We start from the raw sequence: 72,089 nt of genomic DNA, 5'->3' as shown, positions 1-72,089 counted from the left end.
AGTAATTTCTGGCTGAAATTGAGGGACCTGAGCAAAACTCTGATAAGGAGGCTAACAAAGGACTGGTGATGCTGTTGGAATCTGACCTCCCTTCACTCGAAATGGATTTTTTGGAGCTACAAAACACCAAATGGCGCGTTCTTAACGGCGTTGAAAAGTAGACATCTAGATCTTTCCAGCAATACATAATAGTCCATACTTTATTCGTAATTAGATGACATAAACTGGCGTTCAACGCCAGTTCCATGCTGCATTCTGGAGTCAAACGCCAGAAACACGTCACGAACCAGAGTTGAACACCCAAAACACGTTACAACTTGGTGTTCAACTCCAAGAGAAGTCTCAGTTCGTGGATAGATCAAGCTCAGCCCAAGCACAAACCAAGTGGGCCCTGGAAGTGGATTTCTGCATCAATTACTTACTTTTGTAAACCCTAGTAGCTAGTCTAGTATAAATAGGACTTTTTACTATCATATTAGACATCCTGGATTGTAATTTTGATCCTGTGATCACGTTTTGGGGGCTGGCCATTCGGCCATGCCTGAACCTTCATCACTTATGTATTTTTCAACGATGGAGTTTCTACACACCATAGATTAAGGGTGTGGAGCTCTGCTGTACCTCAAGTTTCAATGTAAGTACTACTATTTTCTATTCAATTCGACTTATTCCTATTCTAAGATATTCGTTGCACTTCAACATGATGAATGTGATGATCTGTGACACTCATCATCATTCTCACCTATGAACGCGTGACTGACAACCACTTCCGTTCTACCTTAGACCGGGCGCATATCTCTTTGATTCCTTAATCAGAATCTTCGTAGTATAAGCTAGAATTGATGGCGGCATTCATGGGAATCCGGAAAGTCTAACCTTGTCTGTGGTATTCCGAGTAGGATTCCGGAATTGAATGACTCTGACGAGCTTCAAACTCGCGATTGCTGGGCGTGATGACAAACGCAAAAGAATCAAGGGATTCTATTCCAACATGATCGAGAACCGACAGATGATTAGCCGTGCTGTGACAGAGCACTTGGACCATTTTCATTGAGAGGATGGGATGTAGCCATTGACAACGATGATGCCCTACATACAGCTTGCCATGGAAAGGAATAAGAAGGATTGGATGAAAGCAATAGGAAAGCAGAGATTCAAAAGGAACACAGCATCTCCATACACCTATCTGAAATTCCCACCATTGAATTACATGAGTAACTTTATCTTTATTTATTTATTATTTATTATTATTATTCAAAAATCCAATAATCCTTTATTATCTGCCTGACTGAGATTTACAAGATGACCATAGCTTGCTTCATGCCAACAATCTCTGTGGGATCGACTCTTACTCACGTAAGGTATTACTTGGACGACCCAGTACACTTGCTGGTTAGTTGTGCGGAGTTATGACAAAGTGAGATTCACGTTTGAGAGCACCAAATCTTTGGAGCCATTGTTGATGATCACAATTTCGTCCACCAAAAAGCAAGCATTTAGAGTAGTAGATTAAAAGAAACTAAAAATAGTGCACAATGCCATATGGGCGTTTTCACAAACACATAACATGCATGTTAAATAAGGTATGGAAAGTATTAAGTTAAACATGCAAGCAACCCTATAAAAATAATATATAACTGTTAAAGAAGTCCTAAACAATCCACAAGCAACATATAAAGATAATGACCCAAATAAATCTCCAACACCAATTAAAAGAAAAAGAAAAAGAAGGGAAAGAAAAGATTTAGATTTGGGGAAGAAAAGATAAGATAGTTGGCGGTGATTTGGATAGGCTGTGCGGCGCAGGTGACGCGGACGCGTGGAGCACGCGTTCGCGTGGTTGGCGCAATTTGTAAGTGACGCGGACGCGTGGGCGATGCGTAAGCGTGATGGGGTTTGTGCCTCCAGCATCATTCCAGCCCCATTCCATCACAACTTGCTACCATACACCCGTTTACGTCGATTTTACAGGGCCTCGCATTCGCGTGGGAGGCATTTTTTCCACATGACGCGGACACATCAGCGACGTGGTCGCGTGGGTCAAATTGTGCCAAAGGCACGCCTCCAGCCATACTTTCACATGACTCTCTGTTCATTTTATTTTCTTCCCAACGCACATACGATGCGGACACATCGGCGACGCTGTCGCGTCGTGTGCGAAATATTTTTTTTAATAATGCAGTATGCAGAATGCAATGCTAATATGAATGCTATGCATGATTCCAGGTTCAATCAAAACTCAAAAACAAACTGAAATTAAAACTGAAAAAGGAACAATCATACCATAGTGGGTTGTCTCCCACCTAGCACTTTTAGTTAAAGTCCTTAAGTTGGACATTTGATGAGCTCCCTGTTATGGTGGCTTATGCTTGTACTGATCTAGGAATCCCCACCAATGTTTGTACGTCCAATATCCTTCGGGATCCCAAACTTTTCTTGTGCTCCCGTCTTCTTGTTGATCATCATGATTCCATCCGGGTGGCAAGCAGTCTGAATTCTCACTGAAGCAGCCAAACAACATCTTAGACCCATTCAATTGAGCTCTACACCAACCTTTGCGTTTAAACTTAACGCTTCCAACCATAATGAACTTTACAGGACAATTCTTACCACTGACCATCTTCCTCTTACTCTTAATGCCATAAAGAGCTCTAAGTTGACCATCCGTCTCCAGTAGCCCGTATTCAAGTAGGGAAGTAAAGGATAAGGATAGGAATTTTACCCACTTGAACATTGTGTTGGACAGTAATGGTCTTGGGAGAGATATTTCTAATGAATTTGCAAGCTCCACTCCCTTGTGCTCTTCTTTGACAACTTCCACCTCTTTGTAAGCTTCTTCAATTTCAACCTCTTCCTTTTGGTAGCTTTCTTCCAATTCAATCTCTTCTTTATTGTTTACCAAGGGCATAGGAGGTTGTGCTTCTTCTTTTTTAAAGTCCATATCAAGTCCAATGGAAGAGGATTCAAATGTAGATAAGAATTCATCAATGATTGAATCCATCCCTTGATCATCCCCTTCAAAGTCTTCAACCATGAGATGCCTTGGAGGTTGTACACCCTCCTCAACATCAATTTCAAACGTCTTTGAAGGAGGCTCTATGACTTGAATTTCCCATGGAGGTTCTGCATCTCCTAAGTCTTCAACCACTTCTTCTTCTTCAATGGCGGGCGTAGCTTCTTCCAATTATTCTAGTACAAAATCGTGCTGCTCACTGTCCACCAGAGTTTCTAACTTCTCTTTCATGCCACGTTCTTCAGTATATTCTCCACACGAAGCCATGGGGGCTCCTTGAATGTCCGAATGTCGGGAAGTTAATTGATTTATCGCTTGCTCCAATTGATGAAGGGTTGCATGAAATTGATCCACTGTTTCCTTGAGACGATTCTTTGATTCTTGTTCTGCTTGGGTATCATAAGTAGGACCATAAGGCTCTTGGATTGATGGATATGGATATGGTGCATATGGAGGTGGTGGTTCTTGGGAGTGATTGGGTTGGAATTGGGGTGGTTCTATATATGGTTCATATGGTTCATAAGGTGGTTGGTATGTTGGATGACGGTTAGGGTCATATGGAGGTGAATGGTAAAAAGGGGCTTGTGAGTATGGTGGTCCAAAGCTATGTTGAGGAGGGGATTCATAGGCGTATGGTGGTAGTTGTTGATAATCAAAAGAGTGCTCACCATAGCCATTGCCTTGATATGCATCACAGAATGGTTGTTGATAGTCCATTGGAGGTGGTTGTTGCCATGAGGGTTGATCAAATCCTTGTGGCTCTTCCCATCTTTGATTGTTCCAACCTTGATGCCTGTTCTCATTGTAATTTCATCTTTCTGCAACATAATTGTAACCAGACTCATAGCCAAAGGGGTGAGAGTTCATAGTAGTAGGAGAAAATAGAAGCAAAAACTAACATAAAAATATTTTGAAAAAGATATGATTTTTGAAAAAAGATAAGATAAGAATTTAAAAAGATATGATTTTTGAAAAAAAATTGATTTTTGAAATTTAAAACTAAGATAAGATAAGATAAAAAAATTTTAAATATATTTACAATAACCAATAATAAGGCACACGTTTGCAATTTCCCGGCAATGGCGCCATTTTGAAGAACGAAACTCTCGCGCGATCTAGAATTTTCACAAATAAATTCCCGTTGTAAGTATAGCTTCTAAACCAAGCAATCAACCTTTTTTTACAAATGTTTTGGTTGTCACAAGTAACAAACCAAATAAAATTTATAAACCAAAGTATTCAAACATCGGGTCGTCTTCTCAAGAAATTGCATGGAAGTGTGTTTTATTATTGGTTATGGAAAACGGTATTTTTGGGTTTTTGACAAGGTTTGAATAAGAGAAATAGATTGCAGGAAATTAATAAATTCATAACTAATAAAACTCTTGGTAAGGTATGAAAACTGGAAGTCATATCCTAGTTATCCTTATCAATGGTGATGAGAATTATACTTTTACTACCACTAAGTCAACCTCTAACTATGAAGGTCAGTTAAATGGACAGATTAATTTAACACCTAAAGTCCTAGTCAACTCCTTAAGGAAAGACTAGAGTTATATGAATCTAAGTTAATCAGCAAGAATAACAATTACCAATTACGACGAGTTTGACAACTCAAGAGTCACCAATTAATCAACCAGAACCAAGAACATAGAAAGCTAAATTAAAATCATAAATATCTGGAATACCTCAAATTATATTGAATGAAGATGTCAATTCTAACATGGAAAAGTTCATAAGCCAATTGGGCAACATAAATCAAATACAAATAAAAGCTTCAGAGTAAACAAAAATAGAAGAGAGACATAAATTATTGAACCTGGCATGAAGAAACAATCCTAATGACTAAAAGAAATCCTAATCCTAAAACTTAAGAGAGAGGAGAGAACCTCTCTCTCTCTAAAAACTACATCTAAATTGTGAAAAGTGTGAATTATGAATCTCCTCCTTTCATTCCTCTACTTTTCAGCCTTTAATATGTGTTTTCTGGGTCGAGAACTGGGTCAAAAACAGCCCAAAAATAGCTGGATGCGTATTCCAACACGCTGATTTTCGTCACTGCGACGCGTCCGCGTGGAGTGCGTGTTTGCGTCACCTAGTTGTGCGATCACTATAACAAATTATATATCAAATCGAAGCCCCGAACGTTAGCTTTCCAACGCAACTGAAACCGCATCATTTGGACCTATGTAGCTCAAGTTATGACCGTTTGAGTGCAAAGAGGTCAGGTTGACAGCTTTGCAACTTCTTCAACTTCTTATATTCCTTCCACTTTTGCATGCTTCCTTTCCATCCTCTAAGTCATTTCTTCCCTGTAATCTCTAAAATCACTTAACACACATATAAGGTATCGAATGGTAATAAGAGAGGATTGAACATAGCAATTTTAAGGTCCAAAGAAGCATGTTTTCAATTATAGCACAAAATTCGGAAGGAAAAAGTAAACTCATGCAATTAATATGAATAAATGTGCAAAGACTTGATAAAAACCACTCAATTTAGCACAATATAAACTATAAAATAGTGGTTTATCAGGGAGCAATAGACAATTCTCATCACAATTGATAAGGATAACTAGGATAGAACTTCCAATTCTCATACCTTCCCAAGAGTTTTTATTGTTATTTTTCTATTCTCTCTACAATTTACTCTTCTCATTTCTTATCTCCACAACCCCAATTTATACAACTCATAACCAATAATAAGAACACCTCCCTACAATTCCTTGAGAGACGACCCGAGGTTTAAATACTTTGGTTATCAATTTTATCAGGGATTTGTTACTTATGACAACCAATCTTTTGCACAAAAGGATTCCTTGTTGGTTTAGAAGCTATACTTTTAACGAGAACTTATTTGTAAAATTCTAGACCATGCAAGAATCCGCTCGTCAAAATGGCGCCGTTGCCGGGGAATTGTAAACGTGTGCCTTATTATTGGTTATTGTAAATATTTTATTTTTGCATGTTCTTAGTTTTTATTAGTTTTAGGACTTAGTTGCCTATTTTTATTAGTTTTTGTTTTTTCTTTTCTACTATGACTTCTCACCCCTCTGGCTACGAGCGTAGTTATAATTATGTTACAGGAAGAGGAGATTATAATGCCAACATGCACCATGGTGGGAACAATCAAAGATGGGAGGAGCCACAAGGATTTGATCAACCCTCTTGGCAACAACCCCCTCCAATGTACTACAAGCAACAACCATTCCATGATGCATACCAAGACAATGGTTAGGGTGGACCTTTTCGTGACACTCAATACCCACCACAACACGTCTATGAACCCCCTCCTCCTCAACGTAGCTTTGAACCACCCTAATCACAAGCTCCTTTTCACCATTCACCTTCATATGACCCTTACAATCATCCACCATACCTACCACCTTATGAGCCATATGAACCATATTTAGAACCACCCCAATTTCAACCCAATTACTCCCAAGAACCACCACCTCCATATACACCATGTTCATATCAATCAATCCAAGAGCCTTATAATCCCAATTATGTTATCCAAGAGGAACAAGAGTCAAGGAATCGTCTCAAGGAGACACTGGATCAATTTCAAGCAGTCGTTCATCAATTGGAGCGAGCAATAGGTGATTTAGCCTCTCGGCATTTTGACACTCAAAGTGTTCCCATGGCTACATGTGGAGAATCAATAAAAGAGCATAGCATGAAGAAGACACTAGAAACTCCAATGGACAATGAGGAACATGCCTTTGTATTGGAACAAGTGGAGGAAATCGTAATAGCTGAAGAAGAGGAAGTAGTTGAAGACTTAGGAGATGCGGAACCTCCATGGGAAAGACCAGTCATAAAGCCTCTTTCCAAGATGTCTGATGTTGATGTTGAGGAGGGTGTACAACCTCCAAGGCATATCATGGTTGAAGACTTTGAAGAGGTTGATCAAGAAATGGAGATTAAAGAAGAAGAGGCACAGCCTCCCATGCCCTTGGTAAGTAATGAAGCAGAGATTGAATTAGAAAAAACTACCAAGAGGAAGAGGTTGAAGTTGAAGAAGCTTGCAAGGAGGTGGAAGAATTCAAAGAAGAGCAAAAGGGAGTGGAGCTTGCAAGATCATTAGAAACACCTCTCCCAAAGCCATTACCATCCAACACAACATTCAAGTGGGTAAAATTCTTATCCTTGACCTTTACTTTCCCACTTGAATATGGTTTACTTGAGACGGATGGTCAACTTAGAGCTCTTTGTGGCATTAAGAGTAAAAAGGAGATGGTTAATGGTTGGCAACACCATCCTAGGTTCGTTATGGTTGGAAGCTCAAGGCCTGATTGCAAGGGTTAGTATAATTCTCAATTGATTGGGTCTAGGAGGATGTATGGGTGCCTAAATGAGAATTCCAAGGCTGAACCACCCGGATGGAATCATCATGATCCACTTGAAGACAGGTGTAGAAATAGGATTTGGGATCTGGGAATATATGAGGATCAATTTTGGGAGCTCAAAGCTTGTGAAGAACTTCATCAAAGCTTGAAGAATTTACCTGGTATTGATAAAGATTATTGGAAGTCCAAGCATCGGTGGAAGTTTCAAGACAAGTTCAAGCACAAGCCACCATGACAAGGAGCTCGCCAAATGTCCAACTTAAGGACAATAACTAAAAGTGCTAGGTGGGAGACAACCCACCATGGTATGATCGTTCTTTTCTCTCTTCTTAGTTTTCTTTTTAAGTGGCTCTTCTCATTATTAGTACATATAGTTTGCATCTTCATCTGTATATTGCATAAAAAAATTTGAGAAAAATTGGGCAGAAAGTTGCGTGGGACCTGTGCAAGAAGTGTGTCTTACATAAAAACAAAATCACGCGTACGCGTCCTCCACGCGTACGCGTCACTTGGGATTTTGGCACTTCACGCATACGCGTCCATGACGCGCACACGTGACCCAGCAAAATCGACGTAAAAAATGTATTAGCCGAAAGTTATGCTGGCTTGGTGCTGGCACTGTGCCCGAGGCACAAAATGTATCACGCATACACGTCCCTGATGTGTGCGCATCATTTTCAAAATCTGTACTTCTACGTGTGCGCGTGCTTGACGCGCATGCGTCACATGCAAGGTTGGGCCACAACATTGAGGAAATAGAGAGTTGTGCGTGCGCGGAGCTGGCCTCGTGCATCTAGCACGACGAGTGGTCACGCGTACGCATGACCGACGCTTACGTGCCATTTTTGATTCTGCTCACCCACGCGTCGCGTCCCGTTCTCCATCTTACTCCTTTCTTCTCTCTTTTCTTATTCTTTCCTCCTTCCTTTCTTCTTCCTTTTCTTCTCTCTTTCGTTTCTATACTTGTTGTTTTCACATTGGTGTTAAAATTCTCTTACTCAACTGTTGCATATTTTTGCATTATTTTGGGTGCTCTTTGACTTGTTTGCTATTTAGTTGACATGCCCTGTGCTTCTACTATTTTCTCACTTACATGTTATAGCTACCATGTATTTGAGAACCTTATTATTTGGCACTAGCCCATATATGTTTTATTTCTTTTCATATCTTTGCTTGTGGGTTCTTTCCCTTCCTTTTTCTCTTCTTTTAGGATGGCCACCAAGAGGGAAAAGGAAACGTTTCTAACTAGAGCAATAAACAAGTCTGCCGCACGATCTTTTGGAGAAAAAGCATCAGTTGGAGCCACCCGTCCACTTGTACATCTCTACATGCACCGAGGACGGTACAATCTTTAAGTATGGGGAGATCGATACCGACTTCCACGGGTTAGTTAGTTCCTTCTCAACACCAATGAGGGATTTCCTTTGTTAGTTCATTGTTGCATTGCATAATAGATTGCATGTGTAGTTGATTGTTTGCATTTAAGTACTACTTGGTGAAAGTAATGATTTCCTTTTCAAGAAACTATTTTATAGCATTTTACTAATTTGAATTAAAATTTTTGTTGAACTTGTTTGAAGAAATTTTATTTTGGAACATGGTTTAGAGCTCGAACACACAAAACTAGTGAGATTTTGAGCCTATTTGATTGGTTGCATTTTATCAACTAATATATTTTATTTTTGTGTCTGTTGTTCTCTCTATAATTGTGATATTTATCTTGCTTAATTCTATATTTCCATTGTTTAATGTATGCATGCACTTACATGATTGAGGCCTTGTTTTACTTAGCTTACATACCCACATGGCCTTAACCTTTTCGTTATCCTTTGCAAACCAAAGTTGAGCCTATTTTACCCATTTGTTCTTTAATTTAGCTCATCACTAACTCTGAGCGGAAAATAATAATGTCCCTAATTTGAATCTTTGGTTAGCTTAGACTAGTGAGAGTGCTCATGATTTAAGTGTGGGGAAATTGGGTTTGCCAATATTTGGTTTGAGAATTAGGCATTGTATATTTTTTGTGAAATTGTGGAAAAGATGGTTAAGCACATATTCTTGCATTCAATACCTTAATCATATGCATTGAGAAAAACAAAAGAGAAAAAGAAAAAGAAAATAAAAATATACAAAAAAAAAGAAAAAAAGAAAAAAAAGAGCAAATAATAACAAGGGGACAAAATGCCCCAAAGTAATAATATCAATGCATATGAGTTGTACTTGAATTTGGGATGCATGAATATGTGGTAAACATAGTTAATGGGTAGTTAGGCTTTATATTATAATTAAATGGATTGTCTTAGGTTAGGTGGGAAGTTTATGCTAATTAAGGATTCAGATTTTAGTCCACTTGACCAAATACAATCCTACCTTGACCCTAACCCCATTACAACCCTTAAAAGACCTCTTGACATGTGTATCTGTGCATTAATTCTTTGTTGATTGGTAGAAGAAAAGAAAGGCTTAAAAAGAAAGATTAGTAGAGAATTGAGAGAATCGAACCTTAAACACTTGAGTGATTAGAGTGTATACACTTCCGGTGAGGGTTCGATGCTCGATTCTTTGTTCCTGACTTTCATGAGCTATTTTCTTCTGCAAGTTTATTTGTACTTCATTTTATGATTTGAATTAGTAAAATCCAGTTCATATTTCTTCTTGAAAGATTTATTTACTTTTAACCAAGTAGGTAGAAACATTTTGCATGTAGTTGCATTCATATAGATAGGTTGCATCTCATACTTTCTACCATTCCTCTTCACTCTTATAGCTTCTCTTGAGCTTAGCATGAGGACATGCTAGTGTTTAAGTGTGGGCAGATTTGATGCACCACTATTTCATGGTACATCTTGTGCCTAATTGAGTGGATTTTATCCATTATTCTCACACTTATTCATAGAATTCGCATGTTTTTCATTTTCCTTCCTGATTTTGTGCTATGATTGAAAACATGTTTCTTTGGCCTTAAATTTGCTATGTTTAATTCTCTCTCATTACCATTCGATGCCCTGATATGTGTGTTAAGTGTTTTTAGAGATTATAGGGTAGGAATGGCTTAGAGGATGGAAAGGAAGCATGCAAAAGTGGAAGGAATACAAGAAAATGAAGGAACTGCAAAGCTGTCAACCCTAACCTCTTCGCACTCAAATGCTCATAACTTGAGATACAAAAGTCCAAATGAGGCGGTTTTAGTTGCGTTGGAAAGCTAACATCTGGGGCTTCACAACGATATATAATTTGTCATAGTTGCCATGCTGTTAGATGATGCGCACGCGTGGATCACACATACGCTTGACCTGGCAAAGGTTCAATCCATGCATACGCGTGGGCGACGCGTACACTTGACAGAGCCGCGACCTGTACGTATCAGAAATTACCCCCAGTAATTTCTGGACTGTTTTTGACCCAATTTTTGGCCTAGAAAATACAGATTAGAGGATACATAGTGGGGGAATTATTTCATTCATTCAGAGTCATTCATTTCAACACATTCACTGAACTTTAGGTTTTAGATTTAGTTTTAGAGAGAGAGGTTCTCTAATCTCTCTTAGGTTTTAGGATTTAGGATTTCTTTAGGATTTAGGTTTATCTCATCTCAATCTCAGGTTTAATGTTCCTTGACTTAATTCTCTCCTACTCTTATTAACTTTAATACTTTGATCTATATATCCCTTTTGTGATTGGATTCTCTATTTAATATAATTTGAGGTATTTCATATTCAAGATTGCTCTCTTTTGATCTATGTTGCTGATATTTGAGATTGGTTATTTGGATGTTATTATCTCCTATTGCTTCTCTACTATTTGGTGTTACACCCTCCTAGTGTTTGATAAAATGCTTGGGAGGATTTTAATTTAGATTTTCACCCTTTTGGCCTTGGTTGAGTAATTGGTGACACTTGAGTTATCAAACTCCTTTCATTGATTGCAAATTGAAAGTTGCTAATTAACTTGAGTTCCACTAACTCTAGTCTTTCCTTGGGAGTTGACTAGGACTTAAGGATTCATGTTGATTTATCCACTTGACTTATTGATGAGCGGATATTTTATACGCTTTTTGGGGGTAATTTCATGTAGATTTTAGCATGTTTTAATTAGTTTTTAGTAGAATATTATTAGTTTTTAGGCAAAAATCATATTTCTGGACTTTACTATGAGTTTGTGTGTTCGTCTGTGATTTCAGGTATTTTCTGGCTGAAATTGAGGGAGCTGAGTAAAAATCTGAGTTAGGCTGAAAAAGGACTGCTGATGCTGTTGGATCCTGACCTCCCTGCACTCGGAATGGAATTTTTGGAGCTACAAGAGCCCAATTTATGCGCTCTCAATTGGGTTGGAAAGTAGACATCCAGGGCTTTCCAACAATATATAATAGTCTATACTTTGCGCAACGATAGATGACGTAAACTGGCGTTCAACACCAGTTCCATGTTGCAGTCTGGCGTCCAGCGCCAGAAACAAGTTACAAATTGGAGTTCAACGCCAGAAACAGGTTACAACCTGGCGTTGAACGCCCAAAATAGCCCAGGCATGTGAGAAGCTTAAGTCTCAGCCCCAGCACACACCAAGTGGGCCCCAGAAATGGATTTCTGCACTATCTATCATAGTTTACTCATTTTCTGTAAACCTAGGTTATTAGTTTACTATTTAAACAACTTTTAGAGACTTAATTTGTATCTCATGACATTTTCAGATCTGAATTTTATACACTTTGATGGCATGAGTCTCTAAACTCCATTGTTGGGGGTGAGGAGCTCTGCAGCGTTTCAATGAATTAATGCAATTGTTTCTATTTCTCCATTCAAAGGTGAGTGTGTTCCTATCTAAGATGTTCATTCGCGCTTAATTGTGAAGGAGGTGATGATCCGTGACACTCATCGCCTTCCTCAATCCATGAATGTGTGCCTGACAAACACCTCCGTTCTACATCAGATTAAATGAGCATCTCTTAGCTTCCTTAATCAGAATCTTCGTGGTATAAGCTAGAACTGATGGCGGCCACTCTTGAGGATCCAGAAAGTCTAAACCTTGTCTGTGGTATTCCGAGTAGGATTCAAGGATTGAATGGCTGTGACGCGCTTCAAACTCGCGATTGCTGGGCGTGATGACAAACGCAAAAGGATCAATGGATCCTATTCCAACATGATCGAGAACCAACAGCTGATTAGTCGTGCTGTGACAGAGCATCTGGACCGTTTTCACTGAGAGGATGGGAAGTAGCCACTGACAATGGTGACACCCTACATACAGCATGCCATGGATGGAACTTTACAAACAATTGAGTTGAATATTACATTGCAAAAATTCAGAGGACAAAGCATCTCCAAAACTCCAACATATCCTCCAGTAATAAAGTAACAATTACTTATTCCAAACACTTTTACTTCTTACAATTAAATCCAAATAATCTTATTGGCATCCTGACTAAGATTAATAAAATAAACATAGCTTGCTTCAAACCAATAATCTCCGTGGGATCGACCCTTACTCACGTAAGGTATTACTTGGACGACCCAGTGCACTTGCTGGTTAGTTGTACGGATTGCAAATTCGTGCACCACTTACCTTCATAGTTAGAGGTTGACCAAGTGGGAGCAACGGATAATTCTCATCACAATTGATAAGGATAACTAGGATAGAACTTCCAATTCTCATACCTTGCCAAGAGTTATTATTGTTATTTTTCTATTCTCTCTACAATTTACTCTTCTCATTTCTCATTCCCACAACCCCAATTTATACAACTCATAACCAATAATAAGAACACCTCCCTGCAATTCTTTGAGAGATGACCCGAGGTTTAAATACTTCGGTTATCAATTTTATTAGGGGTTTGTTACTTGTGACAACCAATCTTTTGCACGAAAGGATTCCTTGTTGGTTTAGAAGCTATACTTTTAACAAAAATTTATTTGGAAAATTCTAGACCACGCAAGAATCCGCTCGTCAACAACGTTGCGGGAGGCCGTTGATTTGGAGGTTAGATGCACGTCTCCTAAAAAAACTCCCTTCGTCTGCCTCTTTGCAGTAGACATTCGGAACTGGTTACGTTTTGTAGTAGCTTATGTACTTATTTGAAACTGAATGTGGTTCAATCGCGGTTTTGAAATGCTTTGTAACTTGTTAGGGATCATGGCTTTTGGATGTAATTTAATACACCCGCATAAAACACCGGATGTGATGAATTAAATACACTAAATGAAGCACGGTAACAACTGTGAATCAATAAACAACTACTACTAATTAACATTATTAGGAGATTAACAAATCATTGTGAAGTTTCAGAATTCAAAATTACAAAAATTACTAATTGTGAAGATTCATCCGTCGTAATAGTAGAGGATGATGTGGTTCTGTAAAGCTTTAATGAAAAATTCGTCAGTGGTGCACGAAATTGTGATCATCAATGGCGCCATCAACATGGTATGCTCAATTACAATCTCAACTCTTTATCACAACTTCGCACAACTAACCAGCAAGTGCACTGGGTCGTCCAAGTAATAAACCTTACGCGAGTAAGGGTCGATCCCACGGAGATTGTTGGTATGAAGCAAGCTATGGTCATCTTGTAAATCTCAGTCAGGCGGATTCAAATGGTTATGGAGGATTAATGATTAAAAAATGAATAAAACATAAAATAAAGATAGAGATACTTATGCAATTCATTGGTGAGAATTTCAGATAAGCGTATGGAGATGCTTTGTCCCTTCCGTCTCTCTGCTTTCCTACTGTCTTCATCCAATCCTTCTTACTCCTTTTCATGGCAAGCTATATGTTGGGCATCACCGTTGTCAATGGCTACAGTCCCGTCCTCTCAGTGAAAATGTTCAACGCGCTTTATCACAGCACGGCTAATCATCTGTCGGTTCTCAATCAGGTTGGAATATAATCTAGTGATTCTTTTGCGTCTGTCACTAATGCCCAGCCTTCAGGAGTTTGAAGCTCGTCACAGTCATTCAATCCTTGAATCCTACTCAGAATACCACAGACAAGGTTTAGACCTTCCGGATTCTCAAGAATGCCGCCATCAATTCTAGCTTATACCACGAAGATTTTGATTAAGGAATCCAAGAGATAAACATTCAAGCCTTGTTTGCTTGTAGAACGGAAGTGGTTGTCAGGCACGCGTTCATAAGTGAGAATGATGATGAGCGTCACATAATCATCACATTCATCATGTTCTTGGGTGCGAATGAATATCTTAGAACAAGAATGAGCTGAATTGAATAGAAGAACAATAGTAATTGCATTAACACTCGAGGTACAGCAGAGCTCCACACCTTAATCTATGGTGTGTAGAAACGCCACCGTTGAAAATACATAAGAACAAGGTCTAGGCATGGCCGAATGGCCAGCCTCCCATAATCTAAGAACTAGACGTCCAAAGATGATCCTAAGATCTAAAGTGATCAAAAGATTCCAGGATGTAAAATACAATAGTAAAAGGTCCTATTTGTAGATAACTAGTAGCTTAGGGTTTACAAAAATGAGTAAATGCCCTAAAAATCCACTTCCAGGCCCACTTGGTATGTGCTTGGGCTGAGCATTGAAGCTTTTATGTGTAGAGACTTTTCTTGGAGTTAAATGCCAGCTTTTGTGCCAGTTTGGGCGTTTAACTCCCATTCTTGTGCCAGTTCCAGCGTTTAACGCCGGGCAGTCTTGAGCTGATTTGGATCGCCGGTTTGGGCCATCAAATCTCGAGCAAAGTATAAACTATTATATATTTCTGGAAAGCACAGGATGTCTACTTTTTAACGCAATTGAGAGCGCCCCAATTGGGCTTCTATAGCTCCAGAAAATCCACGTCGAGTGCAGGGAGGTTAGAATCCAACAGCATCTGCAGTCCTTTTCAGCCTCTGAATTGGATTTTTGCTCAGGTCCCTCAATTTCAGCCAGAAAATACCTGAAATCACATAAAAACACACAAACTCATAGTAAAGTCCAGAAAAGTGAATTTTAACTAAAAACTAATAAAAATATAATAAAAACTAACTGAAACATACTAAAAACATACTAAAAACAATGCCAAAAAGCGTATAAATTATCCGCTCATCAGTCAGCAACAATCCATCCATCATTATTAACTCTCTTCCACTACGTACAAAGCCACTACACGTAAACAACTGACTAACACAGATTTTTCCAACGAAAATAATTTGACCATGTCCCATGTTAACACCGGCCGATGACTACTTCAGTCATTCAAACTTCAAAGCCATTGGCACTAATTGACATACATTTCTAATCCTGGGAGATCACTCTATTTGCAATGCTATGTGCACATTAACAAAAGGAAAGATTATCGTGATTAGTATCTAAAGCATAGGTTAATGAGGGCAATGTAGAATTCTATGCTTGAAAATAAAATATAGATTAAAGATATTAATATATTGACATGCCGCATTGTACTTCACAAATGGAGGCAAGAAAACAACATGGATTGAGTGTACTTGGGTGGGGGTGGGGGTGGTGGTTGGGGAGTTTAGGATACATGATTTCTCAATATATATACAAGCGGTAGTCTTGTGGCCCCAGCCGCTCGAAGTCACACACATGGTCGTGTCTTAGTTAGCATGCAGTTGCTAGGACAGACCAGCCTACTCCAAAACATCTGTTTGTCTTCCTGGCATAGTGCCTATATTGAACGGTCCACGCGCGCCTCTCGTTGGTAATCAAAATTGGGCTATCCTCGTAGACTCCCGGTAGAGGTGGGACATTTGACTGGAAGTGAAAACATATTTTTTAGGGTGAGTGCAATGAAATAATTGACTAGAACAATAGCACCAGAAAAGTTGCCTTGAAAAATAAACATTTATAGTATAGATCATAGAATTACCAATTATATTCCAACGTAATGTAATTCGGTGAGGACATATATGTTAATTGTCAGCACACTTACGAGAAAACAGGATGTCACGGGGTGAACGATTGGCATGACAAAGAATGGATTGGTCGATCTGAACCCATCAGCTATGTGCATTGTCCTGGGGGCCGTCGGATAGATTATACAAGTGCAGTCCCTTCCTGGTTCGTCATGGTCCATGTAGTTGATTTCCATTGTATGCCCGTTGAAGAAAATGACATACATGGTGTTTTGAATGTTGTGATAGCGGAACAGCACTAGCCACTCATCCCTTAGGCCGTAGTGTTCCCTGACAGTGGCACATCCTCCTGAAGCACGATCCTTCCATTAGGTTCCATATTCCAGCCCACGTGATGATATTGTCCTGTAGGCATGGTTAGCGTCAGGGGCCGCGGTAGGAGCCGACCATAATCCCGCGAGAACCGTGGCGGCAGCATCTGTAGCAGAAGGTGAAAAAAAATGCAGTGCCACATGGATTGATGATTGCAGGTAGTATAGGAATTGAAATTGGCGTCTATACCAGTGTATTAGGGTCGTTCACCGGGATTATCGCGAATAACTGGACTGTGTTGTTGCCATGTGCGGGTATTGCCTGAAGACTTCCGTGTCGCAAGTTACTGCTGGCACAATGTAAAACAGCAGAAAATACACGCTTTACCCGAGTGCAGATAGCATACAGAAAAGCCGTTAAATAATCTTGTTACCTTCCATAGTTGATCTCGCAGAAACTTGTGCCATGGATGGCCACATAGAAAAATTTTAGTTGGTGATACGATAATAACAGCATGGAACTGCTTCGAAGATGGTAGTATTCGTAAAAGTCCCGCCACCCTCCGGTGAAGACGATTCGATGCGGATGCTCCTCCTCGATGCCCCACGAGATGCTCTATAACTAACCATTTGTGGTGCTTATCTCAATGGGGTTGCTCATGGTCTCCCAGACAAGGTTGGAGAAGGCCGGTGGCATTCTCTGCACGATTAAGAATGCGATAATGATGTGGCCTTGCATGCGGGTATTGGGGTTATGGGATTAGACCAAAAAATGAAAACTTATCGCGTGATATCCGTGATCGTTTTGTTGGTTTTTTTCCGCTCAAAGTCGCCAGTTGAGCCTTTTTTTATGATTTAAATACATTGTTAATTCAATGGATTTGTTTAGCCTTAATTGTAGCATGGATTTGTTTGCATTGGCACTGTGTTTTCACTCTAATTACATAATTTTGATTTCCCGTATACATTCTACTAATTTTCATAAACCATGATACACATCAATCCATTCGAAAAGCATAATTTAAACATACCCGGAATACAAACAACGATTACATTTGGTCCATAAGTACTCGCGATGGATTTACGCTGTGACAGCCTACTTGTCGCATATGCGATCATCTCACACAAGTGGCCGCTCCATCAGGGAACTAGAGAACCCACCCCTACAATTATAACACACTGAAGGGACATCTCACTCGGCCACTCACCTTTGAATGCGGTTACTCTGTGTCGGGTAACTAAATTAATATGATCCAACGAAATCTCCATTACAAAAATACTGTTAGCACCTCTTGCCTGTTTATGATTAAGTTCGCACGCTGTGATCATATAATCACCCATGATCGTCACAGGATTCCATGGAACACCCAACTGACCAGCAACTCCTAGCTTGATGAATGGGATGATGCACATCGAGTCCAAGTCAATCTTGCACCATATGGTCGATAGTCTGAGCGGGGATCGTTCATATCCGACCAAGTGTGGGATCCCATCAAGCACATGCATCGCCTGCACGTGCTGAATTGAGCTACAGTTTATCCTAATCTTGCTCAGAAGAAAGGTGCCTGCATCCAGAACGACCACATGCGTTGCAATCGTGGCAGCATGTCCACCCCAGTTGACCCACACGACCTTACCAAGGTGGAATACTGAGCTCGCACCCAGGTGAGTGAGACGTTGATCATTTATTACTCGTGTTTCCAGCATCCATCTGCGGAATTGAAAACATTTCAGTGCAAAAACCTGTCCACGAAGTGCCTCTTTAACATATGGACGACGCAGTAATTGTCAGTTCCCATCCGGTATCCAAATGCGTATCCGATAATGGCTTGTCTATATAGGGTATCGGCCGGATCATCCAGTTACCGAGCGACTCGCAACAGTGGGTTCCATACCAGGAGTCTCAAATCAAAACCAGTCGGGCTATACCGAACACAGAGCATACCGCAATCGGAGCCGATAACACTCCACCATCCGTGTGGACCCAGTTATTCTAGCATTAGCGCGGCTACTCTTCCTCTGTCTATACAGTCCACAAGACAGAAAGATTCTGTTGAACAGTACGTCTCCTGGTCACCAATCTGGAGCAACACCTTATGGTGTTTTCCGATGTTTGAGAGTGTGTTGTCCCTCCTAAATTCATCGAAAGACAATCGGACATGCCAAGTTGTGCATGCGGTTCTACATCTTGCCGCCGTCTTTGGGTCTGTCCGGGTGAATATCTCCATCAAGATATCGTTCAAAAATACTTGATCACCCATATCAGCCAACGACTCTGCACCATGATTTGCCATATACCAACTGCTTTTCTTCTTTTTTTTTCAAATTGTATGCCATGAACTAAACTATCTAGAACAAAATAGAGTAAACACTTAAGGGAAGCATGTACCACACACTTTCTCACTTTTGCTAGATTGTAGAGTTGGGGCGCGCGTAGAGTTGTACATCATGATGGGTCTGATGCGTATGTTTCGCGGATAGCTACATTAAGTAACACTAAATTTGATTTATACCAGAAACAAAGAAAATAGGAGATTGCATTGGGAAGAGTCCTGCAACAATGACCATGGAAAGCCTTTTTTTTGGACGTGGCTTTGGGCCAGCAGTCCGACCTAGACCAACACAACAGAAACAATTTGCCCTACACCCCAACCCAGTCCCCGCACCCAATCCAGATGAAACCCGACCCTACCAGAACCTTAGCTTCGCTCTTCGTCTTCCTTCACGCTGTGTTCTCCCACTACTATCATTGTTTCCTTCAGCTCACTTGAGGTTTGATGCATTATAAATAAGGATGAGGATCTGGAAATTGATGGGTGGGGCTGTAGGGTCCGGATAGGATTAATGGGCTTAGCCCATGAACAAAAGAAAAGATAAAATAAATAAATATTAATATAGAAATCACGAAAAAAAATTAGACTTTAGACAACATAATAATAATAATAATAATAATAATAATAATAATAATAATAATAATAATAATAATACCTAGGACGAAGGTGGGCAGGTGGCCTCAAGAAATGTAGCATAATTTCCTCTCTCTCCTATAATAATGCTAGGGATTAATGGTAATAATAATAATAATAATAATAATAATAATAATAATAATAATAATAATAATAATAATAATAATAATAATAATGTTAACATCGTTACTGGTTTATTGGGCGTGAAACAATAAATAAACATCGTATTTCAAAAAAGTCCAATTATAAAGAAATATATTTTATAATGCTTTATATTATACTATATTAGGATTTAGGGCTTAGGGTTTAGGATTTGGGGTTGAGAGTTTAGGATTTTGGGTTTAGAGTTTAGGGTTGAGGGTTTATAGTTTATGATTTATAGTTTAAAGTTTAGGGGTTAGGATTGAGTGTTTAGGGTTAAGGGTTTAGGGTTTGTGGGTTAGGGTTTAAGGTTTAGGGTTTAAGGTTTATGGGTTAGGGTTGAGGGTTTAGGGTTGAGGGTTTAGGGTTTAGGGTTTAGGGGGTTATGGTTGAGGGTTTAGGATTTAAGGTTTATGGTTTAAGGTTTATGGGTTAGGGGGTTTATGATTTAGGGTTTAATGTTTAGGGTTTAGGGGTGAGTGTTTAGGATTTAGTGTTTAAGGTTTATGGGTTATGGTTTAGGGTTTAGGGTTTATGATTTAGAGTTTAAGGTTTAGGGGTTAGGTTGAGTGTTTAGGGTTTAGGGTTTAAGGTTTAGGGTTTAGAGTTTAGGGTTTAGGGTTTAGGATTTAAGGTTTATGGGTTATTATTTAGGATTTAGGGTTTAGGGTTTATGGGTTTAGGGGTATGGTTAAGGGGTTAGGGTTTAGGCTTTATGATTTATAGTTTAAGGTTTAGTGGTTAGGGTTTACGGTTTAGGGTTTATGGTTTATGTTTTAGGGTTTATGGTTTAGGATTTATTGTTTAGGGTTTAAGGTTTAGGGTTTATGGTTTAGGGTTTATGGGTTTAGGGTTTAGGATTTAGGGTTTAGGATTTAGGGTTTAGGGTTTAGGATTTAGGGTTTATGGGTTAGGGTTGATGGTTGAGGGTTTTGGGTTTAGGGTTTAGGGTTTAGGGTTTAGGGGCTATAGTTGATGGTTTAGGGTTTAGGGTTTAGGGTTTAGGGTTTAAGGTTTATGGGTTAGGATTTAGGGTTTAGGGTTTAGGGTTTATGATTTTGTGTTTAATGTTTAGGGTTTAGGGTTGAGTGTTTAGGATTTAGAGTTTAAGGTTTATGGGTTAGAGTTTAGGGTTTAGGGTTTAAGGTTTAAGGTTTAAGGTTTATGGGTTATGGTTTAGGGTTTAGGGTTTAGGGGTTTAGGGGTATGGTTGAGGGGTTAGGGTTTAGGATTTATGATTTATAGTTTAAGGTTTAGTGGTTAGGGATTAGGGTTTAGGGTTTATGGTTTATGGTTTAGGGTTTACGGGTTAAGGTTTAGGGTTTAAGGTTTAGGTTTTAGGGTTTAAGGTTTATCGGTTAGGCTTTAGGATTTAGGGTTTAGGGTTTTTATTTCCTATTAATGTTGGTTAATAAAACAATAAAATTTAAAATAATGCAATGAGATTTTGGGGCAATGGAGCCCGTAACTGGGAGAAAAATAGAGACTACTATACTGCGCACGATAGTGGAAAGCAACATCTGCGACTAATTTACTTGTATTGCACACGATGCCAAACTTTATAACGCACTGATCAATAGCTTGGGTAGCGGCAGACGAGCAGGTGTATATGTCAAATGGGGTTGTGGGACAATACGTTGTGTATATACATATATATGCTTAAAGGTGTATGGCACAATCTTTGGACAAATCGGTTAATACGTACGAAGCGAAGGGAACTGGATAGCTAAAGGCATCTAATTTATTAGCCATTTTGGCTTTGTCCCATCTCCCAACAAATGCCTTTTGACAGTATAGGCAAAAAAAGCAATACGCCCATTGTAACAGCCCAAACCACCTGCTAGCACGATATTGTCCGCTTTGGCACACAAGGCCTCACGGTTTTGCCTTTGACGATAAGGATGATAGCTGAAACTCCCCACACTCACTCGTCAAAACACGTCATACTAGGGAGAGGTATCCACACCCTTATAAGGCATGCTTCGTTTTCCTCCCCAACCTATGGGACCTTACACCCATTGCGTATGTAGCTCGCATTCCCATGCCTATACAATATAATCAATAAATAATGGCCCTGTTGTATTGATGGGGGGAGAAGGCATGGTCAGACTTTGCACCGTAATGGAAGCCTGTTGGAGTATTGGATAGATTTGACCTTAATCATCCCAGAATAAGTGATTGCAAAAGGAAATTCTCTAGTATCGTAGCACTCAGAACTTTCATTTTTGGATACGGAACAGACCCTAAAATGATCCCGCATACGAAGGTACTATACGGGTGAAAGATTTGTCGCGCGTTTGACGACTACAGCGAATACCCGTGACTCCAGCCACAATACCCCAAAGATAAACGCATCACACTCCGAAAATGGAGCACACAACTGTCGACATTTATAAAAATATTTGGAATTAAATAAACCCACCTACCCTTCTAAACCACCATTATTCAAAACACAAACAACAATGGGCGACAAAGAAGCACGCTCAAGCTCGGACGGTGACACACACAATAGATTAGACAAGTTTCATTTATGACTTCTAGAATACAACAAAATGTATTACGTTGTATATGCATGGTAGAGGAATATTAGCATTAACAGCCACGTACGGGGTACATGCAGGGACGTATGCGAAGTGGTCCACGACGCAAATGCCGTTGAACAGTCGCAGCCCCTGCAAGCATCTGAGGTAAATCTTCTGCTAAGGTGTACTGCACACATTCTTTCAATAAATAACTAATTCGTTGGCACCCTTTTGTCTTGATATGTAGCTTCCCGGTGGACCCAAAACTACCTTCGAAACCTCGGACATAGCTCCACATCCGGAGGATGTTACCGAGGTAAAAGGTGTTCAGATCCAGCCGGAGGAGGGCTGGTCATTTTTGAAGATCGGTCTCATCGTCAAGGACTTGATGAGGGGCCTCGTGGAAAAGGTCCAGGTTAGGATTTACTCCTTGGCCTTGTATTTAACGTGTCTTGTTAGTGTCTCTCATCCTAAACGGGTTTACCTTACACTTTGACAAAGGGACCTCGAGAAGGAAACTGACAACCCAGCCACTGCAAGCCGCGAAAAAACCATCGTGTTGGACTCCGATGGGAGCAGATGAACAGTCAACCACACAGTCCATGAAAGTTGCATCTGGCATCGCAGGTGGAACACCGATTGCCCCGGATTCAGCTGAGAGGAGTACTCCACCCTTGAAAGGAACCGACAGCATCATGCAAAAGTTGTTCCACACACCACCATCGGCCACAAGGAACGCCAAACGACCACGTTCCGGTGAGGAAACGGATAGATCTGCGCGAACTGGCTCTAACAGCAAAAAGTCTACCCTTTCAACGAGCAAGAAGGTAAATAATTGGTTAGTTTGTTTAACCCCAAATGCGACTACCGACTGACGTTAGACAAACTTATGTCATAGATGAGGTTCAAAATTAGCCCTGCCATGGACTTCAACAATCGACAGTCAGCCTTTTTCGCCTATGTGTTCGACGGGAATCTTGATCCATGGTAAAACTTGATGCCTCGGTGTTTAAACCCGCCTATCGTGATTATTTTACCGTCTTAACACTTTCTTCATACTGTAGCGAGGAACTTGTTTGTATTGGAGTCAATTCGGCAGACAGATCTAATATACACAGCTTACTACCAGGAAATGACGTTGATGACAAGGTATGGCACCTATTTAGGCTTGTTTTGACGAGAAAAACACATATGATGTATCGCGATACACCATCAAATTTTTGTTTGCTGTTCTTGGTTACTAAATCATCTATATGGTTGCCCTGACAATGACTGGTGCTGAGATCCTTGCCACATCCCCCTCGTACTGGTGCCTTCCTCTGTCAGTCTCGAAAACTTAACTCTGTCTGATGTTGGTACTCAAAATGAATCATTGCGCCATTAACGCTCGTTCACATTCGTCAGCGATCAGATATAGAACACAACTTATTTTATTCGTCAACATTGTCTTTGTAGGATGATATTTTGAACGGGAAGACAACAGAACTAATGCTCAATCGTTACATGGAGAAATGGATGAGGCCATCCAGATTCCTCGAACTTGTCTATTAACAGAGAAATATTTTTTAATCTAAACCTAAACCACGAACAAGTGTCTTTCATAGATTAACAACACGTGTTTATTTTATGCAGATTTATGTCCCCATGCTGGACGCGCTGGGCCACTGGTTTTTTATGCTCGTGTCTTTCAAAGACCGGGCAATTTAGAATCTTGATTCATTGCCAAACCAGTTCGAGACGCCGGGAAGGCCGGATTCGCAAAACGGTAACCAGAGAAATTTTATCGTAGTCTTTACTTTGGCATACCATACAACATGACGTGCATAAAAGTGTTCTGAGTTATGTTTCGCGGTTCGTGTAGACAAGGGTCTTATACAACATGACACAGGCAGTATACGAGAAGCACTTAATGAATTCACCAAACAACTTCGAAGATTTCTCGATAAAGAGCCCCGTAAGGATACCAAATTGTGGGCAAAGGTATGTTATTACCCAGTAAAACATGCATGCATGCATCCCATCTAAGGGTTTCACGGGTTATCCATAATACATACTGACGGTTACTGTTTATTCGTTCGATCAACATTCATCATGAACTCTGGAATCTGGGTCATTGGGTGGCTCAACATGGGGGACAACTTCAACCTGATAATGGATGGAATTGTAAGTATGCTCAAATATAAAAAAGTACATTACGACTATTATATTATATGGACATATTAACCCCGAGTGTCGACCGTTTTACAGTTATGGGAGAATGAGATCAGGGCAACAACTGCGGTGAACCTGACCAGCACACCGTTCAACAAACTCAAAGTGCGTGTGTTGAGCAAGGCAGAGTTATGGAGGATGAAATCAAAGAACACCTAAGTCAATCGGCTGGTACTGCATAGGGTGCATGGTTTAACCAGCTATGACGCTACTGGCCCCCCAAGTTATTCTTAGGTTGCTTCTTTTTTTTACTTTTTTATTTGGGTACCCTGCGAGCATGTGTGGCGATCCAAGTTTGTCTTTCTCACAAATTAGGACTTTGTGTGTTTACGGCCTTTCCCTTTATGGTTCGTCTTTCGTGCATATATATATATATATATATATATATATATATATATATATATATATATATATATATATATATATATGAATGTGATGATTAGTTAAAATATATTTTAATTTTCACATTTCTAGCCATCAACTAAATACGCACCATCGAGTAAATACAAATCTAATAAATGCCCTCAATTAATAAGGTTATTTATTTTTGCAGTGCAGGTGAATAGATGTTTTTTTTTTGAAAAAACGAAAATGGATTTTGCCAAGGATAAGATGCGACGGTTTAGGCCGAGGGAACTAGATTCTAAAGGGCGTAGTTAAACCATAAATATGCTTGCACGCGTATTTTCTATACCACTGGATAACACCGTCATAAGCATGTACACTGCCAAGCCCTCGTCCAACGGAAAGTTACAATGGAGTGTTTGCCTGCTGCCGTCGAACTACCCCACGACGTTTGGTTAGCCATAGCCATTAAAGTCGCATCAAACTCCATTGAGGACCTGTGTAGGTTTCGTATGACGTGTTGCACTGCGCGCAATGCAGGCGAAGAGAATACTGTGCTCAGGATGGTTTTCATACCACCCCCGCATGACATGAAGTGGTGGTGGAGACACGACCCGATAGGGCGAAGATTTTTCGAGAGGTGTGGTGCACGAAATTGCAATCACACTTTTGCAACTCCGCACAACTAACCAGCAAGTGCACTGGGTCGTCCAAGTAATACCTTGCGTGAGCAAGGGTCGATCCCACGGAGATTGTCGGCTTGAAGCAAGCTATGGTTATCTTGTAAATCTTAGTCAGGATATCAGAAATTATCAGGATTGATTGTGAAAAGCAAAAGAACATGAAATGGTTACTTGTTTTGCAGTAATGGGGAATAGGTTGAGGTTTTGGAGATGCTCTGTCTTCCGAATCTCTGCTTTCCTACTGTCTTCTTCTTCAAGCATGCAAGACTCCTTCCATGGCAAGCTGTATGTAGGGTTTCACCATTGTCAATGGCTACCTCCCATCCTCTCAGTGAAAATGTTCATATGCTCTGTCACAGCATGGCTAATCATCTGTCGGTTCTCGATCAGGCCGGAATAGAATCCAGTGATTCTTTTGCGTCTGTCACTAACGCCCCGCCTTCAGGAGTTTGAAGCTCGTCACAGTCATTCAATCATTGAATCCTACTCAGAATACCACAGACAAGGTTTAGACGTTCCGGATTCTCTTGAATGCCGCCATCAGTTCTAGCTTATACCACGAAGATTCCGGTTAAAGAATCCAAGAGATAACTACTTAATCTAAGGTAGAACGGAGGTGGTTGTCAGGCACGCGTTCATAGTTGAGAATGATGATGATTCTCACGGATCATCACATTCATCCGGGTTAAGAACAAGTATTATCTTAGAATGGAAGCAAGCATGATTGAATGAGAAACAGTAGTAATTGCATTAATCCATCAAGACACAGCAGAGCTCCTCACCCCCAACCATGGGGTTTAGAGACTCATGCCGTGGAAGATACACAAAGAAACGTGTAGAGTGTCATGAGGTCCAGATACAATGTCAAATGATCCTATTAATAGTAAACTAGTAGCCTAGGGTGTACAGAGATGAGTAAATGACTTAAAAAATCCACTTCCGGGCCCACTTGGTGTGTGCTTGGGTTGAGCAATGAAGCATTTTCGTGTAGAGATCTTTTCTGGAGTTAAACGCCAGCTTTCATGCCAGTTTGGGCGTTTAACTCCAAGTTTCATGCCAGTTCCAGCGTTAAACGCTGGAAATATTGAGGCCGAATTGCCACGCCAATTTGGGCCATCAAATCTTGGGCAAAGTATGAACTATCATATATTGCTGGAAAGCCCAGGATGTCTACTTTCCAACGCCGTTGAGAGCGCGCCAATTGGGCTTCTGTAGCTCCAGAAAATCCACTTCGAGTGCAGGGAGGTCAGAATCCAACAGCATCTGCAGTCCTTTTCAGTCTCTGAATCAGATTTTTGCTCAGGTCCCTCAATTTCAGCCAGAAAATACCTGAAATCACAAAAAAACACACAAACTCATAGTAAAGTCTAGAAAAGTGAATTTTAACTAAAAACTATTAAAAATATACTAAAAACTAACTAGATCATACTAAAAACATACTAAAAACAATGCCAAAAAGCGTACAAATTATCCGCTCATCACAACACCAAACTTAAATTGTTGCTTGTCCCCAAGCAACTGAAAATCAAAATAGGATAAAAAGAAGAGAATATACTATAGACTCCAAAATATCAAGGAAACTTAGCCCCAATTAGATGAGCGGGACTAGTAGCTTTTTGCCTCCGAACAGTTTTGGCATCTCACTCTATCCTTTGAAGTTCAGAATGATTGGCATCTATAAGAACTCAGAACTCAGATAATGTTATTGATTCTCCTAGTTAGGTATAATGATTCTTGAACATAGCTAGTGTATGAGTCTTGGCTGTGGCCCAAAGCACTCTGTCTTCCAGTATTACCACCGGATACATACATGGCACAGACACATAATTGGGTGAACCTTTTGAGATTGTGACTCAGCTTTGCTAGAGTCCCCAATTAGAGGTGTCCAGGGTTCTTAAGCACACTCTTTTTGCCTTGGATCACAACTTTATTTCTTTCTTTTTCTTTTTCTTTCTCTCTTTTTTTTCATTTTTTTTTCACTGCTTTTTCTTGCTTCAAGAATCAATTTGATGATTTTTCAGATCCTCAATAACAGTTCTCCTTTTCCATCATTCTTTCAAGAGCCAACAATTTTAACATTCTTAAAACAACAAATTCAAAAGAGGTTGGTAAAAAATACTACTCCTAAACTTCCTAATACAAGACATGATCCCAAAAAGACTAAAAGAAAATCATGTAGTGGTTCAGGTAAATCCATTATATGTAAAATAAGAGATAAATGCATCGAAATTTCATGACCTTTTTGATACGACCAGGGAAATCTTTTATCTACGAGATTTCTCTCCGCATTGAATTTCATCAAATCCTAACAAGTCGGAATAGGTACTAGTTAAGTTATGGGATTTATGTTATTTCATTCGTTATACGAAAGAGTAGGTCGAGAAACTATATAATATATAATATAAGTATATATTAGTATATAAGTATAACTAAATATAAGTCTAACTATATAGATATATAGTTATAGAATAGTTATAGAACAGATATCGAAATGAAATAGATAGAATAAAAGAATATTTTAATAATAATAAATTTATTTTGAAAATATGGAATAGTTTTTTTTTCTATTTAATCTTATTATTTTTCAAATTTATATTATTCTGTTTCATATCTATTTATGTGTAAAAAATGGAGTCGCACTTAAAAGCCGAGTACTCTACCATTGAGTTAGCAACCCCCTCCCCCCTTCAAAAAAAAATAGGAAAAATAGGATGCGTAAATAAAAAAAAAGATGGACCAACCTTTTCTTTGTCAAGAGTGGTATCCTTTATTCAAATTAAATTAATTCTTTTTTTATTTATTTTTATTTACCCTTGAATAAAAATAAAAAAGGAACTTCATGTTTGTATCACAGAAAGTTTAACGAACTCACTATTTGCTAAAAATTGCCTCTGTAACGTGAAGAAATCGATCGATTTCTTCACGATCGGATTATATTTGTTTTCAATACTGTTGTCAATATTAGTGTTGAAAACATAGAATCGCGAAAAACAAATGAATTCAAATTCGAAAAAAAAATGAAATATTAATATAAATCGAATTTGATTATATTTTTAGTAATTTGTTTTTATTATTATTATATAAATAAATATATTCTAGTTGATATTTGTCAATATTCTTTCTAATTTTTTAGAAAAATTATTAAATTATTAATTCAATTTTTTCTATTTCTCTTTATTGAAATACTCCAATTGTTCAAGCATTCATTCAGAAAATAAAAAGTATTGTCACCACATCAAACTAATTCAACTAGTTTCAAAGATGAATTCAAAATCCTGTACTTCTTGTTCTTTTGTGATTAAAGCATTTTTCATTTAAGAGAGGTGACGGATTCATAGGACATTCATAGCTTTAAGACATGAATTTTAAATTTTATTAATTATGCATTAAGAACAAGACTCAAAAATAGATATAAGATGAGACTAGAAAATAAAAATAGAAAACAAAAAATTTAAACTAGGCTCCTAATGATAGAGGTTTTCACAGAGTTAGGACTCAACAACCTTGATTTTGAGAAGTGGATGCTCCCTCAGCTTGAGAGGAGAGCTTTTGGCGTTTCAACTCTTGGAGTTCACGCCCCTGCTTCTCTTGTTCCTTCAGCAATTTGCAGAGCATGCAGTTCTGATTCTGCTGTTCTTCCTTAAGTTGCTCCATAGTTTCTTGCAACTTGTTGATAGATGCTTCTAGGCTGGCCCAGTAGCCAATTTCAGGGAATTCAGGGAGGAACTCCTGCGCCCTCCTTTTGATAGAGTTGTCTTGCATTTGTCCTTCCATTGACTTCTTGGTGATTGGATGTTCAATGGGTATGAATTCATCTACTTCCATCTTCACCCCAGCCTCTTTACAGAGCAAGGAGATCAAGCTTGGGTAAGCCAATTTGGCTTCAGTGGAATTCTTATTTGTAATTGTGTAGATCTCACAAGCAATCACATGATGAACCTCCACTTCTTTTCCAAGCATGATGTAATGAATCATCACTGCTCTCTTGATGGTGACCTCAGAACGGCTGCTAGTGGGCAATATGGAACGCCCAATAAAGTCTAGCCAATCTCTTGCAATTGGTTTGAGGTCTCCCCTCTTGAGTTGGTTTGGGACACCCTTTGAATTGGTTATCCACTTAGTTCCAGGGAGGCATATGTCCTCTAGAACTTGATCCAACCCTTTATCTGCTCTCACCATCCTCCTATTAAAGGATTCAGGATCATCTTGCAGTTGAGGTAGTCTGAAGATTTCTCTTATTTTGTCCAGATGAAAGTACATAACTTTCCCTCTGACCATAGTTCTGTAGGTATGGTAAGCAGTTCCAGTCATTCTCTGCTTATATGTTAGCCACAGATTTGAGTAGAATTCCTGAACCATGTTCCTTCCAACCTTTATCTCAGGATTGGTTAGAACTTCCCATCCTCTGTTTCAAATTTGCTCTTGGATCCCCGGATATTCATCTTCTTTTAGATCAAATTTAACTTCCGGGATCACTGACCTCAGACCCATTATTTTGTGATAATGGTCTTCATGTTCTTTGGTTAAGAACTTCTCTTGATTCCAAAGATTCTTTGGATTATTCTCTTTCTTTCCTCTTAAATTGGTTTGTTTTCCCTTAGGAGCCATGATCTTTGATGAATCTTGGCTTAGTGATCACGGAAACCCACACCAAACTTAGAGGTTTGCTTGTCCTCAAGCAAAAGAAAGGAAAGAAGAGAGAGAGAGGAAGAGGAAATTCGAATGGTGTGGTGGAAAGAGGGAGCCAAACGTGTATTTATAAGGTGGGGGAGAGGAGATTTCGAAAAAAAAAAAGAAAAAATTGAAAGGAGATTTGAGAAGATATGGAAAGAAAGTGAGAGAAGGGTGAGATTTTGAACAAAATTTGGGAATGATTTGAGAGATTTAAAGAATGATTTTAGATTTTTTTTGAAAAATTGGAAGTGAATGATGAGAGATTGAAATGTGTTTTTGTAGAAAAGTATGGGTAAGAGAAGGAAAGTTTGAAAAAATTTGATTTGAAAACAAAATTGTGGTCCCCCCACCTTTCTGGCGTTAAACGCCCAGAATGGCACCCATTCTGGCGTTTAACGCCCATTTGTTGCCCCTTTTGGGCGTTTAACGCCCAGCCAGGTGCCCTGGCTGGCGTTAAACGCCAGAATTCCTTTATCACTGGGCGTTTTTCTGAACGCCCAGGATGCTGCACACCTGGCGTTAAATGCCCAGAATGGTGCCCATTCTGGCATTTAATGCCCAAAATGGCACCATTCCTGGCATTAAACGCCCAGAATGATACCCATTCTGGCGTTTAACGCCCAAAATGCCCCTTACTGGCGTTTTTTCGCCAGTAAGCTCTTTTTCTCTACTTTTTTGAGCTGAATCCTTCTGTAACTCTGTGAATTCCTTTATTTTTGACACTTGCCTTTATAAAAACAAAACATATAACCTCCTAATGACTGGGTTGCCTCCCAGCAAGCGCTTCTTTACTGTCTTTAGCTGGACTTTTACTGAGAATCACTCAAGTCTCAGTTTTGAGCATTCTTGCTCAAAATTGCCTTCAAGATAATGCTTGATTCTCTGTCCATTAACAATGAACTTTTTGTCAGAATCAACATCCTGAAGCTCAACATATCCATATGGTGATACTCCTGTAATCAGATACGGACCCCTCCACCGGGATTTGAGTTTTCCTGGAAACAGTCTGAGCCTAGAGTTGAAGAGCAGAACTTTTTGTCCTAGCTCAAAGACTCTGGTTGACAACTTCTTGTCATGCCATTTCTTTGCCTTTTCCTTATAAATTTTTGCATTTTCAAAGGCATTGAGTCTGAACTCCTCTAGCTCATTTAGCTGGAGTAATCTTTTTTCACCAGCTAACTGAGCATCCATGTTCAAGAATCTGGTTGCCCAGTAGGCTTTATGTTCCAGTTCCACGGGCAGATGACAGGCCTTCCCATACACCAGTTGGTATGGAGAGGTTCCTATAGGAGTCTTGAATGCTGTTCTGTATGCCCACAGAGCATCATCCAAGCTCTTTGCCCAATCCTTTCTCCGGGCTATCACAGTCCGTTCCAGGATTCTTTTTAGCTCTCTGTTAGAGACCTCAGCTTGCCCATTTGTCTGTGGATGATACGGAGTTGCCACTTTATGGCTAATTCCATATCTAACCATAGCAGAGTATAGCTGTCTATTGCAGAAATGGGTGCCCCCGTCACTGATTAGTACTCTGGGAACACCAAATCTGCTGAAGATGTGTTTCTGGAGGAATTTTATCACGGTCTTGGTATCATTAGTGGGTGTAGCAATTGCTTCTACCCACTTAGATACATAGTCCACTGCCACCAGAATGTAAGTGTTTGAGTATGATGGTGGGAATGGCCCCATGAAGTCAATTCCCCATACATCAAACAATTCTATATCTAATATCCCTTGTTGAGGCATGGCATATCCGTGAGGCAAGTTACCAGCTCTTTGGCAACTATCACAGTTACGCACAAACTCTCGGGAATCTTTATAGAGAGTAGGCCAGTAGAAGCCACATTGGAGGACTTTAGTGGCTGTTCGCTCACTTCCAAAATGTCCTCCATACTGTGATCCATGGCAGTGCCATAGGATCCTTTGTGCTTCTTCTCTGGGTACACATCTGCGGATCATTCCGTCTGCACATCTCTTAAAGAGATATGGTTCATCCCAGAGGTAGTACTTGGCATCTGAAATTAATTTCTTTCTTTGCACTCTGCTGTACTCCTGGGGTATGAACCTCACAGCTTTGTAGTTTGCAATATTTGCAAACCATGGAGCTTCCTGAATGGCAAAGAGTTGCTCATCTGGGAAAGTCTTAGAGATCTCAGTAGAAGGGAGGGACGCCCCAGCTACTGGTTCTATCCGGGACAGATGATCTGCTACTTGGTTCTCTGTCCCTTTTCTGTCTCTTATTTCTATATCAAACTCTTGCAGAAGCAACACCCATCTGATAAGCCTGGGTTTTGAATCCTGCTTTGAGAGTAAGTATTTAAGAGCAGCATGGTCAGTGTACACAACTACTTTGGATCCCACTAGATAGGATCTAAACTTGTCAATGGCATAGACCACTGCAAGTAACTCTTTTTCTGTGGTTGTGTAATTCTTCTGTGCGTCATTTAGAACACGGCTGGCATAATAAATGACGTGCAGAAGCTTGTTATGCCTCTGTCCCAACACTGCACCAATGGCATGGTCACTGGCATCACACATTAATTCAAATGGCAATGCCCAATCTGGTGCAGAGATAACTGGTGCTGTGACCAGCTTAGCTTTCAGGGTCTCAAACGCCTGCAGACACTGTGTGTCAAACACAAATGGTGTGTCAGCAGCTAGCAGGTTACTCAAAGGTTTTGTAATTTTTGAAAAATCCTTTATAAACCTTCTGTAGAATCCTGCATGCCCCAGAAAGCTTCTGATTGCCTTAACATTGGCAGGTGGTGGTAATTTTTCGATTACTTCTACCTTTGCCTTATCCACCTCTATTTCCCTGCTTGAAATCTTGTGCCCAAGGACAATTCCTTCAGTCACCATAAAGTGACATTTCTCCCAGTTTAAAACCAGGTTAGTCTCTTGGCACCTTTTCAGGACAAGTGCTAGGTGATTAAGACAGGAGCTGAATGAGTCTCCATATACTGAGAAGTCATCCATGAAGACTTCTAGAAATTTCTCTACCATATCTGAGAAGATAGAGAGCATGCACCTCTGAAAGGTTGCAGGTGCATTGCACAGACCAAAAGGCATCCTTCTGTAGGCAAACACGCCAGAAGGGCAAGTAAATGCTGTTTTCTCTTGGTCCTGAGGGTCTACTGCAATTTGGTTGTAGCCTGAATAGCCATCCAAAAAGCAGTAATAATCATGACCAGCTAGTCTTTCTAGCATTTGGTCTATGAATGGTAAAGGAAAATGATCCTTTCTGGTGACTGTATTGAGCCTTCTGTAGTCAATACACATGCGCCACCCTGTGACTGTCCTTGTAGGAACCAATTCATTTTTTTCATTATGAACCACTGTCATGCCTCCCTTTTTGGGAACAACTTGGACAGGGCTCACCCAGGGGCTATCAGAAATAGGATAAATAATCCCAGCCTCTAGTAATTTAGTGACCTCTTTCTGCACCACCTCCTTCATGGCTGGATTTAGCCTCCTTTGTGGTTGAACCACTGGTTTGGCATTATCCTCCAACAGGATCTTGTGCATGCATCTAGATGGGCTAATGCCCTTGAGATCACTTATGGACCACCCAAGAGCTGTCTTGTGTGTCCTTAGCACTTGAATCAGTGCTTCCTCTTCCTGTGGATTTAAAGCAGAGCTTATAATCACTGGAAAAGTGTCACCCTCTCCCAGAAACGCATACTTCAGGGATGGTGGTAGTGGTTTGAGTTCAGGTTTGGGAGGCTTATCCTCCTCCTGAGGAATTTTCGAAAATTCCTTTGTTTCCACTGATTCTTCTTGATCAGGTTGAGCATCTTTGAAGATGTCCTCAAGCTCTGATTCTAGGCTTTCAGTCATATTGATCTCTTCTACCAGAGAGTCAATAATGTCAGCGCCCATGCAGTCATTTGGTGTGTCTGGATGCTACATAGCTTTGACAGCATTCAACTTGAACTCATCCTCATTGACTCTCAGGGTTACTTCCCCTTTTTGTACATCAATGAGAGTTCGTCCAGTTGCTAGGAAAGGTCTTCCTAGAATGAGAGTTGCACTCTTGTGCTCCTCCATTTCCAGCACCACAAAGTCCGTTGGAAAGGCGAATGGCCCAACCTTGACAATCATATCCTCTATTATGCCTGATGGATATTTAATGGAGCCATCAGCAAGTTGGAGGCATATCCGGGTTGGTTTGACTTCTCCAGTCAACCCAAGCTTTCTGATAGTGGATGCAGGTATTAGATTGATGCTTGTTCCAAGATCACATAGGGCTGTCTTGGTGCAAGCACCCTCTAATGTGCATGGTATCATAAAGCTTCCTGGATCTTGAAGCTTTTCTGGTAAGCTCTTTAATATGACTGCACTGCATTCTTCAGTGAGAAACACTTTTTCAGTTTCTCTCCAATCCTTCTTATGACTTAAGATTTCTTTCATGAACTTAGCATAAGAAGGTATTTGCTCAAGTGCCTCTGTAAACAGAATCTTTATTTCAAGAGTCCTTAGATAGTCTGCAAAGCGGGCAAATTGCTTATCCTGCTCCGCTTGGCGGAGTTTCTGAGGATAAGGCATCTTGGCTTTATATTCTTCAACCTTAGATGCTGCAGGTTTATTCCTTATAGAAGTGGTTGAAGAAGCCTTGTTAGAGGGATTACTGTCAGCACTCTCAAGTGTCTGATCATCCCTTGGCGTATGAACGCCAGGATTGGGTGGAAAATGGGCGTTTAACGCCAACTTTTCCCCCTTTTCTGGCGTTTGAACGCCAGAACTGGGCAAGGAATGGGCGTTCAACGCCAGCTTCCCTTCCCTTTCTGGCGTTTGAACGCCAATAACGTTCCTCTCTGGGCTCTTACTGTCCTCAGAGGGATTTTGAACAGTGGTTTGGTTATCCTCTGTCAATTGTTCCTTGTTTGGCTTTTTGCTCTTTTGAGCAGTGTTATTCAGTGTCTTCCCACTCCTCAGTTGAACTGCTTGACATTCTTCTGTTATCTGTTTAGATATTTGCTGTTTTGCTTGATTCAACTGCAGTTCTATGCTCTTGTTAGCAACTTTAGTTTCATGGAGCATCTCTTTAAAGTCTGCTAACTGTTCTGTTATCAGGAGCAATTGTTGATTAAGCTCAATTATCTGTTCTTGAGGATTAGGGTCAGTGACTACTGCCATGACTTCCTCTTTTGGAGAGAACTCATTGCTAGAGTACAAATATTGGTTTCTAGCAACAGTGTCTATAAGCTCTTGAGCTTCTTCAATTGTCTTCCTCATGTGTATAGATCCACCAACTGAGTGGTCTAAAGACATCTGAGCTTTTTCTGTAAGCCCATAGTAGAAGATGTCTAACTGTACCCACTCTGAAAACATTTCAGAGGGGCATTTTCTTAGCATACCTCTATACCTCTCCCAGGCATTATAAAGGGATTCATTATCCTCTTGTTTAAAGCCTTGGATGTCTAGCCTTAGCTGTGTCATCCGCTTTGGAGGGTAAAAGTGATTCAGGAATTTGTCTGATAATTGTTTCCATGTCTTTATGCTTGCTGTAGGTTGGTTATTTAACCACCTTTTAGCTTGATCTTTTACAGCAAATGGAAACAGTAATAGTCTGTAGACATCCTGATCCACTTCTTTATCATGTACTGTGTCAGCAATTTGTAAAAACTGTGCCAGAAACTCAGTAGGTTCTTCCTGTGGAAGACCGGAATACTGGCAATTTTGCTGCACTATGATAATGAGTTGAGGATTTAGCTCAAAGCTTCTTGCTTTGATGGGAGGTGTACATATGCTACTCCCATATGCAACTGTAATGGGGTTAGCATATGACCCCAGAGTCCTTCTGGACTGATCAATTCCACTTAGGTCCATAATGGAGAAAGGGAAATGATATGGATTGCAAATAGATAAAATATTTTGTTGTTTTTTTTTTTTTTGAATTAAACGAAAAAAAATAAAATAAAATAAAAGGAAATTAAGATAAAAATTCGAAAATCAAAAAGAAAATAAGATCAAAGCAAATTGAGAACTGAATCAATTAGTTAATTAAAAAGATTTTGAAAAGAGCAATTAAAAAGATATGATTGAAAAATTTTTATGAAAAAGATTTGATTTTTGAAAAGAGGAAAGAGAAAAACAACAAAATGACACCAAACTTAAAACTTTTAGAAAATCAAACACTAATTTTCGAAAATTTTTAAGGGAAAAACACAAATAGGACACCAAACTTAGAATTTTTATAGATCAAAAAGAGACTAAGGACATGCAAAATCGAAAAACTAAAAGAAAAGTAAAAGCATGCAATTGACACCAAACTTAAAATATGAAACTAGACTCAACTAAAAGACTCTAAACCAACAAAAACAAAACAGTCCTAATCTAAGCAACAAGATAAGCCGTCAGTTGTCCAAACTCGAACAATCCCCGGCAACGGCGCCAAAAACTTGGTGCACGAAATTGCAATCACACTTTTGCAACTCCGCACAACTAACCAGCAAGTGCACTGGGTCGTCCAAGTAATACCTTGCGTGAGCAAGGGTCGATCCCACGGAGATTGTCGGCTTGAAGCAAGCTATGGTTATCTTGTAAATCTTAGTCAGGATATCAGAAATTATCAGGATTGATTGTGAAAAGCAAAAGAACATGAAATGGTTACTTGTTTTGCAGTAATGGGGAATAGGTTGAGGTTTTGGAGATGCTCTGTCTTCCGAATCTCTGCTTTCCTACTGTCTTCTTCTTCAAGCATGCAAGACTCCTTCCATGGCAAGCTGTATGTAGGGTTTCACCGTTGTCAATGGCTACCTCCCATCCTCTCAGTGAAAATGTTCATATGCTCTGTCACAGCATGGCTAATCATCTGTCGGTTCTCGATCAGGCCGGAATAGAATCCAGTGATTCTTTTGCGTCTGTCACTAACGCCCCGCCTTCAGGAGTTTGAAGCTCGTCACAGTCATTCAATCATTGAATCCTACTCAGAATACCACAGACAAGGTTTAGACGTTCCGGATTCTCTTGAATGCCGCCATCAGTTCTAGCTTATACCACGAAGATTCCGGTTAAAGAATCCAAGAGATAACTACTTAATCTAAGGTAGAACGGAGGTGGTTGTCAGGCACGCGTTCATAGTTGAGAATGATGATGATTCTCACGGATCATCACATTCATCCGGGTTAAGAACAAGTATTATCTTAGAATGGAAGCAAGCATGATTGAATGAGAAACAGTAGTAATTGCATTAATCCATCAAGACACAGCAGAGCTCCTCACCCCCAACCATGGGGTTTAGAGACTCATGCCGTGGAAGATACACAAAGAAACGTGTAGAGTGTCATGAGGTCCAGATACAATGTCAAATGATCCTATTAATAGTAAACTAGTAGCCTAGGGTGTACAGAGATGAGTAAATGACTTAAAAATCCACTTCCGGGCCCACTTGGTGTGTGCTTGGGTTGAGCAATGAAGCATTTTCGTGTAGAGACCTTTTCTGGAGTTAAACGCCAGCTTTCATGCCAGTTTGGGCGTTTAACTCCAAGTTTCATGCCAGTTCCAGCGTTAAACGCTGGAAATATTGAGGCCGAATTGCCACGCCGGTTTGGGCCATCAAATATTGGGCAAAGTATGGACTATCATATATTGCTGGAAAGCCCAGGATGTCTACTTTCCAACGCCATTGAGAGCGCGCCAATTGGGCTTCTGTAGCTCTAGAAAATCCACTTCGAGTGCAGGGAGGTCAGAATCCAACAGCATCTGCAGTCATTTTCAGTCTCTGAATCAGATTTTTGCTCAGGTCCCTCAATTTCAGCCAGAAAATACCTGAAATCACAGAAAAACACACAAACTCATAGTAAAGTCCAGAAAAGTGAATTTTAACTAAAAACTAATAAAAATATACTAAAAACTAACTAGATCATACTAAAAACATACTAAAAACAATGCCAAAATGCGTACAAATTATCCGCTCATCAAGGTGCTTTGAGATTGGTCACCCAGAGCTTCTGTTTCGGGAGGTGCTGCGAGAGCTCTACATACAATGTAACCACGCCATCGCATGGAAAATGCTGCAGGATGCAGCAAGCAATGGCTTGGACGCTGCCAAGTACGCATTTTCAATGGAGTTTCTTATCCGAAAGGACGACAACGAGGGCAAAAAAATGGTATGGAACTATTTTGCGCGATCGAAGCGGGTGGTTTACTCCCCGCATGTTACTCGAGTTGCTTTCTAGTTCTCACAATTTTTTGGTCGGATGAAGTCCAATTGCTGAAAAAGGGAGAAGAACATAGGGTCTGTGACTTCACTAGATGCTTGACCTGAGGCCACATGGGTCTTCTTTATGACTACCGCCAAAGGGCGGCAGAGCATGGCTCCATCCACGGTGTTGGAGGCGTTGACCATATTCCTTGCATCCACTGTCGCACCGACTACAAGGTAGAACGATACGTAGACATACCAAGGGTTTAGGATTGTCAGGCATATTGTGGTTGACAGATCAACACTGGGTTTAGGATTGACATATAATTAAATATTATATTGTTTATCGTATAATGAATGCTATGTTTTTTATATATCCATGATGTAAATATTTGACAGCGATTTATATTAACTAGCCGATTACTCGTTTATAAATCCCAACAAATAACAGGCAAACCGTGTCTTGGTTAAATCGATACTTATATATATTGATCAGATACCATAACACAAAAAGAGAAAAAGAAAAAACTGGAAAACCCCAAACGACGAGACAACATGATAAAGAAAGTTAGACTTTTATAAATCTATTATATTAAGTGGACATCACATTTTGCAAGATTTTTCTCGAGTTCACTATATTATTAATTACGAGTTTCATGACCGGAAAGCCATGTGTGAGGCGAGGGAAACTGAATCGGCACGCTCCTAAATCGATGTGAGTGTGGCTGACTTGGTGTAGAAGCAGGATACACAACCGATGCGACACTATCGCAAACGGCACCAGGTGGCTATAAAGACACCTTAAACAACAGCCATTGACAATACTACTTGGAGCCTTTATGTTGTTCCTTCCTTATACATAATTGCCCATTCAACTATCGTATCAGGCATTCATTATAAGGATAGGAAATGGAGCGTCCAACATGCACCGCCAAACTTCCCCACGATGTTTGGACTTTAATTTCCACGAGGACCGTTGTACAATCTGTCAGGGACTTGTGCAGTCTCAGGATGTCGTGCACCCCTGCACGCAATGCAGGGGATGAGGATTTCGTATATCGATGCGCCTCGATTCCAATTTCTGACCAATGGTGGTGGAATGTGAGTTCGATACACCAAAGGGACTTCTTAGCGCAATGCAGGTAGAGCGGGCACCTGGAAGTTCTGTTTTGGGCTGTTGTGTCTGACCTTTTCCTTGGTGAGTGTCGCTTTACGGAGATGGAATCGATGCACGCTGTCACAGCCCAGGGCCATTCGGCTGCCCAGTACACAATATCAATGATGCTAATGCTAGGTGACGACGCCGAGGCAAAAAAAAAGGCTTGGAAATATTTCGTGGGCTTGAGGCGGCCGGTGCCCTAACAATCTGTAAATTGGTGTTCCGAAGCGTTATCCAAGGGTCGTGGACACACCTGCGTCACGTGCCAGTGCTAAACGGAGAGAATCTAATCTGTGTTTCGCAGGCATGTCCAAGCCGTGGAAACATGGGTGTCATTTACCACCATCAATGCTACGGAAGAGGGTGGCACATAAACGATAGTGATGGAGGTGCTGCTCGTGTTATGTGCGTGAATTGTCGAGCAAACTATGAGTTGATCCTGTTTGTCCACCTCTTTGACTGATACGATTGGATTGGGTTCACCTTATTCTTTTGGTTATCTAATATATGTATCATGTAAGGATTTTGCTATTATGTAACTCGTGTTGCTATCATTCTATTTATGTGTTTTGTCGTTTCATATTAAAAATTTTATTTATAAAAAAAATTTCCCCCCGTTAATGACCTCCCATTCGGTGACTCCCCATTGCTTCTGCAAGTAAATCATCTTTGTATAAACTCACCGTCAGTCCCGTCTGTCACGTTATTAATAGTAGTACACAACCCTTCAGCCCTTCTTGTCTACTCTAACGTCACATAGCCAAGATTTGCATTTATTGCTACTTCTGCGCAATCAACACAGCACATATTTTTCTGTATCTTTTCTACGTTTACCGATAAAACCACCAGGGGCATTATTATCTTCATTTTTCAAGGAATAACAGACATACATTATTTAAACATATTAAAGTATAGTAATTTATTTATTTTAAAGTAAAATTTTGATTAAAAAATTTAAACAAAGTAATCAAAATAAAGAAATACGAAACAACTTTATATCAATGCACAAGTAAGTCCATCATAACCATTCGTCAGTTCTAATAATTCGTTCCTTCTTCTCTAACCTCTCTGCCGGGAGAAAAATCCTTGCTTGAAGGGCCTTCGTCGTCAAGAAAACCTCCCCGTCTTCGTCCGAGAAAATATCGCACGAATCCCTCAACGACCACGCCGTTAGTCCCGAAGACCTCACGGAACTTCCGACCACAGATCTGATCGACACCCTCCGTTGGAAGGAAAGGTTTTTTAGGGATAGACTTCAAACAACAGAAGCATAACTAAGGCAGGCGAGGCTAGAGAGTATTACCACCAAGGTCAGGGCGAGGGCAATGGAGCATCAACTGGAGGAAGGTCGCCGGTTGCAAGAGAAGTTGTGCATGGAGCTGGAACAGCATCAAATGACCATTCGCCAACTAGATGACAAAGCAAACGAATTGAAGGCAGAAATTGCCGATCTTCGTCAAAGGGAACAGCAAGAGATGGCACCGTGGCGTGAAGTGGAAGACAGGCTCGAGGTTGTGGAGATCAAGCTAGGGTTACTGGTCCGCCAATTGTATAATCAAGCTCTGCTAACCGCACACGGCTCTAACGACCAGGAGACCGCCGGGCAGAATGAAGACGATGTTGGGGATATATGACATACAGCTTCTATGTTTCAAATCTTTATATGCTTTGTTTCTTTAGCCGTCCTTTTGATGTTCTGTAATCCCTGCCTAAAACTCAGTTTTTTTAATTATATCTAATTTTGCAGCATTTGAATTTCTCTGTTTTTTCTTTCTCTTTCCGGGTGAAGCTATGAAATAATGCGTGAACAAAAATGCGAATTAATTATGTTAATTTATTGGATCAAACTGCCATTTTTTCAACCAAGAAATAGATTGTTAACAAATCATCAGTTTCTAACCACTGTTTTGGCAGATTGCATAAAGATAACCCTACAACAGTTCATTCGAAGGCAGATTAATAAGGGTGATAAACAACCACGTTCACTAAAATCTAAACATCTCCAAGAAAACCATGACCTCGTAATCTGCCAGGCAGTGCACACATGAGACACGGGACACATCATTCACACCAGCCATGGTGCCACGGATAGTACAAGTGGTGGACCGACAAGCCACGGCATGTCCCGGATCCGATGATCTCTCATCAACACATTGCTCCCAGAAAATGTCCGCGAAGAACTCCTTACACCTTTCAAGCTTTCTAGAAGTACGGATAAACTCTAACATTTCAACAACCCTTTGCACTTCTTCTTCATCTTCGTGATCACACAGTAGCAACATGGCAGACAGGTAACCTGCTTCGACGCTACCCTCCGTCGAGGCACTAGAAAGCAGTTCCATCCCAATGCCACGGCGGGCAATCCAGAAATACTCCGTCAACCCCTGTCGGAGTATAGCATCCGTATTTTCTGCTTCAACGCAGTGATCGATGAACCTTCTTTCTGGCCGGTCAAGGTAAAATAAAAAGGACACTATCGGTATAACCTGCATCGTCGCATGTTGGTACACAGCTTCGGAACTCGCTAATTCCAGAAAAACCTTGTAACTCGCCTGCATGTTGAACAGATCATGAATCAAATTCGATGCAACCTTAGTGGCAATCCTCACCCATATATCCCGAAGAAGAAGATTCAGTGGATATTCATGCTCGACGGACACGTTCCTTTCCTTTCTGTTTGTCTTGGAAGATCCAGCCATTTGCAAGGGCTTGGCAGAGGCTGGAGGGGGGTTGTTGGGGGATTATCGGAAATTATTAATAGGAGAAATGATCGCCAATTAAGAGATGGAATGTAAGCTTTTATATATTATTATTATCATCTAAACTTATGGGTTATCGCAATAATACCAATTTCCAAAAGGTATGTATCCTCAACTGTAAAATTTATCTTCTTTCCTATAAAAATTAATATATATATATATATATATATATATATATATATATATATATATATATATATTATATACTGGCATTAATTAATTATTACGGCTTAGCGCGTCAGACGTTTCGTTGCCTAACATTATGGATAATACGGATAATTAATACATTTACTATATGTACTTATATCGATATTTATGTATACGTATACAAGTAGAAGTGTCTTTCTTCTGCCAAACGGCAGTGGGCACTCTCGTTTTCATTTTCCAATTTGCCTCGATTTTTGGAAATCGAAAACGTTAACGACGTTTTCGTTGTTTGCAATTTTATTTAAGCTCATCGATAACAGTTAATATTACGAAACATTAGATAAAAAAATTAAATACATGCCGTAATAGTGTAGATTAAGGATTTTTAACCCGATTAAAAAACCGTAAATGGTCAAATTAAATTAAATTAGCGAATTAAATGATAATTTTTTTTAATTTGCAATTAATTGCATTCAATTTAATATATTGATTGACAGAACAAACCTTTTTTTTCTATCTAAGTGGGTGCAAGTACACCCCTAGTCCTGACCCTGGTATCCCTGCACCCCTACTTCTGAACCTACTTCCGCGTGAAGTACATGCTTACTCCTGAACGTGGGGTCTGCGTCCCAGTACACCTCTGCTACTTTGTTAGAGTTCTTCCATTTACTTTTCTAGTTCTGAGCATCCAGGCGAGGAAAAAATCCTAAACCATATTCCACCATCAAGCTTAACCAATTCAAACTAAGATCTATCCACGCACGAAAATAGAAACACAATAAAAATAAAAATATATTTAACATCAAGATAATCATGCATAAATTCTTAACAAGAGTGGAGATAATGCTTCATACGGTAATACCAGATACGAGAACCCTAAACAACAAACTTGGAAAACACAAACCCCAAAATAGACATTTTTATTCGGATGCAAAAACTCCCGGAACACTAGAACCTCATAATCGGCCAGGCACTGCACACACGAGACGCGGGACAAATCTTCCACATAACCCATGGTGCTTCTGGTGCGGTAACTGGTGGACTGACAAACCTCGGGCAGTCTAGGATCCAATGGCTTAACCTCCACCCACGGACCCGCGAATACCTGCATGAAGACCTCTCTGCACCTTTCGAACGCCCCAGAATCACGTACAATCTCAAAAAATTCAAGTCCCTTTCGCATGTGCTCTTCGTCTTCCTTGGCAAGAGACAATAGCAGCATCGCACACATGTAACAGGCTTCCAAGTCGCCCTCAGTTGCAGCCATAGTCAGAGTATCTATTCCACCGATGGAGTGACCAATCCAGACGAATTCAGTCATCCCCACCCAGAGTATGGCAGCCGGATTTCCTGCCTCCACGCAGCATTCTATGAACCTCTGTTCAGGTCGGCCATAGTAGTATAAAAAGAACGCAATCGGCAACTCTAACATCGACGCCTCCTTGTAAACATCGTCGGACCTTGCTGCACCAAGAAACACCTTGCAAGTCGCCTGCATGTTGAACAGATCCTTAATCGAATAAGACGCAACCTTCGTGGCAATCCTGACCCATATGTCGTGAGGAAGAAGATTTAGCAGACATTCGTACTCAACGGATACGGTCCCTTTCTTTCTGACCTTCTTGGCTGCGTTCCTTTTCTTTCTGTTCTTCATGGAACCTCCAGCCATTTTGCAAGCAACTTAGGCCAGGGGTTTTGGAAAATATCAAGACGACACACGAGTACCAGCGATACGTTTTGTGCTCTTATTATATCCTTTTTTTGTTGTTAAAATGGTTCAGTACCTCGTACGTTTCTTTATCGATTATTCTGGAAAAGATAAGATAATTAATTAATAGGGGACGAACGAAATACTCATTTTCATTTATTTATTTTTCTAGGAATCTGAAACAAAGACAAGCTTAACTCAAATGCTTTGGTTTTACAACGCAAGAATTTAATGTTGACTGTTCGATTTTTGTGTTATATTCATGTCAACTTTAGTTGCTTACTTTAATTACTCACTGAATAAATGTTATCTTTTCTTTTTTTTTCCATCGAAATAGTTTAAATTAATGTTTTATTTTTCTAAAAATAAACCCCCATTATTGACACATTAGTTATGAAAAAAAGGATACCAAGCAACTTTCTACCTACCTCATAATATATATATATATATAATATATATGTACGTGCCCGTTATTGACAACCCCAAACCCTACTAAGTACTAACCCTTCTTCAGTTATTCTCTACCGTAACTCCTTCTCTCCACTCTCTGTCTATCCTTCTCCCTCTCCTTATTACTGCCACACTCCACTGCTCTTTCCGCCGTCTACCACACTACCACAGTCATCTCTGCACACGGCTTCCACTTCGCACTCTCGGTGTAACTTCAGAAGGAAGATTCGACGTCTATCGCCTGAAAATGACCCACCCGGAGGACAACCGTCGTCACCGGAACAAAAATTGTTGCTTTAAGGGTCGTCGTAGTCTGCCATATGTCGTCTTCTTCTCCCGAGAAAATGTCGCAGGAATCCGTCACCGACCACGCCATTAGTCCCGACGACCTTGCAAAACTCTCAATCGACGCTTTTATCAACATCATCCGTGTGGATGAAAAGTCCGCAGATTATGAGCTCGTTGAGGCCGCACTGGTCAAGAGGGAGGAGATTTTGAAGGATAGACTTGTAACGACCGAAGCAGAACTGAGGCAGGCGAAGATGGAGATGTTTGCCGCCAAGTTCGTTTTCGAGGCAAAGAAGGATGAATTGGAGGAAGAGGAGAAGGAAAGGCAACGGCTAAAAAAGGAGTTGAAAATAGCGCAGCGAAAGAATGACGTGATCCTTCACCAATTGGACGTCAAAGCAAAAGAATTGATGGTAGAAATCGCCAATCGCCGTGAACAGGAACAGTTGGAGGCTCTACTGTGGCGTGACATGGAACGCAGGATCGATGTTTTGGAGGAAAAGAAAAAGTTTTTGCTCCGTCGGGGTCGTCATCCAGCCGGGCAGAATGAAGACGGGGCCGGAGTTATTTGACCTGCTGCACATGCTTGATATCTTAATGTCATGTTTTCCATCGAGGCCTGTATGATCCTTTTATTTCCTTTGTTTGTTCTGTCTCCCGTTTGATCTTCTGTAGTGGAACCTAAACTATGATAATATAATTATTTCTACTTTCATCTGTCTGTTCTTAATTTCAAAAGTCATGTGACCTATTGACACACAATTAGGAATTTATGTTATGATGGAGCCAAGTACCATTTCCAAATCGTGATTTCGGACCATTTATGCAATTATTTACGTGTGCATTATCAAAGACGTGTTTGTCGATTTATCCTTCCTTGCAGATTGGTATTACTCCACAGGCAGCACATTTGATTGTCACGAATGTTTACAGGTTCCTTCTGATTTAAGGTCACATACCGTCATTTTACACTAGATAATAAAACAAAGGAATGTAGACATAGTATCATTTTTATGATTATGATATCCTAATATTATATGAAATTATAGGAAATAAACATCTTTCAAATTAGATTGCTTGGATGAACAAAGAATACGAAGCCATTGATCGAAACAAAATTCAAATTACTTCTCTCTCATGTTATAAGAAAACATTTAGTGCAATTACATAATCAAAACTCCTCAAAATATGAAAGCAAATTTTGTTCTTTAAAGGACAAGTATTCAATCTCTCAACCGGTTATATTATATGAATACAATCCCGTGGTTCAATTGGAACATAGATGGATGTTCATTATTTAATGTTTGTATAGATTTTATACACCATCGTCAATTATCATTGCATATACAAAAATTATCTCGTACCCATTTTTTACCTGACCTCTTTCGACACTCCCTATTGCCTATCCAAGTTACCAGTTTTGTATAAATTCACTGTCACGGTCTTGGTACCCAACCCCAGAAAAAAAACTTTCGATGGTTTAAAAGGTTGATTGACTAAACAGTCTTCTGTCCATTCAAACGTCACTTCAATAGTGCAAAGTTCAGATCATATCCCACTCAAGATACGCATTAATTGCGTCGTCTGTGCCATCCACATAATTATGATAAAGTAATTGATCAAACTGACAGTTTTTTAACAAAAATAAAATAAAATAAAATAAAATAAAATACACCATCAGTACGCATAGCAATTAGCAAGGGGTTAATGAAGGGGTTAATGAAGGATCATAACAAACCGGCATTTGCTAGCCATTGTATTGGTGGATTACATAAAGATAAACCCACTACAGTACAGTCGGGGGCGGATTAACAAGATAATTAAACAGTCACGTTCATTCAGATGCAAACATTTCTAATAAGAGCACAATGGCATCATTGAAAACGCCCCTGAAGAACTTGCTGCAGCTCTCGAGCTTCCTAGAAATACGGATAACTTCCATCATTTGAACACCCCTTTTCACTTCTTCCTCGTCTTCGTGATCAAACATTAGCAACATAGCACACAGGTAACCTGCTTCGACGTTGCCCTCTGTTGAGGCCCTAGCAAGCAGTTCCATCCCTTTGTCACGGCGGCCAAACCGGAGATACTCCACGAACCCATGTCGGAGTATAGCATCCACATTTCCTACTTCCACGCAGCGATCAAGGAATCTCCTTTCAGGCCCGTCGAGGTGAAGTAAAAAGTGCGCTAACGGTTTATACGACATCGTCGCATGCTTGTATACAGCGTCTGAACTCGCCGCACCCAGGAACTCCTTACACGTCGCTTGCATGTTGAACAGATCCTCAATCGAATTCGATGCAACCATCACAGCAATACTCGACCATATTTCACGAGGAAGAAGATTCAGCGGACATTCGTGCTGAACGAATACGCCCACTTTTTTTCTGTCCTTCTGGGAACTTCCAGCCATTTGCAAGGACTTCGTGGAGGGATTATTGGAGATTATAAAGAGGATATACGAACTTGTAACTGACCTTTTTAATATACTTTTTAATATGCTGCCGTTGGTGGGTGGGGGAAAGGGGTTGCGGTTCAGTACCACATATGTTTTCCTAGATGTTTTCTTCATTTACCGATGCGTCCAGATAAAATCAGGCATTAATACATGGACATAATGTTAGCTGTTATATATTATTATAGTATAATTTGTACTTATCGCGATAGTATAATTATATTAATTAAAAAAGCATATGTCCTATTTAACTGGGAACACATTACAATTTCCTCCATAATCTTGCTATACACCAACACTCTCTCGGTATTAAAATTAAAAAGTTCACTCGATAACAATTTATATTGGGAATTAATTCTTCACAAAAATTAATTCTAAAAATATAATAAATTCATTGAAATTAATAGTGGTGAATACGACAAATGTTATGTTATTACTTTTTTATTTGTTGGTGCAAGTACACCCCTATTCCTATACCTAGAGTCCCTGCACCCCTACTCCTAAACATAGGGTCCGCGTGCAAATAAACCTCGACTGCTGTTGCACCATTCTAGTTGCTTTATTTGTTTACTCTTCCATTTCTTAGCCTCCAGGTGAGAGAAAAACCCATAAATTGTATTCCACCATCAAGCCTAACCACCTCTCCCTCTTCAAGGTCTACCAAATCTCCTCTAACAGTTAGATGGCAATGCGAACAGAAGGTGGGTGGTACGTCGTCTTTAGAGGGAGGATACCCGGAATATACCCCAACTGCGAGACGGCATCGGCTCAGGTGGATGGCTTTCCACGGAACCTGCTTCGTCGTTACCGGAGTTACCAAGAGGCCGCGAACGCCTGGAACGACTACTTCCAGGTGACTGCATCGCCTGTTCTGGGGCTGAGCAGCGAGCTCCCGCCGGAGTCAGAGTTCAATCGATTCGTTCACGGTGGACGGCACGATACGACGGTGACGACAACTTCGCTTGTTCCAGGGCTGGGCAGCGAGCTCCCGCGGTGGTACCAGGTGCATCTGGTAAGCGAAAATGTGTTCTTGCGATGCCCCTACGTCTAGTCACTTGCGTCGGTATCAATGTGTTGCTAACAAAGTTACATCACTTGCAGCCAGCACATCGATTGAGGACCTACAACAGGCCGTTGCGTCGATCGAGTACCGTGTATCCCAGATAGAGAGAGAGAGAGAGAGAGAGAGAGAGAGAGAGAGAGAGAGGAACTCAAGACTCAACTGGGAGAAATCATACGGCAGCTGGCCGACATTTTGATGGATAGGTAACGTCCCAGGTCTTAGGGGTCAGCGCAACAACAGGATGGAGACACCGTAAACCGACCCCTCCCCCGCAATGTATGTAACTGGGGCGGCCCATGTAACTGAGAACGAGCTGTGGTATTGTACTGTTTAGGTCTATTTTTTTTTTTGGGTGGGCCTATTAGCTAATGCCGTTGTGAAATACTGACTACTCGATGCGAAGGTTATGCGTGTGAGCATTATCTTTAAAACATAGTAATAATGGATCGTTCCACACATCCGTTTGCATTACGAATGTAATAATTTGTGTATAGCCACATGCTTAAGCTGTATCATCATCCAACGAATCCTCCATACCAGATCAAACTCAGGATTCTCCAAGCACAACAACAGAAACACAATAAAAATATATTCCATATGAGGATAATCATGCGTAAATTCCAAACAAAATAGCTTATAATGCTACACAGATACGAGGAGAAGCATAAAGCCATAAACAACAAGATTAAACAACACACATCAATAAGTTAATTGCTTTGATTTTACAAAGTAACAATTTAATACTGGCTGTCCTTCCCAACGAAATAATTTAATTTATTCCTTTACCTTTCCAAAAAATAAAAGAGGTGCATTAGTATTTTATTGAGGTGAATGCTATGGTGCCTTTGAGATTATACCTAACTTACCAAAAAGGCAAATAGATAATATTTAATAAATTTTAAATATTTTACCTTTTACTTTAAATATTTTATATTTTACCTTTAAAAGTAAGTTAGGTAATTTAGGCACCATAGTAAAAGGCACCATAGAACTCACCTTTTATTGAATAATAAAATCTACTTAAAAAGCCACATCAAATTCTGCTTGTTAAAGGATAGGTATTCATCCTCAACCAATCATATTGCACGAATGCAATCCCTGGTTCAATTGAAAGAATGGAAATGTTAAATATTACAGAGTATTTTAATTATTATATCCTAAAGAAATTTAATTATTTAATAGTGTTGTTAGATTGTTCAGCAACTAATTATATATGTAACAACTAATTTGATGTTCCTCTTTTTTTTGTTTAGGTCCTAGGTGTTCTTCTTTTTCTTTCTTTTTTTCGGCCTTTCGGTGTTCCTCTTCTTTGTTCACCCATGTTACATTTTTTTTTTTAGTTTTGTAAACAGAACCATACCCAACAGTTGAACCCATCATTGGTTTTAGAAAAAAAAAACTTATAATCTATAAGCCCATCCAGATTGAGCCAAGTCCAACCAGCAGTGTTCCAACTTGACCCGCCCCGATTCGAAAAGAATTCTACCTCTCCTCCGTCATTCTCTAGCCCACCATCACCACGCCACTTGGATCCTTCCTTCTTGATTGTCTCCGGCAAAGCCATACGTCTACCCGAAACAATACTCCTTGTCATCAACAGCGATAGAAACTCGTTCCGGCAATGACACTATGCATATCGTCATCCTCCGATCCAATGATTCGCGACAGATGCGCATTCGGAGAGTAGGTAGCTTTGCAATGATTCCGCGAGGGGGTGGGGTGAGGGGAACTTCCTGCAACTCCATTGATGGTCAGTGACGGAAATGTAAACATCCGCGCAATTCTAGTATGCGTCAAACGACGTCAACAATGAAACTCCTTCTTTCCCAGCCCAACCCCATCGTCTCTGATTAAACGTAACGCAGAATCATTAACTTCAAATAATTCAATTTTAAATATCGTTAATTAATTCTACATAAACCCAGATAGTTTTCAGATCTAACAAAAATAACCAGCAACAAAATAAATTTATAAAATAGCTCCTCTGACACAAGATATTCATTAACCAATCAAAGAAGGAAAGACGAAGGATGATCTCTACCATTAGATTAAAAAAATGAGAGAGATCCTACAGACAGCATCGAAAGGCGCACCGATCAACCGAAGATAAGTGTGCTAGATAAGTGCTATGCACACTGGTGTGCCAAAGATCTAGAAAGACTACTCCATTTGAGCTATATCATTAGCGAAATACCTTAAACAGTTGAACCCTACTAAACTATAGATTCATGGGGTTAAAAACTGACATTTCACTCCGCCAAAATAAACGTTTGCAAAATCCACCAAATCATTAAAAGTTTAAACTCACTGCACAATTAAAATTCAAAAATAATATATTTTGCCAAAATTCATAATAATCCAGGTTTCTTAAACTACAAATAACATTTGTACGGATAAATGAGGGGTTGCAAACTGAATTAAATAAACTGTCCATTAATCTTTCAAGCATTCACAAAAATAATCGCACAGTTATGCGATGCAATTGTGTGCGCAGCAATATCCCAGGATGAGGCCCCACATTAATGAAAGCACACCAAAATGATATAGCAGGAGAAATAAATTAACTACAGAAAATGGAGACAGGACCATATTTTAAATATCGATTTTATCGGAACAGTAGAATGCTCCATCCATGCTTCAAAAGAAATTCTCCCACAAAACCCAATAAGTATCACCATACTCTTTTCATCCGCACCCACACGAGACACCATAGTCTCCCCTCTTGACGTTTCCTGTCATCACAACAGTAATAAAAATTACAAACACAGCATATATTGAATACACAAAATTAAAAACCCGAAGATAGTGAGAATGGTACACACCACAATACCATTCTCATCATATTAAGCACCAGTAAGAACACTCACTATCTTCGAGAATGGTACACAGCACCAGTTGCCCTGTCATAAAAACATAATTAGCAAGATTTCAGTGCTCAAGGTAATCATCACAGATTGAGATAGGACAGCAAACCTGGCCTGCTGTTTTGAAGCGAAATTGGAAACTGGCCTCCCATTTGCCGGGCCTGAATTTTGGGCATTGTTCATACCGGTTCGGTCCAGGGTTACACCATTGCCAACAGCTAATTGTACACCAGACTGAACAGATGGGCCATCCTTTTCCCGAGAATCCTTAGACTTGGTCAAAATTTTGACATTTGAAAGGCCTCCCGCAACACCAAAGCATGCACCATTTGATTGCTGATGCTGCGTTACTGATAATTTTAGAGGATCATCACCCATATTCGAAGAGATAACAGCATAATCCTGAAAAGACTTGTCAGTTTTGATATTTTTGGAATCAACTGAAGGAACTTTCTTCAGGCGATAAGTGTTAGCCATTGGTGTAACAGCCACAGTAGGCATATATGAAGAACGAGGGGATGATGCTGCAGCTGCTGCAGCAACTTTGGCAACAGCGGCATTGGCAGCTACCATCTTTTGTGCTCCTTCGCGAAGCTGAATATAGTCACCCTCAATCATAAATAACTGAAATTATCATAACAAAAATCTGTCAGCCTGTATGTAAAGTAGATTATACGCCACTATGCTGGACAAGTCAAATAAAGTTATGGAATGCCAGAACTTTTGACAGAATTTATTTGCACGTGTTTTGCTCCCTGGTTAGTGTAATTTATTCATCCAACCACACTTGAATCTAACTGAATTCTGTCAAATTCTGGCTGATTATTTCTAGCTGCAAGGCATTTAATACTTATGTGCTTACTTCAGGATGGCTAGCAACAAAATCATCCAGCTTTCCATACTTTTTCTTGTAATCATGCCAGTGCAGAGGAGCGAGCATTTTACCGAGTCTGTTAGGGAGCTGTGTTTTAAACATAAATGCAATTTTCGTCAGGACAGAAAACCAAACATATAACATTTAAAAGTCATGATTATTGTTCACTAACTGTTGAACTGATTCGAATCCGGCCACCAGCTGGAATAGTGCGAACAATACTAGCCAGCAATGATCTTTCATCAATTAGAGGACTTTCCATAGGCTTTGCAATTGTAGTTGATGCTGTCGGGCCAGTGGAGGAGAATGCTTCAGGCAAGACTGAATCAGTGATGTTGCTATGTACCATATCATTGTGAACTGCATGGGCTGTGACAGGTGATGCATTTCCAGCAGAACTTGCTGCCTCTACCAACAATACTTGGTCATGTCCCTCACTAGGTAACGTCACAGAATTCTTATCCTACACAGTAGAAAAAGTTGGCTTTAATTTCCTCATCTACAACAGTATCTTGCACAAAGACATCTTCACATAATCACAATCACAATCGAATAACAATGACTTGCTTTAAATATATCCTTAGGTTTGACAAACAGAATTTGAACGCAGCTCAAACAAGAAATGTATCGTCTAACCTTAATTTCACCATTAGAGTCAACAGAGTTCAATCTTAAGGCATCGGAGAACTGTGACGAAATTTGTCGTAAGCTATGGTCTTGCTGGGTAGCAACATGTTGGCCTTTATCAACTGACTGAAGAACCTTCAAAAAGTTCACACTAATTGTCAGTATTTTACAGAACTCATGATGCAAAGTAAATAACAAATTTCACTTCTAGCAAACCTGTGTTTCCGCAGTAGAAGATGAAATTACAGATTGAGTCTCCTCATTTTGGTGGATGTGAGCATCCAAATAGTCTCCATGAAGAGCTTGTCCATTAACGGGCATTTCATAATTAAACTTAGCATCGGATCTCATCATACTCTGATCAGTTTGGGATGCAGAAGGATCATCCTGCATCGATACCTGTGAACCCTCCGAGACAGCCTGCTGGAACAAATACACCCGTAAAGCCAAGAGCTAAAAGTACAAATGACCAAATATTTGGATTTGTCAATACCTGTTGATTTTTCCATTGCTGCATAGGTGACAATGCTGCCAGTGGGTGGAAGTGGCCAACATGTGATTGAGGAACTTGTGATGCAACTGAATTTGGCACTCCTTGTTGATGCATGACAAACGGATGTAATGCAGTCACCTGGCCAGGTGGAAGGTATGAAGGTGGCACAAGTAGGGAGGATGGAGCCATAGCGACACCAGCAACATGATCAGTCTACAATATAAATCCATCAGAAAATCAAATGTCAAAAGCGAAATATTATTACAGTTCCATTTTCATCCCAACCGCTATTGTGAAAACGTGTTATCTATCATCTATCATACTCTTAACATTCAATAGACAAGAGAGCATACATGTTCATCAGTCAACAAAAGTTTAAGCCTCCTGATAAATAATGGGACATAGCATTAAAAGAAATGTCTGATATATAGAATATTTCAATTGATACAATCACATAACAAAGATCAACTTATTCTGCTGATGAAAAGGAAGTAAATAACTAGCAGTTTAAAGCTAGAAATTTTGGCATCCAACCTGGACCGAAGCATTGCCACTAGATGCAAATGGAGGAATATTATCTGAGCTTTCATTTGGAATAAGACCATTATTTCCACCTGAAGCATTGCTTCCATTCAAGTCGAATTGGTTTCCGTTTTCCTGTCCAAACTGAGTTACATTCTTTTTTGAATTCATTTGGGACATTTGTGAGTCCTCGTGGTAAGTGCCACTCCTCTCCCTTGCATCAGCTAGCTCAAGCTGTAGCTGCTGGATAGCATGCAAATGAAGTCTTTCCATCTCCGCAAACTAGTGCCACCAACCCAAAAACAAAAGTAACATACCAAATTATTTAAAGTGAATAAACATGGACCTAAAAACAAAGAAACTACTATAAATAGAGAATATTGAAAGAATGACAATCTTCTGTTTCAGCAATGCCTGCTAATGCCATAATGCATATACACTAAAACCAAACCAAAAAAGTATAAATTAAATAGTAAAGATGCATCTCATCAATGTCAATCTGAATAAACAAAACTACAAAATAATACATTTTGTCAGTAAAAAAAGAAGTAAGGAACACAAAAAAAAAAATATTTTAAGCAAAGAAGGGATTGCTGATAAACCTGTCTCTGGAAACCCATCCAGAGCTGGTTATACTGCTCTGTACGTTCCCGCAATTCAGCCTGCAATGTCTGGTTTGTTGTTGATTGGAAAACATCCATCTCACGAACACGGTTTATCCAAGCTTGGGCTTCTCTCAATTGTTCATCTTTATACATTAGGGTCTCTTGAGCTACTCTGTGCTGGAAATCACAGAGAAATGTAAAGCAGCAACTTTTCTAATAAACTTTTATCATAGAAACAAAGCACACAATGTAAGCATCCTACCTGTTCCTGCAACTCAATAAGCTGCCTGTCTTTTTCTTGAATATGTTCTTGAAGATCATGTATTTGTTTCATATGCTGAGCTCTTTCAGCTTCTGAATGATCACGCTCCCTTCTGCAAAGATTTTATCCATTGAAGCATATTGAAAGTTGAGAATAACATGATTGGATAATAACCAATGTGTCATTTTTCCAACTAAAAACACAAGAGCTCCCATACACATGGAAGAGTAACAGTTATGTATATTTTCATGACAGCAAAGTATATACAGAGAAGGCAAAGAAAACCTGAAAGTTGCTAGCTCTTTGTTTTGCTCACGAAGAAGGTCTTGCTTTGCCCATGCCTAGCAAGCAGCATATGTGAAAAGTAAGTATCGATATTATAATTTATAAACCGGAAAAAGTAAAATATAAAAAGTGAGGAAAGAAGAATCACAACAAACCGCTTCATTGTCTAATTTAATGGTGTGCAGTTCTCTTTCCTTCTCTTCCATTTTCCTTTCCAATTCATGAATTGTACGTTCCCTCTCACAAAGTTGCTCCTGCAGCCAGTTAAACATGTTTTAGAACAGAATATCAACTAGTGCATCATGAGAAGAAAAACATGTAAGCTAATAAAAAAATAAATGTTTGATCAAAATCAAAAGAATGATACTTTTAAATTCTGAGGAAAAATGGAAACTATGTTAAACTATTGGCAATGTAAAACTTGATTACAATTTGCATTGTAAAAAATCCCATGAATAATACATAAAAATTGAAAACATGATTACAGCAAAGTTTTTTTTAACATTGAAAGAGCATAATTTAAAACCAAAAAAAAACATTGTGTAAGGATAACCTAAGCTCAAATTTGCAATGCATATAGACTAGTATTAACACATAAGATACATGGATGTTTAAACTCGCACCTGAAGCTTACTGGCATTGTTAACGTGTTCTTTGAGTTGAGCATCATAGCTGTTTCGTATTTCCATTATCTCAGTTCTAGCAATCATTTGAGCTTTCAGTTCGATCTCCATTTGCTGTAATTCCTGTCTTTGCCTTACAACACCATGAATCTGCTGCTGCAAAATATCATTGTCTATCGTTCCATCCACTGTTATCGAACAGAAATCGACATCAAGAGGCTCTCTTCCTTGCTGCACCTTGAAAAACAGGTGGAAATTATCTCCAAGTTCTTAACTCCTAAAATAAAAGCAGCTTCTAAAGTCATCACCTTACCTCATAAATGGTTCTCTCATCCGATTGCCCTACTTTTGAGTTGTCTAGCTCCTGCAGGCCAAACATATGCCCATTATCAATCAAACAAATAACAGTCAAAGTGATAAAAGTTCTCACACCACACACAACCATACGCAAAGAAGGCAATCAAGCCCAGCAATGGTGTTGACAAAAACCAAGACCAAAACCCAAACTCAGCATTCAGCACTGTCGCTATGTCAACCTTTAACAACAATTATATGAGACAACATTCTATCAGACATTAGAAACGTATAGGCCTTGTTCCCTCTAGATAACAAATAACATAATAAACAATTGAATATAAATAAGAACTAGAAGTCGAACATTCAAGTATTTAGAACTTAGATGCTTCAGTGCACTTGCCAAAACTAATGACCACACTATCCACCATGAAACACACCAAACATCTGTTTTCAGACGAGAAAAAAAAGGACTACAGCATCAAAACACGTTGCCAAACCCTAGCAACAAAACAAACAGAAGGATGGAATCATCTCCTTTTTTTTGGATTTAGAACAACGCTTATATTCCAGTATCATTCCCCTAAACCACAAACACAATGCGAGGTGTTGGCACACCACATCAGTACCTCGTCCTCAGGGTTTCTCGACGAATGATGGTGCTCGGAAACAGCACGCCATTCCTTGCGTGATGGAGGTGGCGGTAACTGGAGAGAGGCGCCGCGAGCAGCAGCGGCGTTGGCGGCAGCCGCAACGGCAGCCGTGGCCTCCATTGAAGAAGAAATCGCGAGGGTGCCCCCACGTCTGCACCCTGTGGGTGACTCTCAGTCGAAGAAAAAAAATTGAAGAAAAAGGAGAAATCCCTAACCCTAGAATTTGAGAGATCGAAAAGAGAGCGAAAGAAGAAGTGAACGGAGAATGAATAGGGGAATTGAGAGAGAAGAAAGGGGGGATTGAGAGGGTTTTGGAGGGACGAAGATGATTAAAGACTTAAAGTGCGTTGAGCTAAACAACACTGAGAGTCTTGTGTGTTTTCTTTTGCGGGATGAGAGTCAGAAAGTGGCACGATGATTGGCTGTGACGAATTTCGACCGGCACGGTGCCGATGCAATTTATAGGGATTTTCTCACTCCTTGCTTCTGCTTCCATCTGAACTCCCTCCCCCACGCTTTCCCTCTCGGGCGTGGATCATACGCTCTTACTTATTTGGGCCCTTTCATTGGGCCAAGCCCCATTTCATTATCTGTAAGCTTAAGAACAGGCTTACAAGACTTCAGCCCAAACACAAAATGAAAAAGATTTCCAGAGCTTTTCGGCTTTTGGGTTGGGTCCATCATTTATACACAATAGGAGCTACAAGTGTGCATGGACCAGATTGGGATTGGGTTTGATGAGACTTTAACCTGATCCGAATATTTCATCGGATCCATCCTAAACACCTAAAATCCAACCTTAACTAAAAGAAAATTAGTTCTCTGACCGAGTTGACTGAGCCTCAAATTTTCTTATAAAAAATCATTTAAAAAACTGGTGAACCAACAAAACCAGATGGGTTTTTAAATCCTCCAATTCACTACTCCCTTTTTAAAACGGCACCATTTTGAGACCCAAAAAAAATCCAACAGTCAGTAGAACGTCATAATCCTCTCATTTTTATTCTCTCACAAGTCATAAAATTTCCAAATTTCAATGAGAAACTATAATTTTATCAGAGCAAATCAGCCACCATCAGCCCCACCACTATCGGCATCGACAATGACAACTAGCGGTTGCCATCCTCGCCTCTCGAGGGTCTGCTCTTCTCCTAGCATCGCCAAAATGTCGGTTTGGAGTTGCTGTTGGTGTTGTCGTCTCGATCCTCTCTCATCGTCAAGCCCAGACTTGTCCTCGTCATTGTCAGCTGCCCTGAACTCGTCATTTCTGTCCGTGATGAGCTCGTGGCATCGCCATCGTGAAGGGTTGTCGGTTGTCTTCTCTTCAAGATCTCTCTGTCTGTCTATCCAAGCTCTTTCCCTTTGTGTCTGAGCTCTCTCCCGCTTCGAGCACTCTCTTTCTCTCTCCCTCTCCCTCTTTGTCCGAGTTCAACATTTCTCTTCGAGCTCTCTCACTTTTTTAGCTGAAATTGATGATTCAAAGAAATGGTTGGTACTCTCAGCCTTCTATATTATTGGGTACTTGGGTAGAACAATCCAAGCTATAGGTTTCTTCAATTATTAATCTAAACAACCTGGGTTTGAATACTTTGGTTACTGTTCCGAGGGTTACCTGAAACTGGAGGTCGATCTCGGACGAGATCTTCTGTACTAGTCGGTGCTAACGTGTCCGGCTGGTGGAAGACGACCGGAGCTGTCGCGTCTGAATTATTGGACTGACTGCACTGCTGATCCCTTGTCACCGAAGGGTGGGGGTACCTGCAAGGGACTCCGATGCTTAAGTTAGCAAGGGTATTAAACAGGTATTGAGTAGAATCAGAGTATAAGTTATACCTGGGTGCTCCAGTGTATTTATAATGGTGAGCAGTGACCTTCTGTGGATAAGATAAGTTAGTTATCTTATCTTATCTTTATCTTTAAGTGAGGTCATCTTATCTTCAAGGGAACCACCCTTCTCTCTGTAGGCTTGGGCTGCCTTAGGATTTGGGGCGTGCTCCTCTATTTGGGCCCTTCTTTGGGCTTTCTTGGTGACTTGGCCGAGCCCTTAAGAAAGAGGTCAGGTTGTCCTCACCTGAAAAGGTCGGTCGCTTTGTCTGTCGAACATCCCGGGTCGGACAGCTCGACCCAGGGTATGAACAGTGCCCCTGCTTGAGCTCGGTCTTCTTTTTTGAGGTCGAGTCCTTGACTTCGATCCTTCTTTGGTGAAGCCGAACTCAAGCATCTCGTCGATTCCTTTGTAGCAGTTTTTGAATGTAGAACGTTTCCTCTAAAAACGCGCGCTTTTATATCGGCGCTTTGGGAATGTGCGAGGGTTTAATGCTTTCATTAATTTTAGCATTAACTGCCCCGTTTCTCTTTGGCTCTTTACTTTGATTTTGAAAACCCAGAAACGGTTTCTCTCCTTCGCCCTTTTCGTAACTTTTTTTCTCCGCTCCCTTCGCTCTCTGTTTTTCGTTTGCGCTTCTACTTTCTTGTGTTGCGGCGTTAGTGCACAAAATTGTGATCATCAATGGCGCCATCAACATGGTACGCTCAATTGCAATCTCAACTCTTTATCACAACTTCGCACAACTAACCAGCAAGTGCACTGGGTCGTCCAAGTAATAAACCTTACGCGAGTAAGGGTCGATCCCACAGAGATTGTTGGTATGAAGCAAGCTATGGTCATCTTGTAAATCTCAGTCAGGCAGGTTCGAATGGTTATGGATGATTTATGAATAAAGCATAAAATAAAGATAGAGATACTTATGTAATTCATTGGTGAGAATTTCAGATAAGCGTATGGAGATGCTTGATAAACCCCATTTGTAGGATTTATCTTGTGCTTGATTTAGGGGATTTTATAACCTTTTACCCACATTTATCCATTGAAATAGCATGGTTTTATAACTTCTCCTTTAATTATGCTTAAGAGTGAAAACATGCTTTTTAGGACTTAAAATAGCTAAATCTAATTCTCCTTGATTCCATTAGATGCCTTGATATGTTTGCTAAGTGATTTCAGATTTAGGAGGCAAGGATTGGACCAAGGGAATGAAGGAAAAGCATGTAGAAATGGAGAATTCATGAATAAATAAAGGAAACGCAAAAGCTGTCAAGCCGACCTCTTCGCACTTAATCGACCAAAACTTGAGCTACAGAGGTCCAAATGATACGATTCCAGTTGGGTTGGAAAGCTAACATCCGGGGCTTCGAAACGATATAAGATTTGCCATAGTTGCTATACGTATAAGGATGCGTACATGCACTGTACGCGTACGCGCCGTTGGTGCACGTGATTCACTTCATGAAAACTCGTGGCTAGCGAATTTACAAGCCTTGTGGGCCCAATCTAACTCATTTCTGATCCTATTTAAGCCAAGGATTGAAGAGGGATGGACAAGTTAGTTACCATTAGTTTAGTTTAGCTTAGTTTAGTAGTTAGAGTTAGTTTCTAGAGAGAGAAGCTCTCACTTCTCTCTAGGATTAGGATTAAGATTAGGTTTAGTTCTTAGATCTAGATTTTAATTCATCTTCTTCTACTTCTATCCTCTTAATTCCTTGTTGTTACATTCATCTTCCTCTATTCTCTTGTTGTAATTTCCTTTATGTTGTTCTTGTATTTTGTTGTAGATCTACTTTTGTTCCTTCCTTTCTCTTTCAATTCAATTCAAGGTAAATCATAATAATTGTGTTCCTTTTGATTTTTTGTTGTTAATTCTTTGCAATAATTGTTGTTAGATTTTGTTCTTGTTGTTGATTTACTATGCTTTCCTTTTATGCCTTCCAAGTGTTTGATGAAATGCTTGGTTGGATTTTAGAGTAGAATTTTATACTCTTGGCTTGGAAAGGTAACTTAGGACCTCTTGAGTTACTAATGTCCAACTGATTGATGATTGGGAGCCATTGACTCTAGTTCTCACTAATTGAATTAGTGGAGAGTTAGGACATATGGACTTGGATTGATATATCTCATTCAACTTTCCTTTACCATTAGTTAGAGGATGATTTAGTGAGATTAATCCTTGCCAATTTTCATATTGTGGTTAGTGATTAGGATAGAGATCTTTGACCACCAACCCTTGCCAAGACTTTTTTTAGCCATTAGTTTACTTTTTTGCCATTTATTTTTCATGCTTCTTATCAAAACCCCAAAAATAACTCACAACCAATAACAAGACACTTTATTGTAATTCCTAGGGAGAACGACCCGAGGTTTGAATACTTCGGTTATTAATTTTAGGGGTTTGTTACTTGTGACAAACAATCTTTTGTATGAAAGGATTATTGTTGGTTTAGAAACTATACTTGCAACGAGAATTCATTTGTGAAATTCTAAACCGTCAAAAATCCAATTCATCAATGCTCTGTCCCTTTCGTCTCTCTGCTTTCCTACTGTCTTCATCCAATCCTTCTTACTCCTTTCCATGGCAAGCTGTATGTTGGGCATCACCGTTGTCAATGGCTACAGTCCCGTCCTCTCAGTGAAAATGTTCAACGCACTCTCTCACAGCATGGCTAATCATCTGTCGGTTCTCAATCAGGTTGGAATAAAATCCAGTGATTCTTTTGCATCTGTCACTAACGCCCAGCCTTCAGGAGTTTGAAGCTCATCACAGTCATTCAATCCTTGAATCCTACTCAGAATACCACAGACAAGGTTTACACCTTCCGGATTCTCTTGAATGCCGCCATCAATTCTAGCTTATACCACAAAGATTCTGATTAAGAAATTTAAGAGATATCCACTCAGTCTAAGGTAGAACGGAGGTGGTTGTCAGGCACACGTTCATAGGTGAGAATGATGATGAGTATCACGGATCATCACATTCATCAAGTTGAGGAACAAGTGATATCTTAGAACAAGAATAAGCCTAATTGAATAGAAGAACAATAGTAATTGCATTAATACTCGAGGTACAGCAGAGCTCCACACCTTAATCTAAGGTGTGTAGAAACTCTACCGTTGAAAATACATAAGAACAAGGTCTAGGCATGGCCGAATGGCCAGCTCCCATGATCTAAGAACTAGACGTCCAAAGATGATCCTAAGATCTAAAGTGATCAAAAGATGTCAAATACAATAGCAAAAGGTCCTATTTGTAGATAACTAGTAGCTTAGGGTTTACAAAAATGAGTAAATGACATAAAAATCCACTTCTGGGCCCACTTGGTGTGTGCTTGGGCTGAGCATTGAAGCTTTCATGTGTAGAGACTTTTTTTCGAGTTAAATGCCAGCTTTTGTGCCAATTTGGGCGTTTAACTCCCATTCTTGTGCCAGTTCCGGCGTTTAACACCGGGCAGTCTTGAGCTGATTTGGAATGCCGGTTTGGGCCATCAAATCTTGAGCAAAGTATGGACTATTATATATTGCTGGAAAGCCCAGGATGTCCACTTTCCAACGCAATTGAGAGCGCGCCAATTGGGCGTCTATAGCTCCAGAAAATCCACTTCGAGTGCAGAGAGGTCAGAATCCAACAGCATCTGCAGTCCTTTTCAGCCTCTGAATAAGATTTTTGCTCAGGTCCCTCAATTTCAGCCAGAAAATACCTGAAATCACAGAAAAACACAGAAACTCATAGTAAAGTCTAGAAAAGTGAATTTTAACTAAAAACTAATAAAAATATAATAAAAACTAACTAAAACATACTAAAAACATATTAAAAACAATGCCAAAAAACGTATAAATTATCCGCTCATCACAACACCAAACTTAAATTGTTGCTTGTCCCCAAGCAACTGAAAATCAAATAAGATAAAAAGAAGAGAATATGCAATGAATTCCAAAAACATCTATGAAGATTAGTATTAATTAGATGAGCATGGCTTGTAGCTTTTTGCCTCTGAACAGTTTTGGCATCTCACTCTATCCTTTGAAATTCAGAATGATTGGCTTCTATAGGAACTCAGAATCCAGATAGTGTTATTGATTCTCCTAGTTAAGTATGATGATTCTTGAACACAGCTACTTTATGAGTCTTGACCGTGGGCCAAAGCACTCTGTCTTCCAGTATTACCACCAGATACATACATGCCACAGACACATAACTAGGTGAACCTTTTTAGATTGCGACTCAGCTTTGCTATAGTCCCCAATTAGAGGTGTCCAGGGTTCTTAAGCACACTCTTTTTGCCTTGGATCATGACTTTATTTTTTTCTTTTTCTTTTTCCTCTCTTTCTTTTTTTTTTGTATTCACTGCTTTTTCTTGCTTCAAGAATCATTCTTATGGTTTTTCAGATCCTCAGTAACATGTCTCCTTTTTCATCATTTTTTCAAGAGCCAACATTCATGAAAAACAAATTCAAAAGACATATGCACTGTTCAAGCATACATTCAGAAACCAAAAGTATTGCCACCACATCAAAATAATTAATCTGTTATAAAATTCAAAATTCATGCAATTCTTCTCTTTTTCAATTAAGAACATTTTTTATTTAAGAAAGGTGATGGATTCATAGGACATTCATAACTTTAAGGCATAGACACTAAGACACTAATGATCATGTAATAAGACACAAACATAGATAAACATAAGCATAAAAATTCGAAAAACAGGAAAATAAAGAACAAGGAAGTTAAAGAACGGGTCCACGTTAGTGATGGCGGCTTGTTCTTCCTCTTGAAGATCTTATGGAGTGCTTGAGCTCCTCAATGTCTCTTCCTTGCCTTTGTTGCTCCTCTCTCATGATTCTTTGATCTTCTCTAATTTCATGGAGGAGAATGGAATGTTCTTGGTGCTCCACCCTTAGTTGTCCCATGTTGGAACTCAATTCTCCTAGGGAGGTGTTGATTTGCTCCTAATAGTTTTATGGAGGAAAGTGCATCCCTTGAGGCATCTCAGGGATTTCATGATGAGGAATCTCCTCATGTCCATGAGTAGGATCTCTTGTTTGCTCCATCATCTTCTTAGTGATAGGCTTGTCCTCATCAATGAGGATGTCTCCCTCTATGTCAATTCCGACTGAATAACAGAGGTAACAAATGAGATGAGGGAAGGCTAACCTTGCCAAGGTAGAGGACTTGTCCGCCACCTTATAAAGTTCTGGGATATAACCTCATGAACTTTTACTTCCTCTCCAATCATGATGCTATGAATCATGATAGCCCGGTCTATAATAACTTCGGACCGGTTGCTAATGGGAATGATTGAGCATTGGATAAACTCTAACCATCCCCTAGCCACGGGCTTGAGGTCATGCCTTCTCAGTTGAACCGGCTTTCCTCTTGAATCTCTCTTCCATTGAGTGCCCTCTTCACAAATGTCTATGAGGACTTGGTCCAACCTTTGATCAAAGTTGACCCTTCTAGTGTAAGGGTGTTCATCTCCTTGCATCATGGGCAAGTTGAATGCCAACCTTACATTTTCCGGACTAAAATCTAAGCATTTCCCCCGAACCATTGTAAGCTAATTCTTTGGGTCCGGGTTCACACTTTGATCATGGTTCTTGGTGATCCATGCATTGGCATAGAACTCTTGAACCATTAAGATTCCGACTTGTTGAATGGGGTTGGTAAGAACTTCCCAACCTCTTCTTCGGATCTCATGTCGGATCTCTGGATATTCACTCTTTTTTAGTTTGAAAGGGACCTCGGAGATCATCTTCTTCTTGGCCACAACTTCATAGAAGTGGCCTTGATGCACCCTTGAGATGAATCTCTCCATCTCCCATGACTCGGAGGTGGAAGCATTTGCCTTCCCTTTCCTCTTTCTAGAGATTTCTCCGGCCTTAGATGCCATAAATGGTTATGGAAAAACAAAAAGCAATGCTTTTACCACACCAAACTTAGAAGGTTTGCTCGTCCTCGAGCAAAAAAAGGAAGAAGAGAGTAGAAGAAGAAGAAATAGAGGAGATGGAGGTGGCTTTGTGGTTCGGCCAAAGGGGAGAAGTAGTGTTTAGGTTGTGTGAAAATGAAGGAGTGAAGAAGGATTTATATAGGGGTGGAGAGATGGGTAGGGTTCGGTCATGTATGGGTGGGTTTGGGAGGGAAAGTGGTTTGAATTTGAATGGTGAGGTAGGTGGGATTTTATGAAGGATGGATGTGAGTGGTGAAGAGAATAGTGAGATTTGATAGGTGAGGGGTTTTTGGGGAAGAGGTGTTGAAGTGATTGGTTAATGGGTGAAGAAGAAAGAGAATGGTGGGTTAGGTGGGGATCTTGTGGGGTCCACAGATCTTGAGGTGTCTAGGAAAATTCATCCCTGCACCAAGTGGCGAGCAAAAATGCTCTTTCTGCCAATTCTGGCGTTAAACACTGGGCTGGTACCCATTTCTGGCGTTTAACGCCAGCTTCTTGCCCCTTCCTGGCGTTTAACGCCAGTCTGGTGCCCCTTTTTGGCGTTTAACGCCCAGAATGGTGCAAGACTGGGCGTTAAACGCCCATTTGCTGCCCTTACTAGCGTTTAAACGCCAGCAAGTTTTCCTCCAGGGTGTGCTATTTTTCTTTCTGTTTTTCATGCTGTTTTTACTTTTTCAATTGATTTTGTGACTTCCCATGATCATCAACCTACAGAAAACATAAAATAACAAAGGAAAATAGATAAATATAACATTGGGTTGCCTCCCAACAAACGCTTCTTTAATGTCAGTAGCTTGACAGTGGGCTCTCATGGAGCCTCACAGATACTCAGAGCAATATTGGAACCTCCCAACACCAAACTTAGAGTTTGAATGTGGGGGTTCAATACCAAACTTAGAAGTTGGTTGTGGCCTCCCAACACCAAACTTAGAGTTTGACTGTGGGGGCTCTGTTTGACTCTGTTTTGAGAGAAGCTCTTCATGCTTCCTCTCCATGGTTATAGAGGGATATCCTTGAGCCTTAAACACAAAGGATTCTTCATTCACTTGAATGATCAATTCTCCTCTGTCAACATCAATCACAGCCTTTGCTGTGGCTAGGAAGGGTCTGCCAAGGATGATGGATTCATCCATGCACTTCCCAGTCTCTAGGACTATGAAATCAGCACAGATGTAATGGTCTTCAACTTTTACCAGAACATCCTCTACAAGTCCATAAGCTTGTTTTCTTGAATTGTCTGCCATCTCTAGTGAGATTCTTGCAGCTTGTTGATGAGTGGATAATTTGTACGCTTTTTGGCATTGTTTTTAGTATGTTTTTAGTATGTTTTAGTTGGTTTTTATTATATTTTTATTAGTTTTTAGTCAAAATTCACTTTTCTGGACTTTACTATGAGTTTGTGTGTTTTTCTGTGATTTTAGGTATTTTCTGGCTGAAATTGAGGGACCTGAGCAAAAATCTGATTCAGAGGCTGAAAAGGACTGCAGATGCTGTTGGATTCTGACCTCCTTGCACTCGAAGTGGTTTTTCTGGAGCTACAGAAGATTAATTGGCGCGCTTTCAACTGCGTTGGAAAGTAGACATCCTGGGCTTTCCAGCAATGTATAATAGTCCATACTTTGCCCGAGATTTGATGTCCCAAACAGGCATTCCAAGTCAGCTCAAGAATTCTGGCGTAAAACGCCGGAACTGGCACAAGAATGGGAGTTAAACGCCCAAACTGGCATAAAAGCTGGCGTTTAACTCCAAGAAGAGTCTCTACACGAAAATGCTTCAATGCTCAGCCCAAGCACACACCAAGTGGACCCGGAAGTGGATTTTTACTCATCTTTGTAAACCCTAGCTACTAGTTCTCTACAAATAGGACCTTTTGCTATTGTATTTTCATCTTTCAATCAGAGATCTTTTGATCATGTTTTTATGATTGAACCCTCTTTGGGAGGCTGGCCATTTGGCCATGCCTAGACCTTGTTCTTATGTATTTTCAACGGTGAAGTTTCTACACACCATAGATTAAGGTGTGGAGCTCTGCTGTACCTCGAGTATTAATGCAATTACTATTGTTCTTCTATTCAATTCGGCTTATTCTTGATCTAAGATATCACTTGTTCCTCAACTTGATGAATGTGATGATCCGTGACACTCATCATCATTCTCACCTATGAACGTGTGCCTGAAAACCACCTCCGTTCTACCTTAGATTGAGTGGATATCTCTTGGATCCCTTAATCGGAATCTTCGTGGTATAAGCTAGAATTGATGGCGGCATTCAAGAGAATCCGAAAGGTCTAAACCTTGTCTGTGGTATTCTGGGTAGGATTCAAGGATTGAATGACTGTGACGAGCTTCAAACTCGCGATTGTGGGATGTTAGTGAGAGACGCAAAAGAATCACTGGATTCTATTCCGACATGATCAAGAACCGACAGCTGAATAGCCGTGCTGTGACAGAGCGCGTTGAACATTTTCACTGAGAGGATGGGAGGTAGCCATTGACAACGGTGAAACCCTACACACAGCTTGCCAAGGAAAGGAGTAAGAAGGATTGGATGAAGACAGTAGGAAAGCAGAGAGACGGAAGGGACAAAGCATCTTCATACGCTTATCTGAAATTCTCACCAATGAATTACATAAGTATCTCTATCTTTATTTTATGCTTTATTCATAAATCATTCATAACCATTTGAATCTGCCTGACTGAGATTTACAAGTTGACCATAGCTTGCTTCATACCAACAATCTCCGTGGGATCGACCCTTACTCGCGTAAGGTTTATTACTTGGACGACCCAGTGCACTTGCTAGTTAGTTGTGCGAAGTTGTGATAAAGAGTTGAGATTGCAATTGAGCGTACCATGTTGATGGCGCCATTGATGATCACAATTTCGTGCACCACTTGTACCTCAAAGATCCCTAGCTTCTCTATTACAGAGAGAGGCATGAGGTTTATACTTGACCTAGGTCACATAGAGCCTTCTTGAAGGTCATGGTGCATATTTTACAAGATATTGAGAACTTCCCAGGGTCCTGTCTCTTTTGAGGTAATTTCTGCCTAGTCAAGTTATCCAGTTCTTTGGTGAGCAAAGGGGGTTCATCCTCCCAAGTCTCATTACCAAATAACTTGTCATTTAGTTTCATGATTGCTCCAAGGTACTTAGCAACTTGCTCTTCAGTGACATCTTCATCCTCTTCAGAGGAAGAATAGTCATCAGAGCTCATGAATGGCAGAAGTAAATCCAATGGAATCTCTATGGTCTTAGTGTGAGCCTCAGATTCCCATGGTTCCTCATTAGGGAACTCATTGGAGGCCAGTGGATGTCCATTGAGGTCTTCCTCAGTGGCACTCACTGCCTCTTTCTCCTCTCCAAATTCGGCCATGTTGATGGCCTTACACTCTCGTTTTGGATTCTCTTCTGTATTGCTTGGAAGAGTACTAGGAGGGAGTTCAGTAACTTTCTTACTCAGCTGACCCACTTGTGCCTCCAAGTTTCTAATGGAGGACCTTGTTTCAGTCATGAAACTTTGAGTGGTTTTGATTAGATCAACTACGATCTTTTTTTTCAGCTTCTGGTTCCTCTACTTTCATCCATCTCAGCATCTTCACCATTTCTGGATCCTTGTTTGTGCTTGCTGAATACTAATCTTAAAATCTGGTGTTATATGCAATTGGGCCAGACAGACTCCACTTGACGTCTCAGTCATAGCCAACTTAAGGTCCTCAAATTCCGCAATACAGTCGTTAGATACTTTTCATGCTCTCTTTCTGTCTTCGAATAGATGAGAATATTGTCTATGAAAACTACTACGAACCGATCAAGGTACGGACGAAAAATACGATTCATGTAATCCATGAAAATCGCAGGAGCATTAGTTAGTCCAAACAACATAACCGTATACTCATAGTGACCATATCGAGTTCTAAATGCAGTCTTCGGTATATTTGATTCTTTTACTCGAATCTGGTGATAGCCCGATCGCAAATTAATCTTCGAAAACACAGTTGCACCTTTCAACTGATCCATCAAATCATCTATCCGTGGAAGTGGATACTTGTTCTTGATAGTGACTTTATTTAACTGTCGGTAATCTATGCAAAGTCTCATTCCACCATCCTTCTTCGTTACTAGCAATACTGGAGCTCCCTAAGGTGATGCACTGGGACAAATAAATTTCATTCCAACTAGCTCATCCAACTGCTTCCTCAACTCTGCACGTTCCAGTGGTGACATCCGGTACGGTGCTATGGAAATTGGTCCGGTTCCAGGTACTAGTTCAATACTGTCTGAGAAGGAAATTCAGGTATGTCATATGGGAAAACATCAAGAAATTCCTTCGCCACTCGGATTCGTTCTAAGCTGAATTCACTGTCATTCGAGCTAGTCGCTAACAGAACGTACCCCTCACAATCACTCCCATCTAAGGTAACTCTTACGGAATTCAGATATAAAGTATGAGACAGAAATGGTTTAATATCTAAACTATCAGACGGAATAACAGCAATTTTTTCAAGGAAATCAACGAAAACATGATACTTGGACAACAAATCTAATCCTAGAATAACTTCTAAACCACATAGAGGCAAACAGAATAGATCATGTATAAAAGTTCTGTTCCTAATAGTGAACGGTACTTACAGGCACACTAAACCAGTCAAAACATTTTGAGATGCAGATGTATGGACAATTAGATCAAAGTTCAACTCAGAAAAATCTAGTCCCAACTCACGAGCAACAGTTAAAGAAATAAAGGAATGTGATACACCCGAGTCATACAGTACAGTTAGAAATCGATTTTTGACATAACACTGACCTTGGATCAGGGCGTCTGGTTGCATAGCATCATCAGCAGTTATGGCAAACACTCGGCCTTGTTGCTGGATTCGCACTGGATTCCGAGCAAATTCTTTTGGGCAATTCCTCGCCAAGTGTCCAACTTCCCCACAAGTGAAACAAGCATTCGTTCCTTACAGCATCCAAATCTAACATAGCTATGGCCATGGAGATCATAACAGCTATGAGGATAGCTGTGCCTCGCATCGATTCATCATTCGAAGCTCGATTAAACTATGCCTATTCACAGTCATTAAGGTCCTATCCGCACCAAACAATCAACATTAAGGTGATCAGTCTTAATATCTCAAGTAAGGCACGAACATTTCCAAAATGAGCACTCATAGACATTCATGCCAAATGTATCTTAAAGATACCCTAACAGCATGAGACACACAAGCAGAGTATGCAATGAAGCATAGTCAGTCCACTCCCCAGGCTCTATTGGGAACGAACTGCTCTGATACCAAATTGTAACGACCCAATTTTCAATATGTCTAGCTCATACCGGAAACTGAGCGCTACCAATTTGTCCTCCTAATTATTATCTATTATTTATCATATGAGCCTGAATCGTTGTTAAAAGCGTAGTAAAATTGAGAGGTATATTTTTTTTGAAACGTTTCAATTAATAGACGGAATCACTCATAATCAATTCACAAGTAATAACAGATAAATCAATTATAAACAACCACACAAAAATACATCATGAGTAGCTAGCAACATTCATTTATCCAGCCTTTGTTAGAGTATAGACCTTTAGTTAGAACACCCCTAGATATAGCTAGATAATAACTATATACATATACATACGTATAACATCCCAGGTCATGATCTGTTCAAGAGGTCTCTAAGCTGGCACCCAGGCTAGCCTAAACTCTATACTCTCCTAGTCCCTCTAAACTACTAGAGCGAGGGAAAGTACATTCTAGGTCTTCAAAACTCAAGTCAGGTGGAACGTCATCAGAAGATAGAACATCATCTGCTACTCCTCTGCACGATCAGACTTTTCCACAGGACGCATCTTTGGTACCTCATGAAGTAGCCACACAATAGGAATCTCGTACACAGGATTTAGGTTAAAGTACGCATACGAACGGGGTGCAGACGTTTGCTGGTCTCACAGTATATACATATAATCAGAGAATGAGATTCACCTTAGACTCAGAATCCTCTTTGCAGAACCATCATCAACGAGCTACGGTAAGGTACTCTTACTTCCATCTGAAGGGGGAAGGGAGAGAGAAGGGGTAAGAACTGGGGAGTTCTTAGTAGGGTCGGGGTTTTTAGTTAAGTTCATTAATTTCGTGTTGTTTAGCAGATAAATAGCAGAATATCGAGAAGCAGTGGACAGAAGAAGCAGATAACTAGAGAAAATAGAGAAAATAGAAAGCAAAACACAAACAAGAGAATACAAGAAAATAAAACACAGACACAGTGAATAGAATACAAAAAACGAAAGCATGCATTCAAACAACAACCATAACAGAGTAAATGTGCAACCAAGTATGATGCATGTCTAGCCCTAGTGCAGGTAATGAGCTCATCTGTCGGTTTTTACCCGCTCCCGACGTAACCCAGCATTACCAGCCGGATATGGCTTTCCTGTTGGCTATACCCCTGTGTACAGGAAATAACCCCTCTGCCACCACAGGGTACACTGCACGCAGGAAATAACACATCTGCCACTGCAGGAATGTATGCCGAACCACCTTCTGTATATAGGAAATAACCCCTCTGCCACTACAGAAATGGAACAGGTGGTCACGGTACTCTGTAGCAGGAAATAACCCCTCTGCCTTACAGAAATAAAATATGGATCTGTACCGCAGGAAAGCGTTTTCAGTAGTCGCACCACTATCTATCTGACTGCCTTCACGCAGTAGATCATCATACAAGTATATCCGGCGTTGCCTTAGCGCAACAAATGAATAAACACATCTCTTGGGTTGCCTCAAACAACAAATGACCCTTCAACAGGTCCTCTACTTTTTATTCTCTTTTATAATCATAAATACGCAAGCGGGACAAAACCCACATCCTTGACAACAATTTCATAAACTAAATACCTTTCCTCAAAAGAATCAGTGTAATTATCATCATAAGTTATCATTCTCGTTATTCATCTCTAGTTACATATTCATATACAATACCTCTCTCTTTCTTTGTTCAATCATCTTGTACAAACTTTACAGCTTTTACTTTTACAACATTTTAACTCAAACCATTTCTCTTTATCAAATTACTCTTTTCTCTTGATCTCTTTTCTCTATTTTGGTTACTCTGTTCTCTGTATCTCTTTACTCTGATCTGGTAACTCCTTTCTCTGCTTAACGTATGTATTTAAAGCTTATGTAAATCTCGGTATGAATAGTTCGCCTGTCCCAAGTATAGGTTCATTAAGTCTATACTGAAACGGTTTAACTTTTCATACAATACCTAACCCTAGTCGCAACTCAAGGACTAACTATGTTGCCCTAGTTCGTTCACTAATTTCTGTCTATTTTTCTGTTATTAAAACCTTACAGACTTTTCTTTAGTTTTATCTTTTCTTCAACTTTTTATCTTTCTTTTATCTTTGCCTCGCTAATATGTTCTTACCACTCCCTAAGTGTTTTATGAAAGTAATTATGAGATTCTGCACTTAAAGTTGTCTTTCTAAAGCTTTTACAGAAAACTGCCTTTTTCGCATTATTTTATTATTTTTATTAAAATATTATTTTTATTTAAATATTATTATTTAATATTTTATTATTATTTATTATTTTATTAATAAATTTTCGAAAATTACCTTGCCTTTACCTTTTAACCTTTAAAATTAACTTTTTACCCCGGTAACTTTTAATATTTCTACTTTAACCACCCTAACTTTCAGAAATTACCAAATAACCCCCCAAACACCAAATTAATTACTTCCTTGCCCTTTTATGAATCAAAAAGGTGTTCTTCATTGTTCTTCACCACACTCAAAGTGTTCTTCGTAAATTCTTCAAATTCTTTCTCTGTTTTTACCTGTTTTTCAGTCTTTTCAGCAACCGATTTTTACCAAAATTCAAAATAAATTCCCAGCCACTAAAACCCCATACTTTCTACATGATTTTTACAAAAATTGAACCCCAATTTAGGGCCTAGGGTTTTGTTTTCCAGCAACCACAAGAACACACATTCATAGCTTG

The 72,089-nt window shown here is 39.9% G+C and overlaps 3 protein-coding genes across 14 annotated transcripts; all 3 read right to left on the bottom strand.

The window, feature by feature from the left end:
* Positions 1–41,320: 41,320 nt before the first annotated feature.
* On the bottom strand, positions 41,321–42,034 carry LOC140175665 (putative F-box protein At1g67623). The gene has a single exon (XM_072204198.1). It carries the CDS (start codon positions 42,032–42,034, stop codon positions 41,321–41,323), a length of 714 nt encoding a protein of 237 aa, XP_072060299.1.
* Positions 42,035–43,052: 1,018 nt separating this feature from the next.
* Positions 43,053–43,910, bottom strand: LOC112717622 (uncharacterized). The gene has a single exon (XM_025769603.1). The coding sequence runs from the start codon at positions 43,908–43,910 to the stop codon at positions 43,053–43,055; it is 858 nt and encodes a 285-aa protein (XP_025625388.1).
* Positions 43,911–50,621: 6,711 nt separating this feature from the next.
* On the bottom strand, positions 50,622–56,966 carry LOC112715670 (uncharacterized). Of its 12 annotated transcripts, none has more exons than XM_025767458.3 (16): positions 56,287–56,966; positions 55,677–55,727; positions 55,364–55,600; positions 54,896–54,994; positions 54,741–54,796; positions 54,456–54,567; positions 54,191–54,370; positions 53,601–53,870; positions 53,067–53,279; positions 52,790–52,996; positions 52,583–52,708; positions 52,119–52,409; positions 51,935–52,033; positions 51,182–51,696; positions 51,076–51,108; positions 50,622–50,940 (listed from the first exon to the last, which is right to left on the bottom strand). In XM_025767458.3, coding segments are annotated over exons 1-16 (2,634 nt in total). In that variant the 5' UTR covers positions 56,431–56,966; the 3' UTR covers positions 50,622–50,939. The 12 variants fall into 12 exon arrangements, with proteins under 12 accessions (XP_025623243.1, XP_072061005.1, XP_072061006.1 ...); XM_072204904.1 differs by having other exon boundaries at positions 51,031–51,108; positions 55,364–55,594; positions 56,287–56,832; XM_072204905.1 differs by having other exon boundaries at positions 51,039–51,108; positions 55,364–55,594; positions 56,287–56,832.
* Between the last annotated feature and the right edge of the window lie 15,123 nt (positions 56,967–72,089).

This window comes from Arachis hypogaea, chromosome 10, assembly GCF_003086295.3.
Source record: "Arachis hypogaea cultivar Tifrunner chromosome 10, arahy.Tifrunner.gnm2.J5K5, whole genome shotgun sequence".
In the NCBI taxonomy this organism is placed as follows: domain Eukaryota; kingdom Viridiplantae; phylum Streptophyta; class Magnoliopsida; order Fabales; family Fabaceae; genus Arachis; species Arachis hypogaea.
This window is presented reverse-complemented; position numbering and strand designations above follow the sequence as displayed.

What these genes read in the sequence shown, in the direction of transcription:
- LOC112717622 (XM_025769603.1), bottom strand. Translation starts at nt 43,910, where the DNA reads ATGGCTGGAGGTTCCATGAAGAACAGAAAGAAAAGGAACGCAGCCAAG.
- LOC140175665 (XM_072204198.1), bottom strand. Translation starts at nt 42,034, where the DNA reads ATGGCTGGATCTTCCAAGACAAACAGAAAGGAAAGGAACGTGTCCGTC.
- LOC112715670 (XM_025767458.3), bottom strand. Translation starts at nt 56,430, where the DNA reads ATGGAGGCCACGGCTGCCGTTGCGGCTGCCGCCAACGCCGCTGCTGCT. An exon ending in CTTCTACTGCGGAAACACAG is followed by an intron (nt 52,709 to 52,789) that starts GTTTGCTAGAAG and finishes AACTTTTTGAAG; the next exon opens with GTTCTTCAGTCAGTTGATAA. An exon ending in TTGTTGCTAGCCATCCTGAA is followed by an intron (nt 51,697 to 51,934) that starts GTAAGCACATAA and finishes TGATAATTTCAG; the next exon opens with TTATTTATGATTGAGGGTGA.